General features: G+C 36.0%; 1 protein-coding gene across 1 annotated transcript; it reads right to left on the minus strand.

Moving 5' to 3' along the window:
• Window positions 1-10,968: 10,968 nt before the first annotated feature.
• On the minus strand, window positions 10,969-56,693 carry LOC101246338 (protein ILITYHIA). The gene is made up of 59 exons (XM_010321520.4): window positions 56,360-56,693; window positions 51,615-51,991; window positions 51,395-51,526; window positions 50,885-51,266; window positions 50,653-50,799; window positions 50,255-50,566; window positions 50,011-50,084; window positions 49,372-49,448; window positions 49,212-49,248; window positions 48,959-49,125; window positions 46,316-46,499; window positions 45,284-45,361; window positions 44,614-44,733; window positions 44,469-44,528; window positions 42,962-43,087; window positions 42,775-42,874; window positions 42,505-42,680; window positions 40,232-40,528; window positions 39,999-40,115; window positions 39,810-39,911; window positions 39,580-39,729; window positions 37,747-37,911; window positions 37,476-37,652; window positions 36,869-36,991; window positions 36,598-36,678; window positions 36,398-36,514; window positions 31,383-31,555; window positions 30,403-30,480; window positions 30,127-30,274; window positions 29,382-29,504; window positions 29,233-29,289; window positions 29,032-29,142; window positions 28,734-28,925; window positions 28,482-28,655; window positions 27,736-27,846; window positions 27,572-27,641; window positions 27,312-27,390; window positions 26,983-27,085; window positions 26,744-26,914; window positions 26,525-26,647; window positions 26,329-26,442; window positions 25,562-25,668; window positions 25,422-25,473; window positions 25,228-25,334; window positions 25,085-25,144; window positions 24,887-25,001; window positions 24,696-24,806; window positions 24,473-24,610; window positions 24,276-24,398; window positions 24,078-24,149; window positions 17,123-17,235; window positions 16,797-16,955; window positions 16,529-16,625; window positions 16,256-16,438; window positions 13,582-13,776; window positions 12,847-13,026; window positions 12,603-12,735; window positions 12,263-12,341; window positions 10,969-11,324 (listed from the first exon to the last, which is right to left on the minus strand). Exons 1-59 carry the CDS (start codon window positions 56,472-56,474, stop codon window positions 11,282-11,284), a joined length of 7,887 nt encoding a protein of 2,628 aa, XP_010319822.1. The 5' UTR covers window positions 56,475-56,693; the 3' UTR covers window positions 10,969-11,281.
• Window positions 56,694-72,089: the final 15,396 nt, after the last annotated feature.

A 72,089-nucleotide genomic window follows, 5' to 3' on the forward strand; every position in this document is an offset into this window, starting at 1 on the left:
GTGTCTGTCCTAGTTATAGGTGTGAAGCGCGCCACATCTATAATTAAAATGACGTGACATTTAGGAAATACTTCACTTCTTTCATATTATTTTCGTGCGTTAGAGTTCATCTCTATAAGTTTTCTTCTAATTTGTGCTTGCGCGTGTTTTCAAATAATCATGCCTTCACAAAGAGCAGTAAGAGGTCGTCCGGCTAGGAGGAACGTGAGGAACCAGAGTTGCCCAATGAACCTGAAGTGCAACCGCAAGGATAAGTTTCTAATGCTGATTTTAGAGAGGCAATAAGAATGTTCAGCCAAGTCGTGACCAATCTAGTTGGGCATAAGAGAGGAGCTTGAAAAGAAGATTTTGACATTTCAAAGATTGGTGAGTTCTTGAGGATGAATCATCCAAGTTTCACAGGTTTGATAACTATTAAGGATCTGGAGAATTTTGTCGAGGAACAGAAGAAGGTTTTTGATGTGATGCATGTTACTAATGCTGAACGAGTTGAGCTAGCTGTATATCAACTAAAAAATATGATCAAACCAGATTATAGAGCAAGATTTTCTACGTATTGGTCTCACCATTTTCTAGTAGTAGTAGTTCGCGCGAAGGACTTTTCTATCGCTTGCCCTTCCACACCACAATAATTAGGTTAGGTGGGTGTTGTTATTTTATCGTTATTCTTAATAATAGGTCCTGGAGACTTTTTGGTTCATCATGCTATTGACCTTGGTTTACATACAGCTTCGGCGACCGCTCGACCTACCGCGTTAGCCCCAGTACTATAGGGAAGGCCTATGCGAAGAAAAGGCCTGCCCATAATCAAAGCAAGCCCAAGTCCATGCAAGAAGGCCCTCCAGATCTGTCCAAATTCAAAGCCCGTCATATTTTGTACCCAAAACAAACGCTAGACTTTGTTCAGTTAGTGGAAGGAGGGCAGAGATGAGGATGCACCACATCCGAGTTGGGCTTGTTTTGAAGAAGCTTTCTTGGGGCATTTCTTCTTGCCAAGAATTGAAAGATTCTAAGGTACAAGAGTTTCTTACACTGAAACACGACTTCTTAAGTGTGCATGAGTATGCGTTAATTTCACCCAACTGTCCCATTATGCTCCTGAAATTGTTAAGGATATGAGAAGCATGATGAGCTTGTTTGTCGTTGTCTTCGATTGTATATTAAGAAAAGAGGGAAGATTTGCAATGATGATAGGAGATATGGACATATCTAGGTTGATTATTTATGTGCAGCAGGTTGAATAGGAGAAGCTGAAAGACAAAGAAGAGTATAAGAACGTAAGAGCAATAATTTTGGGTATCAATAGAGTAATGCCAACCGATTATCCTTCCAACAAAAACAAAAGGGTCCTGCCCATCATCTACTAGTGCACCTGCACCTAAGAACAAGGGTGAGTACTATGATAAGAATTCTAGAGCTAAACCTGCATATTCACAAGGTAATGCGGCGAAGTGGGTAGTAAGCCTCATGCCTGAGCTAAATGTGGAAGAAACCACTCCGGTGTTTTTCATGAGGGTTCCACTGGTTGTTTCAAGTGCGGTCAGATTGGGCATTTCATGAGAGAGTGTCCAAAGAATAAGCAAGGAAGTGGTAATGAGGGAAATAAAGCCTAGTCTTCATCAGTTGCTCCACCAGACACGGCTGAACCTAGGGGATCTATTTACGGTACTAGAAAGGGAACAAACTACTTGTATGCTCTCAACAATCGTCAAGAGCATGGGAATTCTCCAGAAGTGATCACTGGTATGATTCAAGTCTTTGACTTTATTATTTATGCATTGCTACACCCAGGAAAGAGTTTATATTTTGTAACTCCAAATGTTGCCATGAACTTTGATATTATTCCTGAGCAACTTAGTTAGCCATTCAGTGTCTCTACACCTGTTGGTGCATCAATTCTAGCAAAAAGAGTCTATCGTGATTGTCCCATTTCTATCAATCACAAGAGTACCATGATTGATTTAGTGAGTTAGACATGGTATAATTTAATGTCATTCTTGGATGGACTGACTTCATGTCTGTTATGCTTTAGTTGATTGTAGAATTTGAGTATTAAGTTTCAATTTCCAAATGAACCAGTCTTAGAGTGGAAAAACAGCTCCACAGTGCCTAAGGATCATTTCATTTCTTCTTTAAGGCCAGAAAGTTAGTTTCTAAGGGGTGTGTCTATCACTTAGTCCGAGTTAATCACTCAAGTGTTGAGATACCTCCTATTCAGTTAGTTCTAGTACTAAAATAGTCCCAGAAGTCTTTCGAGATGATCTTCCCAGAGTTTTTTTTGAGAGAGAGAGATAGACCTCAGCATAAAACTTCTTCTAGATACTTGTGCTATCTGTATTCCTCCATATAGAATGGCACCACCTGAGTTGAAAGAACAGTTGAAAGATCTTTTAGATAAGGGTTTCATTTGATCAAGTGTCTCACCATGGGGCGCTCCAATCTTGTTTGTGAGAAAGAGGGATGGTTCTATTAGAATGTGTATGGATTACCTTCAATTGAATAAGGTTACCTTCAATAATAAGTATCCTCTTGCAAGGATAATGATCTGATCATCTTTAGAGTGCTTCTTGCTTCTCAAAAATTGATCTCAGATCAGGCTACCCTCAGTTGAGAGTTAGGGAATGTGATATTCCAAACACAACATTCAGAACTACATATGGACATTATGAGTTTTTGGTCATTTCCTGTGGGTTTACCAATGAAGCTATAATATTCATGGATCTTATGAATAGAGTCTTCAAAACTCATTTATATATATCTGTTATCGTCTTCATTGATGACATACTAATCTATCCAATGAATGAAGAAGATCATGCTAGTCACTCAAAATAGTCCTTCTGACTTTGAAAGATAAGGATGTATGTTAAGTTCTCAAAATGTAAGTTGTGGCTTAAGTCTATGGCATTCTTAGGCCACATAGTTTCCGGTGATGGGATTAGAGTTGATACCCAAAAGATATAAGCAGTTTAGAGTTGTCCTAGACCCACGTCTCCAAATAATATAAAGAGTTTCTTGGGTTCGGATAACTACTATAGAAGGTCTCTTGAGGGTTTTTCATCTATCTCATCTCCTTTAACCAAGTTGACTCAAGTTTCAATGGTCTGAAGATTGTGATAAAAGCTTTCAGTTTTTGAAGAAGAGGTTGACTACTAGCCCAGTTTTGACCTCACCAGAAGGTACTTAAGGTTTTGTGGTGTACTGTGATGCATCTAAAGTTGGATTGGGTTTTGTATTAATGCAAAATGACAGGGTTATAACTTATGCCTCCAGACAGTTTAAAGTTCATAAGAATAATTATCCAACCCATGAGTTAGAGTTGGCTAATGTAGTATTCGCCTTGAAGATATGGAGTCACTATTTGTATGGAGTTCATGTGGATGTCTTCACTGATCACAAAAGCCTACAATATGTGTTCACTATGATAGAGCTTAATCTCAGACAAAGGAAGTGGTTAGAATTGCTCAAGGATTATGATATGAGCATTCTTTACCACCTAGGTAAGACTAAAGTTATTGCTAATGCCTTAAGAAGGTTGTCCATGGGTAGTACCACCCATCTGAAGGAAGAGAAGAAGGAACAATCAAAAGAAGTGTATAGACTTGCACCCTTAAGAGTCCAACTCATGGATTCCACAAAAGGAGGAATAGTGGTGACAAATGGGTCTGATTCATCATTAGTGTCAGAAGTGAAAGAGAATCAAGACCAAGATCCAAGTTTGCTTGATTTTTAAGGCAAATGTTCATAAGCAAAGGGTATTAACTTTTGAACAAGGGAAGATGATGTGCTAAAGTATCATAGTAGATCGTGTGTACCTAGGGTGGATGGACTATAAGAGAGGATCATGGATGAAGCTCATTGCTCCAGATATTCCATTCATCCGCGTTCCACCAAGATGTACCACAATTTGAGAAAGGTATATTGGTGGGAAGGTATGAAGAAGGGCATTACTGAGTTTGTTGCCAAGTGACCAAATTTCTAGCAAGTGAAAGTTGAACACCAAAGACCTGGAGGATTCCCTCAAAATATAAAACTTCTGGAATGGAACTTGAAGATGATTAATATTGACTTCATCACAGGATTTCCAAGGTCTCGCAGGCAACATGATTCAATTTGGGTGATTGTCGATCGAACGACGAAATCAACCCACTTTTTGCTGGTAAAGACCACTCATTCGGCAGAGGATTATGTAAAAATCTATATTCAGGAAATGGTGAGACTTCATGGAGTCCCAGTTTCAATTATTTCAGATAGAGGTGCAAAATTTACTACACAGTTCTGGAAATCTTTCAAGAAAGGTTTGGGTTCAAAGGTTAACTTAAGCACCACTTTTCATCCTCAGATGGATGATCAAGAAGAGAATACTATCCATACCTTAGAAAATATGTTGAGGGCTTATGTGATTGATTTCAAGGGAAATTGGGATGATCACCCACTTCTCATTGAGTTCGCTTACAAAAACAGTTACCATTGGAGCATCCAAATAGCTCTACATGAAGCTCCTTATGAGAGAAGATGCAAATCTCCTATTGGGTGGTTCAAAATTGGTGAATAGGGTTGATAGGACCAGATCTAGTTCACTAAGCTATGGAGAAGGTGAATGTGATTCAAGAGAGATTGAAAATGGCACATAGTCATCAAAAATCCTATACAGATGTTAGGAGTAGACCGATGGAGTTTAAAGTGGATGATTGGGTATACTTGAAGGTTTCACCCATGAAGGGTGTTATGAGGTTTGATAAAAAGGGAAGCTTAGTACCCGATATATTGGACCTTATCGCATAGCCAAAAGGATTGACAATGTAGCTTATGAGTTAGAATTGCCACATGAATTAACAACACTTCATCTAATATTTCATATCTCTATGTTGAAGAACTGCATGTGCGATCCTTCATTGTAACAACTGAAAATGTTGGGATTAAGGATAGCTTATCCTATAAGAATATCTCGGTTCTATTTTAGATTATCAAGTCCGTAAGTTGAGAAAAAAGGAGGTTGAATCAGTCAAGGTCCTTTGGAGAAACCAATTTGTTGAAGAAGTGACTTGGGAAGCTGAAGAGGATATGAAGAAGAGATATCCACATATTTTTTATTCCGGAGAGAACGCAGATTAAGATAATACTTCCCTTCTTAGTACTTTATAAACTATGATTAAGAATGTGGTTACTTACTTTTGTTTGGTGGGTGTTGAGCTTAATGTGACTACTTTATTCTAGCGAAAGAAATCTCATTCGAGGAAGAATGTTCCCAAGGGGGAGATATTGTAACATATCATAATTTGAAATGGCTAGGAATAGGCTAAGAACTAAAAATATACATTTTTGAAAAGAAAGGGAAAAATCTGGAAAAAAATTGCCTAGTTTAAGAAAATAAATTTTAGTCATTTTCAAACAGGCATAAATTCTATCTCAGGATGAGTTAGGGGTAGTTATTGATATGGTTGAAAATCCCTTGAAAAGATATTTCCAATGCCGCTAAGTTTTCACATTTTCGATATCTCATGAGGAAGATATGTCTATCGAAAGTTGGACCGTTGAAGTAAGGAAAGTCCCAATCCAGATTTAAGGAAGGACAAACTAGTCTTTTCACCAATTAATTTCCTATTTTGTTTTAGGGGTTTATTTGGGGTAAAAACAAATTTTAGTTCAGATTGGAAAATAAAACATTAAGCTAGGGCTTGGAGAAAAGAGAAAAAGAGAAGTAAAGGGAGAAAAGTTAAAAATTTGCAAAAAACGCCAATGTTTGCGAGTGAAATTCGTCGAGGGTGATCCTTATCAAGGTATATTTAGTGTTGGTTCAGTTCACCCACACGACAAGCTTGTTTTAATCCTATGATTTTCGAATTAGTTGAATGAGAATAGTGAAGTTCTTGAATGACATTGTTGAATTCTTGTAGATTGAGTTATTGAATGCCTATCATTGCTTTGATTCGTAACTCCAAATTATTTTTCGAGTTAGATCTATTGGGTATTAAAGGTACTAATAATTCTAGGAGTTTGGGAAAAGAACCATGGAGATTTAAGGGGTTTAGGGTTGAAACACGAGATAAAAAATTTGTTAGACATCACCTGGGAAGGTTCAGGTGCGGCGCGCCCCATCTACGCCAAAGTCTGGGGACGCGCGCTTGAAATGCACCCAATTGGAGCCTCAGACAAGTGGGTTTCGTGGGTCGCACCCAGGACGCGCCTGCATTGTCATTTTTTGTTTAGTTTTTGTACTTTAGTCCGATTAAGCCCTTCTAAGGTGTTCTAACACTTCCTAATGATTCTAACTACTCTAAATGACTTTTAATCATATAGAAATCATCCAGAAACATGAATTTACAATCTTGAACCCATGACTTCAAACTTAAGTAAAAGTTAGAGCCAAGTCTAAAGAATTTCTAATGTCCTTTCATGAAATCTTTTGCAAATACTTTAAATTTGTTTTAATACTTAAAGATCAGTTTGAGTAAGGACTAAAGATAAGAAGGAGAATTGCATTTCAAGTTTCATAAGTCTTTCAAAAATGTTTTAAAGTGTTGTTTTAAGACTTAAGCTCGAGTTCAGTTCATATTAAAGTGAAGTAGTCCTTCAAAGTAGTATATGGAAATTAAAGTATTCCCAGAAGAACTTAAAATGTTTTCACATTTAAAAGAAAAAAAACTGAGATTCCCAAAGAGCCTTCAGGATAGTCTTCAGTTAAAGAGAAATAACTTTCTAAATGAAGCAAGCAGGAATATCAAGATAGACTCTGAGCTAAGTATTTTGAGCACTAATCTCAAATTACAGATCAGTATATTATAAAAATATAAGAGCGAGTATATTTGGGAGTAGTATTGAGCAACGAATTGGGGACGAGTATGAGTTCAGGTAACTCAAATCTACATAAAATCATGTAGCCACTATGAATAAAAAAGGGTCATACTTTTTAGATAAACCCTTCTCATAGTAGACTAGTGGATCCATTAGGCAATTTAGGTCGTATACCTTTGGCCGGGTATAAGATGCGCTGGCAGCGTGAGGTAGATTGTTTTACAATCACTGTAGCTCTTAAGTGATGGTTGTCGGTTAGAGAAACTTCCACAAAAGTTAAATGCATTTATTTATATACATCAGTTTCTTTGTATTTTTACATACACCTCACAATTAATTGTATGCTTGTATACATTCAAAGTGTACATCATGTTTTCAAACAACTTTTCTTTATATAACACTTGTTCCTAAATTGTTTTGTATTGAAATGAGTTAGTTATTAATGAGTTGAGCAGAGTCATGGTAGCTTAAATTGTTGTTAGCATTCCAACTTGCATACTTGTACATTCAATGTACTGATGCCAGTTGGCCTGCATCGTATCATGATGCAGATGTAGGTAACCAGGATCACATCATCCTGTGCCTCGTTGATCCAGCTGAGCACTCATAGTCAGTGGTGAGCCTCCTTACATTCTGGATGACAAATTTAGGTTCTTTTTAGTCTTTATTTTATAAGATATTGTGGGGTATGTCCCAGCATCCATCTTATTATTATAGAGGCTTCATAGATAGTTAGACAGTTTAATTTTGAGTCTCATTATTTTTATTGCAGATATTCTACTATGAGATATAAGTGCCATTTTGGCCAACTTATTTCCTTTAAGTTATTGAATGAGACTATGTCATTGAGTTAAGTCTTCCATTGAGTTAAGTAATATAGATCAAGGGTCCGCTAAAGGTCAACAATGGTCATTAAGTGCAGACCACGTCCAGGGTGTAGGCTCGGGACATGACATTTTAAACCCGTTTCAACAACAACTAATCAATTTAAGTTCAAATTTTCTTATTTGATTGCAAATCTACTTTTCTTGAAGCTTTGTTCATCAACGATGATAGTATTTTCAATCCCTATCAACAACAGTAAATCAATTTAAATTTGAGATTAGTATTTCTATTGGAGACTCGCTTTTAGCCTTAGAAGTTTTGTCCACCAATGGTTGTAGTATTTCCAACCCCATTCAACAACAAATTAAAATAGGTCTCTTGTTTTTCAATGAAAGAACAGGCTACTGTGTCTTTGTTTTAATGATATTTGAAAAAGAGCTTCAAATAAAAATGTATTAAGAACAATTTTGTCATTTGTTTCATTTAAAAGGTTATGGGTTTATGTTTTAATGGAGGAAAACTTTTTGTTTTTTATTTTTATTTTAAATGTCATGGTATTTTAATTTGGATTTTGGATGGATAAATTATGAAAAATGGGCGGATCTTTTAATTTTAGGTATATAAACAAATAAATTTGAGGAAATGATTGAGATGAAGTCACGTGTCCATCCGTTAGTTTTAAGGGTATACACAACCCAAAAGAGTAACGGTAAGGGTATATACAACCCTAGAGTATAAAAAATGGTATTAACATACCATTTCGAGGATATATTTGTGTTTTTCTCTAGTTAGTTTATTACAACTTTAACCGAAGTCGGGTCAAGGAGACATAAAATCCATGTTTAGATGGTTTCATTGAGTAGGGAACGTCGATTTAGTTTGATAACATATCTTGTTTGTGTGCACTCAAGGATCATTTCGTAAATGTTTTGTGCCTTGTGTTGCTGTCATTTGATGTCCTCCAGGCTGCAAAGGGTTAAGTGGTCTAGCCTTCGTGATGGCAAGGTCCTCGCCACATTTGCAGAAGTTTGAGCTCTTGTCTGTGTTCATTAAGGGTTAGGTTGCTTGGTCTCCGTGATCGTGGAAGGGTGGCCGCATCCGTGGAGAACATTTCACTAGATACTTTAATCAATTCTAAAATTAAAGTTTTTTTTTCTCCATTTCACCCAATTGTTGAACTTGGAGAACTCTACAATGGCTGTTTGAAAGAGTATTTTCAAGATTTATTGATTGGTTTAACCCCAAACCCTTCATTACCCATTTACTTCTTCATAATTTTAACATTAAATCATTATTTTTGAATTCAAGTATAGAGGGCCTTTATCATGAACATATATTTTAAATAAATTGGAGTTCACTTGCGAGTTTTAAATTCGTTGAGTATTATGATTTTTCATAAAATTTCAAAACTATCCTTAGTCGTCGGAAATGACTTTTTGGATCGATTTGTACTTGATTTTCAAAATCAATTTTATAGGGGTTGTTGTTCATGATATCTTATAGAGATTTTATATTTGATAATAGTTTGTGGATTCAAAGACTCGTCGTGAAGGAAATGCTCAAGTTCTGAGTTATTCTCTTTCAAGGCAAGTGGATCTCTTTGATCCTTTGTGAAGTGTATTGAACCTTAAATAAATTGTTGCATATATGGAAGTAATGGGTAATGATGAAGGTTCTCGTTTATTATATTTGTTGTCAATTATTGTCCAAATCTTTGTAATGATTATGTGGGGATAAAAAGATGAATTCGTTCATATGATAATGTGTGATGTGCCACAAGTGATTTGGATGGTCATATTGACTCACTTTTGATAATATTTCATGATTGTAGTGATTGGTTATTATATTGGCGTCGAACCTATTATCATCTCATTATGCATATGAACATACTTATTTGCAGTGGTTGTCAGACATTATTATGAATTATGCCGATAGCAAATAGTTCTAACGAGTGAGTTATGCTGATGAAAAATAGTTCAGACGAATGAATTATACCAATAGGTAATAGTTCCCGCAAATGAATTCCATCAACGGAAAATGATTCTGACGAATGAAATATTTTAATGAAAAATAATTTTGGCGAGTGAATTAATTCGATGGAAATAATTATGTCGGATGCATGGACTCATATGTCTCCCATGGATCTTGTTTTGCTAGGCAACAAGTGTATCGATAGGCAAAACATGCATAACTCTGTATGCATTTGCATTACATTGTATTGTAGTCATCATTATTCTTTGACCTTTTTGAGTGAATTGGTCCATGGTCAGTGGCGTAGGTAAGATTCATTGTTAGCGATGCCAATTTTAAAATAAATAATTGATACAAACAATGTCGAATTCAGCTACTTTATTTTAGCCTAATTTGACCAAGAATAGAAGGTTAGAGGTCTGAATCCTTCTGATATTAAACTTTTCTCTAAAAATTTCCCAAAAATATGAGATTCAAACTCGGTCATCCTGCAAAGAATGATAGTTCCATTCGCCCTGCAAATCAACTAGCCAATAAGCTCACTTGTCCAAGCTATGTCACTAATATTATTTTTAGTATTATGCGTTAAGCTGATCTATCTTAATGAGACAAGACAAGCGTCATCACACCCAATTTTTTGATTGTGACAAATATTTATTGTAAAATTATGATGTTGAGTTGTCCAACATTTACATTATTAACTTCTCTCTTCATTGTTCACCTGTAGTAAAATTCTCACTTTCTCAATAATATTCATTGTATCATTACTTGCTTCAGTTGCATTTCATATGACACTATTGTCCGTAAATGATGAGACTTCCAATAGGTGTCGCTTGTAGAATCATTGTTAAGAAACATATTTTCTTAGAGAATGTTTTCAAATTTTTTAATCACCGAACATTAAAAAAATTAAAAATATATTCCTCCATCACAGCACCAAAAGAGTAATAATCTCCTAGGTCTCACTATTACGTATGATTAGCAGTATAATGGGTTGATCATTATTTTCAAATGGAAAGCACAGAGAGAGTAGCAAATGCTACTGATGGTGTTAGCATCCTTAGTTTCAAGCCAAAAACAAATGATTGGCCAATAATGCACACAAATAGTTCATTCTATTTTAGATAATATGACCTCAATAGATGATAATTCTTGCAAGATACAAACTTTAGCATTTTTACTACTGTACTATCAATCTACTGATTAAAAAGGGAAATCCCAACAATACAGACCATACAAATGAATGAATGATGAAGATACATAATTTAAACGCAACATGTATTGTTATGATCTCATCTCTTTTCGGGAAACGGGTATCAAAGTGGCATGTTTTGTAGAACAAAGGCCATCACTGAAAGGAAAATGAGTACTATCTCGATGTAAATAAAAACAGTAATTTCCTATATGTGGAGAAAATTTACAAAATTTATACATGAATGTGAGTTCCCTGCCTTTCTCAAAGGCTATGTAATCTCAATAATACACAATTACAAAAGATATGGGAAGCACAATCTACCCGTAGTCAAAAATTTGGCAGATATCAAACTCATCCTTATTTGTCTAGGCATCTATATGTATGTGATGGTTACTATAAATATTAAATCTCAAGCAAAACTTCCGCTTCTAACGTGCCTCACCGACCTTGAGGATAACTACTTTGAAGGCAAAAAAGTGCTTTACAATCATAAGCTCGTCAGCCACTTGAGGCATCATTATCGCTATCTCCACTCTCATCACTGCAACATGAATACAGTTAGAATATGATGGGTCAGTTGAAATTACAGCTGCCCAAATACAAGAAAATGAAATTGATGCTAAAAGGGCACAATATAAAGCAGCTAAGAAGATAAAAGATAGACTAAATGCCCCCAGGGAATTTGGTTCAGTTGGAAGTGCTGCGAATGATGTGTTGGTAACGTGTACTCACGAGTTCAAATGATGCTGTGGACTGAAAGCTTTACAATCAGGTGGAAAAGCGTACAGCAGCATGACCATTAACACCGGTTTTGAACCGTTTACAGTTCAGCAACACCATTTAACTTAATGAATGGAATTGGACTCAACTTCACAACATCTACTATCTCTCTCCAGTCTACCAGATTACAATGTGGAACGATTTTCATCTGGCGAACAGTGTGCAGAAAGAGAAAAAGTAGATGTCTTGTTGAGGTGCTTTTTCTGAGAATTGACGGGACTTTCTGGTGTTGCTATACAATCTTTTTCCACACATCCCCTTAAATCTATCTGCGGACACCAAAAGTCCCACTCTCGGCTTAAGGATCATAATTATTCGGGAGTATATTTAAGGGAATAATTTAAACCTACCCCAAAAACACAAGGACTGTTATATTGATTTGTATGCAACTGAGTAAAGAATTGCATAATTAATTTCTCAAATGGTGTACTATTAATTTAATGGCAGATGTATCTTCCATAGTGATTTAAAGTAGTTTACTGATGTTTGGTAATTCAATCTCATGCAGGAGACCACAGAAAGTAGTAACAACAAAAGTGACGGTAAAATGGGTAAAGAAGAAGCTGAAGAGAATCTGTGATAGAATGTAGTACTAGTGAATGGTATGACATTAAACCATAAATCAACAAACAAATTTGTCAGAGGCAAACAATATGCAAATAGTAAGCAACAGATCTGGAGTAATTAAAAACACTTCACCTGTGTTCAGGGAGCTTGGCTATTCGTCTAGCATCCAATCCTGTAATAAACTTCTGTGCAGCTTGAACATTTTCTGTACCTGCCAACAACAAGAAAGGAACAGTTAGGCGTTTCCCATACCAAAACCAGAGGACTATAATATTAAAGAGGATTAGCAAGCACTAGAAGCATCTTTCTAAGCATTACAACAGAATTGGCAAATGCACAAGTAAAAACACTAAGGTACCAGAAGTAGCATAATAAGGACAACAAACACAAACGGCCAAGTACAGGATTGAAGAGATTTATACTAGAAGCAGAATGTAAAGATGCAACAGGATAGAAAATACAAAGGTAATACCTTTTGCCAATTGAAAGGCATGCAGGGCACATCTCTCTGCAGCAAGTCTCACGGGTGTGTTTCCATCCTTCAAACAGTCAGCCAGTACAGGGCCAAATTTTGAAACATGGATGGCAATGGCACCAGGATTGGCCTGCATAACAGAAAACGCCAACGTCATATAAAAACAACATTGAGCCTACTGACGTGTACATCTGATCTTATGATGTATGTAGGTTATTTTGTATATTTCAGAAGCACGAACTTTTGAAACTGCCTTCAATGCAGATAAGGCCCGTCTTCTGACTTCACTTGAATCATCCTGCATAGCCAACACAATGGATCCCAGTGTTTCCACATGTGAAGTCGCATTTGAGGGATCACTCTGAATTTGTTGACATAAAAGCAATCCCAAAGCTCTCGTTGATGTTTCACGAACAGGAAACTAACAAATGAAGAAGCAATCACAAATAAAAATCATCAGATTTAGTTCCACTCTTTCTGAAAAATTACTCTGGCAACACAGTTCCAGTTTCATTGCTTGCATCCGCAATTTACTCTCCAGAATAAAACTTTAAAAATGTAAACATAATATAATAAGATAATAAATCTGAATCCTCTCATGGATGTTTGATATACAGAAAATTGAAAAAACAGAGACGTATCTCAATCAGAAAGAGATGCTTCAGATATTTGGATGTTTGACGTACAGAATATGAAAAATAGAGAAGTATCTCAATCAGAATTCAAAAAAAATGATTCAGATATAAAAAGGAAGACCTTTAAGTGTTTCTGTTGGACTATGACACTGAATCATTGATTTAATTCATGGAAAGAAAAAAAGCACCAAACCATTGATTTTCAGTTCAAACACATTCCCTTCAGTAAAGGCAATAGGGATTGCATCAAGTAACATAATTAAGTTTCTACGGCAATCGGAATAAAGCAATTTTTTCACAAAACAATTCAAGTTTTATAGCAAAGTGTACGTCAGGCGTACCTTTTCATCATTTAAGGTGATTTTGAGGCACTTTACAATCAATGGGAATGACGAAGAAGCACAAATTATATCAGGATTGTGCTTAAGCATTGAACAAATAGTAAGTACTGCTCCATGCCTTGAGAACCAGTTAGATGATGAAGCTGATTTTGACAGCCCATCAAGTAATTCAACAACTTGTCCATCTTCCAGGTACTGTAGAATCATAAAAAAACAGGATAAATCACAAGAATCTCAATAACACAGTTTTAGGTCCATGAGACTGCCTGAGAATCAAATCAATCTAATAAAGAATTTGGTTAATAATTTCATTGTCTCTCAGTTGTCGTATATAATTAGCTGTACATCCAGATTCTGTTTCAAGAAAGACTATAAAACCTTAAGTGAGCAAGGTTTGCCTCAGCAGCAATCTAGAATCATGTTTTCCCTCATTTATTTGTTTTTTTAATAAGATATTTTCCCTCACTTGTTATTCTTTTCTTATTCTGACAAGAGACATTAATTATACTACTATTGGTCTGTGAATAACAAGACAAACAGATCTACAAGAACTTAGATTAGGTTAAGCTGATGTTATGAAAGAAGCCCATTAATTAGTTAAGCTGATATTATCTGAAACATTTTCCGCTGGTCTACCTATACAGATGCATCAGTCTCAGCATAATAACGAATCCTTTGAAACAAATCCCCTAGACTTTAATAGTTAAATGCCCCTAAACTTTCATCACATAGCTCAGACAATCTCAGGCTCAAACAGCCAATCGGAAATGTCTTGGTACTGAAAGCTTAGTTGTTATTTTAGAAAGTTCACACCAACCATAAAAAAGAACTACAAATGCAACATCAGTAAAATATTCGTTTATTATATTAGGTCACTACTGATAGCCTCTAATAGATCAAAGGCCTTGAATCTCCACACTGATCGGCGATGAAAAGGATAAGGGGAAAAAGCATTGAATGTCAAGATATAACATTTACAACGTTCAAAAAAGACTACCATGTAAAAAACCCTCCATATGCAGATTACCCAACAATTGGAAATAGTAGTTTTAAATATTACTTTACTATATAATAGAAGCTAACTGGTTTGCAAGATCACTTGCCTATCTATTTTTCAAACTCTAAAAGAAAAGGAAATTTGAGAAAGAGAATTAGATCACCAATGGTGAATTCCCGGAATGAAAGCATTATGAATATGAGAAAGAGGATAAAACAATATGCATTTGAGTGGAAAAACAATATCTCTGTTGAATTAGGTCTTAGGCATAACTCACACCTCAAAGGGAGGAGGATTGCCCAAACCCATCTTATTAATCACCGATTTGGGACTTTTGTCATTCTTTAACACCCCACCTCACACCAAATGTTTAGCATCTGGTGCATGGACATTTTTGATTTTGGGGGTCCCAACATCTAGTGAGACGGACCCTACTCTGATACCATGAGAAATTAGAAGAAGAAAAGAAGACGAAGAGATACTGAGAATTGAATTGATTGATCATTTCCTCAAGTTGATGGGATTTTATAGCTGTTACAGATAATATAAACAAGGAAATAAACTAATAAAATACTACATAAAATCCTAACTACTTAATTAAAGGGATTAGGAAAATATTCTCATATCTAGACTATCTAATAATACCTTATTTCAATATTGTCATACCTATACTATCCAAATATACCATAATTAACAATCTCCAACCAAAGTGTCTCCATGAAAAGAAGACATTCTTACTAAAAACCAACAGAAATGTAAGAAGGGGTAGAGTGGCAAATGAGCAAGTCGAGTCGAATATGAGTCGTCAAAAACCAGTTAATTAGGAATGGATAAATAACTCGACTCACATTTTAAATGGGTAAAAACGAGTTACCTAATGGATAATATGGGTATCCATATTTACCCAAATCTTGTTAAAAACTTTAAAAACAAAAAAAAAATTGACTTTTTCATATGACTTCACTCCACCCACTACCCGCCCTATACAAAAAAATGTAAAAGAAATTACCACCCCCACACCCTATCCCAAAAACAAATTAACAAAATTTTAAATTTTTTTCTTTCAATATTTAAAAGAAAAAATCAAAATTATCTAACACCCCCCCCCCCAACACACACACACATTCCATCCAAAAAAAAAATTAATAAAATTTAAATTTTTTCCATTATTTTTTTTTAAAAAAAATCTTTTTGTAACCATCCAATCCAAAAAAAAATTAACAAAATTTTAATTTTTTTTCCATTAAACTTTTTTAAAAACAATTACCAACCCCCTACCAATACCCCCTATCTCAAAAAAAATGTAAACAAAAGTTTCATTTTTTAAAATAGAATTTTTTTAAAAAAAGACTTGTACTACCCAACCCTTTATCACTATTTTTTTTGAATATACATCTTTTACCCATTTTATCCATTTAACTACCCACTTTTAAATGGGTAATATGGGTATTATTTGCTTTAACCCATTTTTAAATGAGTTAGATACCCAACCCATTTTAAAAAAGGTTACAATCTTCATGATCTACAACCTGCTCTATTTTGAGCATAAATCCCCATCAAATAAATTACCAATTAACTTTTACCAAGCATCTCAGTGATAAGTAAAAACCTGCTAAATGCAGGAAACAAAATCGGATATACAGGAAAGAAATATTTCCTGGGTAGAATGATCCTAACCTGTGAAACAATTCCCAGTATACTTGCAGCAGAATTTCTTATCTGGTCATCATCATTGTGTATTAGATCCTTCAGTAGGGTGTAGACACGTGTTCTAGAAGCAGAGCTGACACTATCACCAGCATGCTTAATCACACCTTTCAAAGCAGTTAGAGTAGCCTCACGAATTCCCGTATCTGATGTCTGTTGACAAAAAACTTAATGGAATAAACACTGCTTCTTAGTAAGAGATAAAGTGTGACAGTAAAGAAGAAGAATAAGTACAAATATGACCTGCACACCAGATAACAGATCACCAACTAAAGGATCAACCCTGGTACTGAGAGCACTAAGCTTCCCAAGCGCAAGAGCAGCGCTTGATCGTATTGTCCTATAATAGTATTTACATAAGCCCAAGGAATAAAAGTAACAATACTGAAGCTATCGCTTCAAGAAGCAACTGGCATGGGAAGAATGAGAAAACAGGGCACAGCGGCATTATGTTTACAACACATCATTTCCCCATCTACCAGCCAAACAAGGTAAACCTTAGAGAACCAACCTTGTATTATCCTGTAGGCACTTGACAAATGTTGTTTGAAGCTGGGGAAGAAAGGGCTTTAGGGCTATTCCTCCCCTTCGAATTATGATGCTCAGAGTCGACAGAATTGCACTCTTTACTTGCCAAGGAAATCTGTCACCTATAATACGAATCAAGGGCCTGCAATTGAAAGCATATTATAAAGAATTTAAGCATATGCTGTGTAACTTTAGAGAGAATGAGACTATAAATTCTAGAAGAGACAAAATATAATCATCCTAATATCTTGGCTATATGAACTTCTTTATGCTGGTACAAAAGTTGTGTTAGTACACCGTGGTGCATACCCTGTGATAGGAATCACAAACTCCTTAAGTGTTTTCTCGCCTGTCACTTCAATTAACTCCCCAAGACCTAAAGCTGCTTGCTCCCTTAGTTCTGCGGATCCACTTATGAGACCCTGTAGGTTAAAAAGAAAATCACACTGAATAGAGAAAGTCCAGGGAGCAACGCAAAAAACAAAAGTACCACAAAACACCATTAAGAGGTTACTACAATTTTTTACCACTATAATCACCAGTATTTTTATTTTATTTTTTGAAACCGGTAAAGATTGTATTCCTCAACATCAAGGATATGTTGGCAACCTTCAATAAGGGAGCAAGAAAGCAAAATAAAGAAGAGATTATTTACAGTGACCTAACAAATCTACACCAGTATTAAGCAACAGAACAGAATTAAACAGAGGCCTTGCATCAATTACAATGTAAGGTTGATGCCTCACGCCAGTCTGCTGGGATAATTTTTCAATTTCACCATTAAGACATAACGTATAAATAAATAACAAGAAACCGCTAATTGGCTTTGGAGAAGGAACTAAGAGAAAAGAGTATTGAAGGAACAAAGCTCCGGTTACTTTCCAATTTAGTCATTCTCTCTTCTTCTTATCTTGGTATCATGATGTTCAACACCAGTGGTTTAGATGGCGAAAGGTGACACGGCTGATTCAATAAGTGCTAGTGACCCTTTCTGTGGTCCAAAGATCTTCCATTTCATATTTCAACTGGACTACCTCTTCAATGTATGTTCACTATATGCAAATTTCTAGAGCCACTTCATCGTTAGGCATTTGTTCTAGGTTTTTAAATTCCTTACCCCAGACTTCCTACTTGTTTACTCCCAATCAGTGCATCCGACTTCACCAAGTGGAATTTCTTGGTTTCACTGTTCCTGGTCAAAGGAAATTTCATCTTAAGAGCATCAAGTCTCTCAATAACCCTGTTGTGGATGCGTTGGAAGTCCTTAAATTAAGTATTTAATTATATTTTTAGTTGCTTTACTTATTATTCTAGAATAGGATTTATGTTTCATAGTTTCATAAGGATTAGGTGAAGTTATACTCCCTCCGTCTCATTTTAAGGCACCATTTGACCCGGCACGTAGTTTAAGAAATAAATGAAGACTTTGAATTTTTTACCAAATTGTCCTTCAAAAGTAGACTCACTTTTCTCTCTCCTCATAAATGTATTAGAGTACTATTTAAAACTAAGTGAGACCAACAAGGGTAAAAGAGGAATTGTACCTTTAAATACTTACCATATAAGGAAATGTGACATTCTTTTTGAGACTGACCAAAAAGGAAATGGTGCCACATAAAATGGAACGGAGGAAGTAATTATTAGTTTGGAATAGGGTTTAGGTCTCCTACTTTCATAAGAAGTAGACTTCCCTATTGATGGTAAATAAGACTCCTATTTGAAAAGGCTTTTGATGAATAAACCGGTAAGTCATTTTTCAGCAAAAAGCAGGAGATTAGAGTTCTCTTTTCCATTGAACTCTAAGGTTTCAGTCTCCCTTTGAAGATTGAAGAGATCTGAGTTCTCTCTCTTAAAATGAACTAATGTTTCATCCTTCCTTTAACGAGCAGATTTATATATCGCCCAGTGAACCGATCCTTTCCTCCCTAAAGATTCATAACAATTTGGTATCAAAACCTAACACAATGAGCGATGAGATTAGTTCTCGATTTCAAGGAGAACATACCATTACAAAAACCTAATGGACTCTAAAATTACAACAATGGAACAAAGCCTCAACGAAAAAATTATCCAAGTCATCCAAAAACAATTGAGTCAAGTAGTGTCCAAGAACAATTGTCTAGATTGGAAATTAACTTCACAAAACCAGCAACCCACAAACCTGAGTCAAATAGTGCTCATAAAACTAGCAGATCAACATTATTCCTGCTACAAAAGGCAACGAACCACCTACTTATAACAACACCAATAACCCATTAATTCGGGCACATCGCTGTGAACAATTTTTTGAAAAAAAATCAACAGACAACTAAAGCAAAAAAGATTGGTGTGGTTGGTTTTCACATGCTCGGGCTAGCAACATTATGATATTATCAACTTAAACAAACGAAAGGCCCATTGAGTTCAGAAGAATTTCAGCGATTTGGACCTCATGAAAATAGAAACCTGATGGGTGAATTAGTCATGCTTAGAGTCAAAGTTTATCAATGTCAACTTCAAGCTAGGGATGGAATTGGATAAGTTGAACTGATCCAGATTTTCTAAATGATTGTCGTGAAATTCGAGCTTGAGGACAAGCTCATTCAATGTAAGAGAGGGGGGGGGGGGGGGGGGTAATGTTGTGGATACGTTGGAAGCCCATAAATTAAGTACTCTCCCTGTTCCAAAAAGAATGACCCTATTTTCTTTTTAGTCTCTTTAAAAAAGAATGACCCCTTTCCTTTTTTTGGCAACACTCTAACTTTAACTTTTCACGTGACATTTAAGACCACAAAATTAAAGGATATTTTGGTACATTTGACATAACTTTGATTAAGAATCACAAGATTAAAAAGTCTTCTTTCTTTTCTTGAACTTTGTTCCAAGTCAAACTAGGTCATTCTTTTCAAAACTGAGAAAGTATTTAATTATATTTTTAGTTGCTTTATAATTCTAGAATAGGATTTATGTTTCATAGTTTCACAAGGATTAGGATAAGTTATAGTTACTAGTTTGGAATAGGAGTTCGGTCTCCTACTTCCATAAGAATTAGACTCTCTATGGATGTGATAAGACTCCTATTTAAAGGGGCTTTTGATGAATAAATTGGTAAGTCATTTTTCAGCAAAAAATAGGAGATTAGAGTTCTCTTCCATTAAACTCAAAGGTCACAGTCTCCCTTTTAAGAGCTGAAGAGATCGAAGTTCTCTCTTTTAATGAACTCTAAGGTTTCAGCCTCTCTTTAACAAGCTAATTCATAGATCGCCTGTGAAACAATCTTTCTGTTAAGATTCATAACATACCTATGAATAGGTATGGAATCCAAGACAATATTAATAGAGTGTTAATCTTTTCCCCAAAGAGAGAGGTATAGACTCTTCCAGTTCACCAATCTTTTGTTACATTTCTCTACCACCCCATTTCAAATATCTATAGACCTGCTCTTAGCTCACAGAGGTATACCTAGATAGATAGTTGGTAGCTCCCCATTTCTACCACTAAGAGTCCTAGCCAATGAAGTTAAAATAAAGACCTCGTAACTAGATACAAGAAGCTTTTGTTCCATGTGTAGCCCTAATATTGCTTAAAAAGTAAAAAAATCACCCTGAGAATCACGAGTTGTTCTCTGTTAGCCTCACAAAAGATTAGCATGTCATCAGCATTGTACTCTATGGGTAATCTCCAAAGATCCTACCATGTTTCATACTCTGAATCCCTTTGACCAACTATTTTCTAGAGTAGTTTTCATTTTTCAACATATCATTTAGACCCTACATAGCAATGATGAAAAGGAAAGGAGATGAGGGGTCTCCTTGTCTTAAACCTCGCTGTGAAGAGAAAAAAAATCTGAGAAAAATCTTGTAGGGGAACCATTGACAAGGACTGAGAACTTCATTGAAGTTTGAGCTTATACAACACCTCATCCATCTTAACCATCTAGCACCAAAACCTCTTTTAGAGAGGGTCTCCAACAAAAACATCCAATTAAAATGGTCATAAGCTTTTTGTATATCTAACTTGCAGGTGCATTGCTTCCGACTCTAGAGTCCACAAATGCATTTGCCATAAGCATGACTTCCACTATCTGCTTTCCTTTGATAAAGGTGAACTGTTGAGTGTCCACCAGTTTGTGCATAAACTTTATGAGCCTCTCAGTTAACATTTTGAAGATGATCTTAGGCTGATGCTCACATATTCTTAGGAATCAAAGCCACATAGGAAGAGTTGAAACTTTTTTCATAAAAACACCTTTCATGGAAGTTTTTAACTGCAGTAATCACCTCCCCCCTATTACCTCCTCCACAATTCCCTTGCTTTCTTAGTATATCTGAATCTAACGTATTATTTAGTCAATTTTGTTCGTTAAACTTCTAATTGATGGTTACCTATTGTTTAATTGGGTAATCAAAGAAACTTGGGAGACAACTTTGGATTTAAACCTCAGACTCAACCCTGTTATCATTATCTATTAATGTACGAATATACTTGCAAACCATAAACATTCATAGTAGAGTTAGTTCATAAAGCATCTTACTTGCCTACTTTAACACTCAACAGAATATAGGCTATTGGATAATTAAGATGTATTCATTTGGAACAACTATTTATTTTGCAAATATTTTGAACTCCAAAATAACAACCAATGCTATTAAAATTAAGGAGTACATTAAAGATCCAAATATTCAATACCTTGTGATCATATTTATCTAGTAAGGTACGAATATACTTGCAAACCATAAACATTCATAGTAGAGTTAGTTCTTGAAGCATCTTACTTACTTTAACGTCCACCAAAAAATATGTTGTTAGATAGATAAGTTGGATTCATTTGGAATAAGAAGTTTAGTTTGCAAAAATTGTGAACTCCAAATCAACAACCAATGCTATTAAAAGCAAGTAGGAGTACATTAAAGATCCAAATAACAGGTGACTTGACATGGGAAATAATGAGAAGTGAGCAGGGATAACATTTTCAAAGAAAAAAAAGCAGGCAATTGAACATAGTTTTTATGGTATTATTTCTACTCTATGCTTGGCCTACAATGGGTAATGCCCTACAACATGAAGGATGCTTATGCCAGCTGGATACTGTGGAAAGTTGACAAATCCATCAGAAAGATCTAGAGAATGATCCCAGCAGCCATTTTTTGGAGCATATGGAAAGAGAAACAACAGATGCTTTAATGGAATATCAACCTCTTTATGCACTCTTAAAGCCCAAAGTCTAGTTAGTTTATTTAGCTGGCACTTTTTGCCAATGTAAACAGTGTGGATAACCTTTCGGATTTTGTTAGTTCCCTATCTATAGTACAGTAGAGTAGTAGGGTTCCTATTGACTGTTTCACAAGTTTTTGCCAAGCTAGCTCCATATTTTCTGTTTGGAGCAGCTTTCTTGCACACGGTGCTTTTGTAACTTTGCATCTTCTTGATGCTTTCCAATATCATTTAATTACTTTATCAAAAAAAACATAGTTTTTATTGTAATTTAATCATTAGGTTTGCTCTACTATTTATCTTCTTCTTCTTTTGTTTTGAAACTGGCAAGTTTTTATTGTGATTTACTCCTTAGGTTTGCTCTACTATTTATTTTTTGTTTTGTTTTGAAACTGGTAACCTAACTCTATATATCCACAGTTATACTACAACCAAAAGTGCAGTTCCCCTATAAAGTATTTCAATCTATCAAAAGCTCAAAACTATGTACGTTGCCTACAAACAATCTAGAACATCAAAGATGTCTTCTGTTTGAGCTAATAAACTATTTATTTTCTTTTAGCTTTATTCAATCATAACCATTTCATTGATTGTTTGGATAAAGATTAGATTGCCACAATTTCAGTAATTTAAGAAATTTCCCAATAATTCCTCCTGGCAACAATCACATTTCAATATTTTATTCTAGTAGAGACATGTATATTTGCATTGTAAATCCAACAGCAATGACAAGGTCAGAAATTTGGATGAGTGTCATGCTGCATTGCAAAAGGTAACAATAAAACGAGATCATCTCCTAGGCTTTTAAATCCAATTAAACATTTAGGGAGCAAAGCCACAGAAGGGGGAGAAAAATATCACACGTGTAATACAAAAAAAAATACTGTTTAGTGTTTAGACACAAATAACTATATGCAAAGAAGACTAGGAACCACATTCAAGTGAAATATATGGTGTAAAAAATATTATCACCCAAGTGCAACTTTAATTTCAAAATAATGTGAAAAATCAATTCTAAAACTTCTAGTTCAGATGCAGACATCATGACTATTTTTCGTATTTTAAAACAAACTTCCTATTAGCAATTGATACATATTCATGGTAACATTTCCTTGATACTCTATATACTGCTTTTTCTACTAAATTAATTATTTAATGTCAGAATCTTGAAGACGGCACTCATGCAAACCACAGCTCACACCTAAGTGCCCTGTGACGTCACTCTTGTGCAGCAACTCCCCTGCCTATACTGCATCTTGTTTCATTGTTGTTTTTTTTGATGAAGGAAAATGTCATTAACAAAGCATCAAGCAGATGCACAGATTACAAAAGAAAGAAAATATCAGCTCCCAAAAAGGCAACATCTTGTTTCATTGTTTGAACACCACTACTTTAATAACATTGGCCTCATGCATGATATAGTGGAATATGCAACATACTCTAGTCTAGCAATGAAAATTAGGCATCATGTTGAAAACTGATAAAGCAGCCTTAAAGCTTTGGAATACATTCTTGTTCCATCTCCATGTTGTCTTTCTTATCTCTCTCCAAAAGAAAAGTTCATTATGAATCATGTAACAAGAACTGAAAATGTATAATCAGATCAGACAAAGCACTGGTCCAACGTACAAGGCATCATAGTTCAGCTGTATGGCACACGACAAAGTTGAAATTTATAGACACGATCAGATCTCATAACTGACCAAAAATTGTAACTTTTCCAGCAGAGTGGTCCTATCACACATGCACAGGACAATGATTCTTTTTATAGAACAACAAAAAATATAATCAACTCTGAAATGCCCACCAAAGGATACTCATACACAAAACATATAAATATGTTGAACTTGAAGACTGGCATTCCGATGTACTTCGAGAAGATTTTTTCACCTCTAACAACATTCAACTTAACTCAAGACCCCGAAATCACCCATCAAAAGAAAATCACGACATCTATCGTGAATTTACGAAGAGAGAAGCTGGAATAGCTTATTAAAATAATAATGATAATAATAATAATAATAATACTAGTAATTTTAATGGCAATTATTATAATAATAAGCTGGAATACCTGGAGAAAAACAGGAAGCACTGGCTGAAGAGCTTTCGGAAGACAAAATCCAGGTATAAGAACTGGTCCTCCCTACATGTTCATTAAGAACATCAAAATCTCAACACATGGACTCACCAAACGACTTAACAATGTGATATGCATGCTTAATGCTTTTAAACATAAATCACAGAAGTCTGAAATACAGAAAATTGATACCTTTTTCTTTCTACGCTCCTTATCTCTTGAAGTAGATACAGCATCACGAACCAACTTGATATATGTTGGAAGAACCTCTTTAGGTACTGAACTAACAACATTAGACAAAGCTTGCCATGCAACCTGTCAAATAAGTGGTAAGATAACCAAACCAAACAAAGTAACATTCTAAGGAAATGAAGTAACCCTGACATTACCACCACAGTATCAGAATCTGGATCACTAAGCAATATAATGAGGCTGGATATCATGTTTGGGGCTTCATCACCAAGATATAAGTCGCTATTTTTGAACAGGTACCCGATAAGATATGCTGAACTTCGTCTAATCGATGCCTGGAATTACAAGTATAAAGCAGCATAAGAGAAAAGAATAAGAATAAATGAGTTACAAAAGCAAGAGTATAAAGGAAGAGCATGCCTTAGTATCCCCAACTCCTTTCAGTAGTTCAGACAACAAAGACTCCATGCCTTCTTCATCAATAACTGACACAACAGTTTCTGCTGCCTTCTTTGCTAAACTTTGAATTTCCTGTATATTAAACCATTGAAAATGACAAAACGAATGTGAAAACTACAGAAATGAATGCACGAGTTAGTGAGGAGGCATACCATGTCGGTATAACCCATTGCATACAGTAAAGCAGGAAGGATAGTACTAAGGTGGGCACCAAGACCAGGTCCTGCAACTTCCGCTAAAGCTCCCAAAGCATGTGCGTTGAAGGCACTGTAGGTATGCACAGATGTTATGGTGAGTACTGCAGAACCACAACAAAAAATCTATTGGAAGAAGAAAGCATATATACGTACGAAAGTGGAAGATGAACCAGCTTTGGGAGGATGTGTGGCAGCACAGCTGTGGTCCTGACACTGAAATAAGTGACAACAAATTTAGGACAAAAAGATAAGATCATACAGAGAAACATGTCTAAACTCGACATATGGTAGCCTACCTCAGAATTTGTTTTAAGCCATCCAGAGCAGTATCTGAGGTATCCTCATCCTCCAGTGCATGAAGAAGTGTTGGAACAATCTCATCAATTGCTTGCATTCCAGCATTCTATGTTATAAGCCACCAGATGCGAAGATTAGTGTTGAGAAGTTCTCAGTAAAATATATCAATGATTGGCTAGATCTGAGGGTTTACCTTGTAAAGAGTACTAAATGCCAGGCCTGCTGATTCCCGAACCTCGCCCATACTGTTGAATAAAGAACCAAAGAATTACTTTGGAATGGAAATGCAAAAAAGTGCTATTTTCATAGTAATATAAACAAAAGATACCACACCTATCACAAAGTGCTGTCCGAATTGTGGGGATAAGCTCATCCATATAACTCAACAATTGACTCCTGCCAGCACTGGCCATTACTTCACTTAGACCGATGCAGACACCCTGAAATTAGAAGTATTAAAGGTAGGCAGAAAAGAAAAATGAGAAGTGGAAACAAACTACGTCTTATTGGTACATTGTGATTGCAAGTGTGAAGGTAAGCCGTAAGACTGTGTTTAATGAAGGCAAAAGGATGAGAACTTTTTGTAGTTGCAGAGCCATTTCTGACCCCTTTTGTTTGGAACAGTATAAATAAGTATCAAGATAGAAGGATACACGCTTCAGCCACCATGAAGTCATGACTATATTGTATCACTACAACGTTAGTGAAGAATCGAGCAACAAATTTGGGAATTTAAGCATATAAACTGCCTATACAAAAAATGTGAATTTTTTTAAGATGCAGAATTACAGAATAGACAAAAGGGCTCACACAGAGCTTAAGCAAAAGTTGTTAGCTCTTTTCTATTAACAAGACTTCCAGTACATTTCTAACAAAGAAGCTCAATCATATAATTTGTTCTGAAAATCATCACCCCCCAAATACGCTTCAGCTGTACAACGTTATCTCACTAAGATATACCTTAACTCTGTTCGCAATGAAACTATAACTCCCAATTTGGATAGATGAACGAAGATTAACATGAAGTACTCTAAGACAGACAACATGCAGAGAAATTACAGAAAACACCTAGAAGCATACAGAAGAAGTAAAGTACTCACTTGTCTTCTACTTGGATTTGGATCTTTTAGACCCCGTGACAATATTGGGATAATCAAAGGAAGGACTCTTTCTCCAAGCTTCCTAACAAGCTCACCGAGTGCTCGTCCAGCAACCTGCGAATTTCAGACCACAGAATTCTTATCCCAGAACTACTGAATACATTTTTGTTTACCACAAACAAGGGTAACAGCATACCTGTCTCCTTTCAGAGGATGAAGACGCTAGAGAACTTATCAATGTGCTCATCAGTACAGGCATTATCTCCTTCAATGTTTTCGGAGTATTTGCAACAATGGTCTTCCAAACATGCAAAGCAGCCTGAGAAAAAGAAAATACAGAGTAATTGAAGTTAATTCATTACTATACAGCATCTCAAAACAAGTCTAGCACTATGATTGAAGTATCCCATAGTACCTGGCGTACGGTTATGCTGACATCGGTTCGGACCATATACAATGCAGCAAGGATTTCATTACGCTTGTCCCTCCCGAGTACCTCAATAATAGCTCGTCCTTGAGCCTCAGTACTGGCACCTTCATCATCACTACCACCCTCAAGATGTGCTTTTCCAGATGTTCCAGCAACCTAGAAGAAAATAATACATTAATAAACCTACTTCATCCTACAGTATGATGCTGAAGGGCAACACATACCTTGAACAGAAGGTCACCCAGCAACTCTACAGAACTCTGCCTGATACGCCAGTTATCATTGAAAATACCTTCTTCCACAGCCGGAAGAAGCAGAGGCAAAGATCTGGAACCAAAGAAGATCATTGAGTAACAAAATGGTCAGCATATCAATTATAGTTCAAACTGTAATCATAACAGCATTCTTATTCACTTCAAGATAGCCTCTTCCATTGTGTATATCTACATCAATTATATCATAGCACTAAATTCATAGCCATTGACAGGACCCCAAAAGCAAACTAAGGAGACAAACTTAAAACTAGATGTGGAAGATGACAAAGAAGGCATACGTAGTTGCGTAGTGCTCCACCAGAACGTGCCCAGCGCTGAGTGCTGCTTCACGCACAGATTCATTCTCATCGGCCAAACCTATTGTAAAATAAATTGTTAATTCAAGGAATCACTCAATGCTAGATAACATAAAAGACTGTCCCTCATAATACTTCAACGGTTTCTTCCAACTAGAAAGAAAGAATGCTGTTTTTGTTCATCTCTGTGTGAGTGTTTGCACCTGTTTGTAAGAGAGATAGAGTGAGAGAGAGAAATTTACCATCTAAGATAGCTGGAAGAACTTGCTGCAAATAGTTCTGGAATTGCACACCTAAAGATCTTGGCAGATACTACAAGTAGCCATATAATCCCATATGAGAAAATATACAAAAGTAGGAAGTTATCCATCTTCCTGGACACAAACTTTCTTAAAAAAGTTCTTACCCTAAAGAGTGCCAAGTGGCCATCACGTACTGATGCCTTTTGATGAGAACAATTTCGTACTATATCAGGAAGTATGTTCTCAAAGTACTCCATTCCTAATGCAGCCAATACCTGGGAAAGAGGAAAAAACACTTGTAGGTTGAATGTGAAAACGAGAACCTTAAGCAGCTCAAAAACCGAGTCTCCATTCTTTGTTACTGGTTCCAGACCCACCCACCAGCCCCAAAACTCCTTAATGATGCACAAAAGGTTTCCGCGCTTGTTAATATTGTTTCTTGGCCCTCACTCCACAACAGCCAAATTTGAAACAAGCAGAGCCAACAAGAGAAAGATACCCAAAAGCCATTTCAACTTATTATATGCAAACAATGTCAATAACTAATTTTAAAGTTAAATCACCCAGCTGAACTAGATGCAAGAGGGAAAGCAAAGTTTGCATACAGCATAAAACCTTAATCTTGGCGCCAATATTGAAAGAACTCCTCTAAAGTCCGAAAAAGATCTATTAGATTTACATCTTGACAAAGGAGCAAAGGTAAGAGACAATGATAATGCTAACTTAGAATTAATATCCAAAATATATTCAAGTGAAAAGGCTTGAGCCTCACCCCCACCCCACCCACACATCCCAGTGATAGATTCTTGTAGACATAAAGTCTTAGAAAAGGGAGGTAATCAACTCCTTATAACAAGAGAGAGAGAGAGAGAGAGGTGTAACCAAGTCACACGGGGTGAGATAATTATACCTCACTAAGTCCCTGTGCTGCCCCAGAACGCTCAACATTGTTTCCATCAGACTTCAAAGTATCCAACAACCAAGGTACCAGGTCTGGGAAATTTTCTTCTCCCATACCCCGTATAAGAGAACCAATAGCTCTTGCAGCAACAGATCGAACTTCAGGAATTGGATCTACAAGTACCTGAAATCGTGTGAAAATAATGTTTGAGTCAACTTTTGCACTAATCATAAATGTTACTCCAATTATTTTCAGATGTACCTTCTTAACTTCAGGGAGCAGTAGTCCTATGTAGGGTATCATGTCCTTAGGCTCAGTCACTAATGAACACATATTTCCAGCAATTTGTGCAGCTTTCTTCTTAGTCTCAGCGCTCCTTTCACGAAGCCCTCGGTGTACAATTGGTACTAGCAACGCCAGAGAAGGAGCATCAATTGAATTCACAAAGGTTGTCTGAAAGAATTTGAATCAGCTTGTCAGAGAGTACATGGAAACCAGATTACCTATCCAATATAGGTACATAGAAACCAGATAACATGTTATCGGTAAACATATTTACCTGGAGGAGAATATCAAGGGAGTATTTTGTATACTCATTAGGATCTGAAAGACCCATTAGAAGAGTAGGGACAAGTGCAGATATCTCAGGGTTCTTTATAACACTCCCAACCTATACTCAACAAAAGATAATACTAAACAATAAATGGCACGAAGTAGAACACGGAAAGTAAGAGAAATTTGATCTATGCGATAGTTCAACCTGTTGAAGAGCTGTCTGTCCAGCTGATTGAACCTTGGGATGAGTGTCAGTAAGCACCTGTACAGTATTACAAAGCGGTAAGAAACCGAGACTAGTACCGCACTATAGTCAAAGACACAAGTACTAAGTTTGCAGGCAGTAGGACAAACCTCAGTTAACTTCGGCACAATCTTAGGGAGACATTGCGACAATTGTTGTGGAGCACAATAGGCCATGGCACCAAGAAGTTGTACACTACTCTGCTTGGTTCTCCAAGCCTTATCTTCAAGGCCCTGACGCAGAAAAATAATTGTAAAAATAGGTCTCATGTAATGAAGGCTAACTAATAATGAGTGAAGTGATTCCGAAACACATGGGAAAATATTTAATAACAGCACCTCAACTACAGCAGAATATCAATGTTTTTCTGGCCATTTTAGATCCATATAGGTTTTTCAACAGAACTCAGGATCCAATTGTGTCTTTTCAGAGAAATGCACAAATGCCAAAAGTTAATAAAAACCTACAATATGCTTCTAAAACGCAGCACTTATTCTTCAAAAAACAAAGAGCAAGGGTGCATTAAGGTTACAGTTTCTCTATTCCTACGCAACCAAACAGTCCTCAAAGGCTAACCAACGTGACCCACTGTGCAACAACTTCTCATCATTGGAAGAGCATTCTCAAAATTATTCCCATCTCTAAGAGTCCCAATAAACTAAACGAAACTTCCTAGATAGATGTACACTGGAAAAGAATTTTGAGCATTACTTGTAAGAGTACTCTATAAGTGTGCATAAACAACACTGTGCAAGATTAGTCCATCATCCAGTTAACCACATCACCAAACAAATAAAGTATGGATAGAGTCAACTGCATTCAGTAAGGTACAGGGGAAAAGCTAAAAGTAAGAACCTTTAAAAGTGATGGAAGAATTAATTTCACTCCTTGAGCACTAAGCTGAGACATCATTGCCCGAGCAGCACATTCAGCAGCATCACGCACCGCAACCACTGGATCAGAGAAAGAAACCAAGAGGAACGGTAACATTTGAATTACATACCTGAAGGAAAAACGGGGAGACAGGTGAAACAAAGCTGATTAATTCCAAATCCAAATTCAAATTACAACAAGGATAAGCATTTCATTTGTATGATTTCTGGATAAAAGAAATATAAACATCAGACATACGGTTCAAACAACTTCCCAAGCTTCTCACAGAAGCATTCAAATGCAAGCAGTGCTCCTTCACGGCTCTTAGCCGAATTCCTGCAAAAATACATCATTCAGATCCTGGAAGGAGAAACTTTCATATGTAGAGAGGTGCAGTTATTGAAATATAATGAATTTCGCAACCCCATGACAAAGCCATATCAATGAAACAATGTTGGATGTCAACTATTTCTAGCTGAAATGCCAAGCAAGAAATGACCTGAAATTCTACACTATGACAGAAACATACACTACACCTCGATCTCACATTAGTTTGGATCGGGTGTATGAGTCCTATTTATCCATTCCTCTCTATTAAGTCCAATTCTTTTCAATACTAATGTACAATTCGATAACTGCATGAACAGCTCACAGGTCATATTAGAAACGTATAACTATGGTCTGAACACAGCTAATAGATGTAGACATTTCATGAAATAGTCTTCTAAAGTTCAGAGCTCGAACTTTAGTAGCAACTATAAAGAAAAGAGGTGACAAGCTGAAAGATAACAAAGTCACTTTTCCCCACTTTTCCCCTTGTTGCGGGCAGGTGCAGACAGGGAGATTCAATTGAAAAATCAAGCCTAGAAACATTTATCCATTTACATTTTTAAGACACAAGCAAAAGCACATAATCGAGCTACAAAGGCAAACAGAATATTTTTAATAATTACCATTGATATAAAAGCCCATAAACTGGAAATTTCACTTCAACAATGTCTAGCACATAAAGATAAAGGTAAATAGAAGAATGAGTTCTTCTCACTAATTCCATTATATAATGCCTCAACCGGGATGTTATTCATGACATTTCATCAAATCCTTGGAAAAGAACAGAAAACCACTGTGCCAAATCACAGGGTAACTTTTTTGAGAAGGGTTTTTTTATTTTTATTTTTGAAATCACAGAGTATATCAACCTCTAATTTAGAGTGATTGAAACATGCCAGAAGACTAACCTGTCAGCAAAACCTTCATGTAATGCTGCTACAATGCCATATTTCTTCAGGCAAGATATTCCGAATCCCTTAACCAGCCCTGCAAGTCCAAATGCTGCACCACGACGCTCTCCGTATTTTTCACTCTTCATTAGCTGATCCAAAAGCCTAGAAACCAGAGATGGTGCATCCTCCTGGTGCAAGAGAAGAGATGAGCAAAAAGAGAATCCAGTTTCAGCTTGCAAATTAGGTATAAACTAACAAAAAAATATTTATAACAGCAGAAAGAAATTGAAATGACTACGGAAGCAAAATATCAGAGAACCAATCTGGAAGAAACAAAGTCAAAATGGAAACAGAACTAGGACACAAATTAGTAATTTATATTTCCAGGACTTTATCCAGTACAGAACAAGGAGAGAGAATGCTAGAGAAAGTTGAATTACAAAACAAACTTAAAAGCTTAAAAGTATCACTTGGTGAAGTGGGTTGCTGTCATCAACAACAAAAAAGGAGGAAAAAGTACAGAACCAAAGTCTTATCTTGAAGTGGCTATGGAGGTTTGTCTCTGGAGAACAGGATTTGTGGAAAGATGTTATAGCTTCCAGATATACAATGGAAGACCTATGGATCACTAAGGAAGCTACAAGCCCTAATGAGGTAGGTTTATGGAAAACAATCAGGATGCAGTGGCTTAAATTTGGAAAAATTCAAGGATTGAAATAGGAAACAGAAGAAGGATATCATTCTGGAATGATGCGTGGGTCGGTTAATACCCCTTGAAACAGGTGTACCCTGTGATCTACAATCTGAACCAACAGGAGGAGGCAGCAGTAGCAGATGTCAGGTACAACCAAGGATGGAAATGACTGGGAAATAGACAAACTCACAGATTTCTTCAATTCTTTAGAGCAGGCCAATAGCCTTAACACAAATAAAGACAGTCTACAATGGTTGAGAGCCAAAAATGGGAAATTCACAACAAAATCAGGTTACAGACACCTTATAGGCCAGCTGCAACGCTCTTATCACGGCCTTGGAAGATGATATGGAAAGTTAAGATACCCCACAAGGTGGCTTGTTTCACCTGGTTGGTAGCCAGGCAAGCACTACTAACTCAGGACAATCTAATGAAAGGGGAAGCAAATTATGTTCCAGGTGTTCTTTTAGTGATAGAGAAAAATAGAGACAACAAACCTTCTCGTCATTCACTGTAGAGTGACACTGAAACTGTGGAATGTGTTTTTAACTTGAGGGGTATCAGTTGGTCCATGCCAAGGATACATCAGAAGCCCTGACAGGATGGAATAGAGAAGGAAACATGTTGGACCATAAGGAGAGATGGAAGATTGTCCCTGCTTGCATCTGATGGACAATATGGAAGAAAAGAGATGTTTTGAAAACAAGAGCATCCCTTTCCAGAGCATGAAATGAATTACCATATAACCTTTTATTTTTTATGTAACTACTTTCCAGAGCATGAAATTGAATTGCCATATAACCTTTTTTTATGTAACTATGTACTCACCACAAAAGTGGAGGATATTACTCACTTTTAGATAGTTTAGGAGGAGTATAGGTGATAGATATATTTGGTTTTGCTAACTTTAAACCCCTGATGTAATTAGTACAGATATATTTTGTCAATAAACGTCAACTTTCTCAACAAAAACGAACAAACTTAAAAGCTATGTGAGATCGGGGATAGATGTGGAGACTGGCTGGAAACTGAAGAAACTGAGCTGAAAAATCATCTAAGATGGACTCAGATCAGGGTAAGCGGACCAAGGGACACCATCCCTATGGAAATTGAAACGGCTGACGGAGACTTTGTATACTCACTACCGATTTGGTGTGAGCTGCCGGCACTTTACTGGAAAAAGAAAGAGGAGCAGATTTTGAACCAAAGAGGAGAGAGGGAACTGGAGTTCAGATCTTTTCACAGTTCTGACCAGAAGACAATGACTTTACAAAAAAATAGGGGATGTGCAGAAGGGGAAAATACATTGGATATCAATATATCAAGAAAAGGGAAAGGAGTAGCTAGCAGCAGTAGGCATGTGCCTGGGCATGAGTGTTTTTTTATTTGCAGGACCCACATGCGGGTCCCAGTGAATTTACATGTGGTACAGATTTAAGAACGGAAAGGGATTCAATTACTTAGGGGCCAAACTTGGGCTCGCTTCTGAGAAGCCCATTGATCTAAATACAACACAACCTTCAGCCACTATCTCTGAAGATATTCATTCAAGCCCAATAGAGTTTAAAACGTCATTCACAGAACCTTCTACTGAAGCCATTCAAGTGCAGAACAACTTGGAGGTAAGTAATTTTGTCATTTTTGATAAGAATAAGGAGGTTGAGTTTTGCATGAAGGGAAAGGAAGAAGGTCGGCGCAGGCGAAGAAAGAAAGCATACAAGGATCGGTTAGAAAAACAAAAACATGGGGAGATTCTGATAATTGACGAGGCTATCAAAAGTCAAAAACAAAGAGAGGAGGAGACGGATTTTTCAGACACTTTGGAAATCATGTACGCAGAGTCAGAACCAGTTCCACTCCAGATGGACATCAGTTCACAAGAGGAAGATATGGAAGCAAATGCAACTGAATGGGTTCAAGCGAACATGTTAAATTTGAGGATTGCAACTCAAAAAAGATGGATTAGAGGCTTTAAGGTTGAAGATAGAGTGGGGAAGAAAAAGAAGTGTGCCATCTGCTCTATGCGGATGATACTAGCATCTTTTGTGAGCCTACAGCAGAAAAAATTATCTACATCAGAGTCATTTTGGTTTTGTTTGAAGCAGTTTCAGGGTTGAAAGTAAATTGGAGAAAAAGTAGTCTCTTTCCGGTAAATGAGGTCCCTTAGATCCAGCAACTAGCAAATATATTGGGATGCAAAGTCGGGCATTTGCCTACCATATACTTGGGCATGCCCCTGGGTAGCAAACACAAAACAATGTAGATATGGAATGGTATTCTGGAGAAAACAGAGAAGAAACTTGCTAGATGGAAGGCACAACACCTATCCCTAGGGGGGAAATTGATCCTCATAAACTCCGTTCCGGACTCTTTACCAACCTATGTGATGTCCTTGTTTCCAATCTCAGCAAAGGTGGTGAAAAAACTGGACAAACTTAGAAGGAACTTCCCATGGAAAAACAATGAGGTAAAGGGTTATAACTTAGTCAATTGGAAGAATGTTCTTCTTAGCAAAGAAAGGGGTTTAGGGATCAGATATTCGAGGTTGCAAAATGAAAGCTTTTTGATGAAATGGCTATGGAGATACACTGAGGAAGATGCAGCTCTCTGGAAGGAGGTTATTGTCGCAAAATATGGAGAACTAAATCCCTGGTGTACAAAAATCACCTCTGAACCATATGGTATGGAGGACAATCAGGAACCTATGGCCACAAATGGAAGGAAATATGTATATTAAGGTGGGTAATGGAAACTCAACTAAATTTTAGAAAGATGGTTGGATAGATCAAACCTCTCTCAAGAACTTTATCCATATTTGTTTCTAATCTGTGAGAACCCTGATGCTAGAGTGAGTGATTGTTGGACAGAACAGGGATAGGACATATCTTTAAGAAGACTACTTAATGACTGGGAGGTGGAGAGGGTGGCAGTGCTACTGGAAAAACTAGCTGGAATGATTATAACTACAACAGCAACAGACAAGATCCTGTGGAAACATAGCAAGGATGGAGTCTTCTCAGTCAACAATGCCTACAAAAGAGGAGTAATGGGGATGACAGGAGCCCCAAAGTATAATTGGAACTATGTTTGGAAGAGTGACATTCCTACAAAAGTGAAGTGTTTCACCTAGTTAGCGATAACGAGAGCATGTTTAAGAGAAGAAGTTCTACAAAAGAAAGGCAGACAACTGGTCCTAGGTGCTTTTTTGTGCAACTTCACAGGGGAAACTTCCTGGATTGCATTGTAAGTTTACTGCTCAAATTTGGAATTTGTTTCTCAACATCACAAGCATGAACTGAACAATGCCAGAACATACATCAGATCTGTTGAGCTGTCGGATAAGGAGGGGAGGCAGTTAGAGTCAAAAGAGATGGTGTAAGCTAATACCATCATGTGTATGGTGGTCAGTCTAGAAAGAAAGAAATGGAAGATGTTTTGAAGATAGATCCAATTCCATCCACAAAGTAAAATGGAATTGTATAGTATCTCCACTTTTTGGTGTAAACAGCTTTGTATAGATGATATAGACCAGATTATAGATTTGAAAGGAAATTTGTAATTATTCCTTTTTGGAGGTAGCCAGCATGCCCTTAATGCTGAAGAATTCAACCTTACCAGTTTCCCAAAAAAAAAAAAAGTTTATTCCAAAATATCCCCAGGGACTATCGGTATTAGCATGGTAAATGCATGAGAATGAGTCTGTAGTTAACCAAACAATTCTCCAGTTACCACCTCAGAACTCCGATAGCCTGAAGGAAAAGGGAACAAAAATGCCACATGGATTATCATATTGGATTTTATTCATCATAGAACTGAAAGGCCTCGCTGCAAGATTCATGCTAATTATAGAATGATAACAGATGGTTCCGGAATATTGTCAATTTGTCACAATGGTTCTTTTTACTTGCTTCACTAAAAGGAAGAACCCTTCTACAGGAGGGATGTAAAACTGCACAACTTACTAGGATACAACATATATCATTCCATGCAGCTAACCTATTATACGTGACTCGAATATGGATATGGACATGGATATGAGTTGGGTATATGCACATCTCCTTTTTTAATTGGTAAGACATCCAAATTTTAGCCAGCTCAAGGCATATTCCGTGAGATCTAGATGAGATACCCAAACCCAAAACATATCCTTCTGACACAGGTACGTTATGAAGAGTCTAAGTAGCCTGGCAGTAAACAAAAGCACACTTTTGACTGTTAACGAGGAGTATAGTAACTACAGATTGTTCAAGATTTTACAATCATGACATGTGGCAATGTTTCCTGTTTGTTACAGCTGCATAGTATAAAGAAGATTTCAAGAAAATGCTGAATTAACCTGTTTTGCTTGCATAAGTGGAGAAAGGCAGGTAGCGACAGCTCGCTGAACAGCTTCAGACGGAGTATTCAGTACATCCAGCAACTTCTCTACAACTGTGTGAACCTTAGGGTCATCCTGTTTAATAGACAAGGTCTTAGAATCAAAATCTTTAAAAGTGCTTACTGTGAACCAAGTTTATAAAAGGGGGGATCAATTACCTTGGCCAAATGCTTTGCCAAAGCTCCAGTAAATATAACCACACCTTCACGGACCAGATCATACTTCTCCTCATCTGAAGCCTGCACAATCAACAAACAGTTGGTATTTGAACATATGATATATATTCAAAGCCTATAACTAGCTTTTAGCAGCCACAAAATGGCAATAGGATCAACATGAAAAACTCGAACACCAATCATTCACCCCCAACCAAAAGTAACTTCTTAAGATTAAAGGAAATAGACGATCTTGGAAACAAATATGTCGTACCTTTTTGTTCAAGTAGTTTTCGAAAATAGGGAATAGCAATGAGACGTTATCTCTTCCATGTTTGTCAATAATAACTATGCCAGCATTGATCATTCTTCCTCTAACATCTGCATTAGGATCTGCCTGCAATTCAAAAGCCCCCACTACTCAAACCCAAACAGAATAAAACCTTTTCTTATGAATTATCATATATTTCCAGAAAGTTCTGTTTTGATGGGTTACAAAACCAAGAGAAGCACCACAATTCATAAAACAGCTAGTACATATCAGAAGATGTGGACTTTAAAGCTTTTGATACAAGGACGGAACTCCTTAAAAGCGAAGAAAAGAAGTATCTCAGCAAAAATCTTTCAATTGTAAGAGAGTTAACGTGTTCCGTATAACTATAATAAGACAAACTCTTAGAAAAACTTCATTGCCAAAATCAGTATGTACAGAAGTAAAGAAGAATATCTGTTCACCTGTTGGTTATCATTAGCAATCTTTGAAAGAGAGAGAAAGAAAGAACAAAAAGAAAAAATGCAGATCTTAGGTTTTATCATTCAGTATGATATATTAAAACATTGACATGATTAACAACACCTCATTCAGAGAAAGAACTTATTACCAGTGCCCTTGAAATCAGGAATGTCATAACAACAGGAAGGTCTTTTGCTCTAAGAACATCAGCCACAGAAAGTAGAGCCAATGCTATTCCTTGTCTGCCTACCCATCCACAATCGAAGGTATCTTCACCGGAACCAACATCACGGATGTACAAAGAAAATAAAGTTGAAAGACATTCCTGAAAGCATTGTTTATCCAAAAAAACGTTCACACTGTCAGTTAAGAAATTTTAATAACTTCTCCAGAAAACAGACCATATAAGCTAATTAAACCTGTATCGTATCTGGACTTTCATCTAAAGCAGCAGCCAAGGCCTCAGCGCCAGCCACTCGCACATTATAATTAGCATGGGAAAGAGCTTTGAAAATGCCAGAGTAATCTGTTCCTAAGTCATACCCGTAATGATCCCAGATGTCTTCAGCAGCTTCAGCAACACACTGAATAGTAAACACAAATATTTCATACTGAAATGATAACATTTTGAACATAAAATAGGACTACTGAATTACAACAACACTTGGTACACAAATTTGAAATGGATGTCAGAATTGCTGCTATATGGACAACCTAACTTAAAATAATCAAGACTTACAGTCGATTAAGTAAATAAAATAAGCAAATATCATAAGACCATACTGTTCAGATACTTAAGTTATTACGCTCCTACGATTTAACTAAAATCAAGCCATCACTTTTTGTCACTTTCAACTAACAGGAAAGCAGAACTGTATAAACTGTATATCTGGGAAGGATCAAATCGTTAGTCAGGCGATTGCCCAATTTCTTTTTGAAGAGGTAAATTAATTTATAGATTAGAACAGCACTAAGGGTGTGTTATTGGGACTGTACAATGTAGCAAGACCAAAAAAAAAGTGTGCCCTGTCTAACTTTTTAGGGATTCTAATGTTTCTAAAACTGTTTCAGCTTCATTCACGTGTTCCATCCTACACTATAAGCAAAAGAAAATATACAAATAGACTGTATCTTCTTGGTGGAACTCATAGAATCATCAAAACGTCATTTATTTATTTCAGTCTAAACAGCAAACCAAATACATCCAAAAATTTCCCACTTTCTTCAAAGTAGGTAGCAGGTAAAGGGAGAAACAACCATACCAGATCATTTACACGTTCTAACCAACCAGAGGACAAAATAATAACACACTTAACGCACCCTCCTTACAAATTAGTTGCCAAGATGCTTCCTGAGTAGAACAAATTCTATGAAGCACAGAACCCAAAATCTTTAGATGCATGTGGGTTTTGCACTTCTGTTACGCCAACACTAGTGAGAAAGCATTACATAGTGTACCCGTATCTCCTCATTTTAATTCATTTTCCTAGCTTATGTTAATATCCCACTTATACCCCAACTAAAATGATATGGGAGCTGTTAAAAAATTGAAAGGTATACAGGGATGTTTTATGTCACAAGAAGAAATGACAAATTCAAACTCTAAAACTCAAGGAAAATAGAAACACCTTTCCAGCAAAAAAAAGAAGAGAAAGTAAGTATTTCCAGTTGCCTCCTGGTCCAGGAAAGCGTGTAGAGCTCATGATATTGTGGAATGTTGAGATAGACTGAAAGTCTTAAATCTTTTCTAACGCAAAATCTTGAATTTTATACTGTTGAAATTTGAAACAATACCATACCTGAAACCAGTTATCATGCCCAACCTATATATTAGACAAGAGTACAGCAAAAATAAAAATAGACACCAAGTATGTGAACGGGATTCATACACTTGATGAAAGCATTATCCCTTACTGGTTATTGTGCAAATCTGAACAATATATCATTATTTACTCCCTCTATTCCAAGTTGTTGTCTTACTTCCCTAATCAATCCCTTTCAGAATGAATGTTTCTTTCCTTTTTTAACAACTCTTAAATCCCAAAGACCACGACATTAAAGGGCATTTTCGTACATTCAACATTTCTTTAGTTTAAGACCACAAGATTCAAAAGTTCTCTTTACTTTCTCCAACTCCGCCAAGTCAAAACCAGACAAACAAATTGAAATGAAGGGAGTAATATCTAAAGGGACTGAAAACCCAGAATTAAGCATTTATCACTAGAAAAGTAACTTCTACAAGAATGTAATACCTTTTCAGGATCATGTAATGCAAGCCATATGCGGGTGGCAATTTCACTACTTTGAGGGACAGAATGACTAGCCAGAGCAGGAATGCATTTCACAGCATTTAAGCAAGCCATTCTAACATGGATGTCTTTAGCATAAATACCACATAAAGCCTGCAAAAGTCCATGAAACACAAGAGATTATAAGTGTTATGTTGAAGCTCATAGAAGATATTCATAACCACGTCACATACAGGTGCCACTTCAGCTGGTTGCAGCCCAAGGCATAACTCATTTAATGCTGGTCCAATAGATGCTTGATAAGCAGGAACAACACCCAGGACATGATACAGAACCTAAAAGTTCACCAAGATAATCAGTCAGAAATAGATACTGGAATAATAATCAAGTTATAAACAACAAGAAGCTGTAGTGACCGTAACTGAGAGCATTTGAACTCTAGGTAGAGGTAAAAACGAATCCAAATGCAAGAATATTATCTTGAGAACATCATCATGAAGTTTGGTCTTCTTGGGAGATAACAATATTCTCTCCATTACCTACGCATGCAACAAAAGAAAAAAAAATGTATATCAGAAAATGTCAGTGTCTCAGTGACAAAGGAAAGAATAACTACCAGGAAAGTAAAGTTGACATGATCAGACCACAAACTTACAGGGAAAACAAAAGTAAATGAATCCACAGGGAGAGCCTCAGTTTTGCAAGAGATGGATAAGCCGTTCGTTACACGCTCAAAAAGACCAGGCTTTTCATTTGATACCTCCTCACCAGCAGAAGGAATTTTACCCCATAAGACATCAACATCCTCTGACATAATTAACCTTAAGGCTGTTGCAATTTCAAGAGCCCAGTTACAAAGTGGAGTAGCAGTGCACTTTGAAAGCTTCACCAGGGTTCCATATGCCACATCACCAACTATTGGTGACCGTAGTAGAGGATTGATAAACTTCACCTAAATATTAGATTAAATAGAAAAGTATAAGGCAGCAACATAAAAGGACATGACCCGTAAAATTTAACCTATACACAAGAACAGTTACATAATGGCATAATTTCTTTTCCCTTGTTATTATAGGCAAATGGAATTAAACTAATTTGATAAAACATAAATATCTAAAGTTACCAGTTTCAGGAAAAAAAAATAAGGCAGAAAAATCTAGAAGATAGAAACTAGTTTGGGTGAAGTCTCTAACTAAAGTTCACGAACACAAGGATATCAGTCTACAAAAGTGAATCAAGGGAGAAAAGGGTAAGTTGAAGTGTGATAAACTTTAAGAAAGATGAAATAAATGTTTGCTACCTGACTCAACACCCACTAACTTAATTAGTTTTCATAACCTTTCGGCATTTGCTTCCCCTTGTACTACAAATCAACATCTATTTCCCAGCTTAACTTCATAGATTTTTTTTGGGTCCAGCAACTCAAAAGCTTGACAGGCAGCACCAAGGAGGTGCTCTAGAGCAAAAGATTGCACCTGACTTCCTTAAATACTAACCTACATAATCTGTAAGGATCTGGGCATTTGGGTATTTACGTGACTACAAAAGGTAACTTCACAGTCCCGTATAACACTGATGAACTCTATGAGCTTCTATGTCCTCTATTTGTTCATTTTTACACAAAAAATGACAGCAAGAATAAGCATTCAATCTTGATTTACTGATGGGTTCTTCCCTATTTTGAAACACCTGAGGTTCCTCCTATTCCAAATTATCCACCAGATGCATGCAGGGATTGTGTTTCACATCCTTCTTTACTTCTTGGTGATAACTTATCCATTCCAGAGAAACAGTAGCTCTTGGGAATATGGCATTGCCCATTTCAAGTAGAGCATATTCAGAAACATATCCGGGAGTTTAGTTGTCACTTGCAATGCAAGTATATGTCCCAGTCAATTCAATCTCTCTTTCACATGGATAGCACAAACTATATATGTCGTAGCCTCTCTTTTGCAAGTTGTCTTGAGTCAAACATGATTGATATATGAAGCTTAGCCACGGACATTTTTGCCGATTTTAAATGGAAGAATATTTTTTTTGATAACTATGGTGGCTGGGAGAGAGCACACCTCAACTAATCCCAAGGGTACGTGCTACCTCCCACCTGCACGTGATAAGTAACTGTCTCCACCAAGGCTTGGACAGGTGAGAAGAAATCACCTGGTGTTTTTACCTCTGTTGGGAACTGAACATAAGACCTCATGGTTCTCAACCCACTTCACTGAAGAAAAAAATTTCAATTGTCCAATTGGACTATATGCCCACTAATATTAAAGAAAGTCTAACAATATCAGATAAGAGTCCCATCATCAGCTGGAAATACGAGAATTGATGTTTTCATACTGTGGGCGTCAAAGTGTAACATGTCTGAAGTCTGAACTTCAAAGTATGTCACAATAGGCTAACTAAGACTTGCTGCTTTTTTCTGAGAAATCCATGCTAAAATTCAACTTTAGATAATAATTCAAAGTTAACTCTACTTGCACTCATAGCATAAATTCCTCAAAAGGCCCACGTTTGGTACTCTTTCCTGACTGAGCAGCACAAGCGTTTTCTTCTTTTTAACAAGCCAACAGAAGGTTGCATTAAACTGTTACCATAGAGTAAACCATTTCGACACGATAATAGGAACAAGGGAAAGATGTTCTAAGATGCTGATTCCTCATTATATATTTTCAACAATAGTTAAGACCAGCAAAATCTAATAATCCAAATATTTACTCTTGATAGTTACAGCCTCACAGTGATGAAACTGGAGGGAACAGCTGAAATTTTCACTTCAGTGATATTCCTTACATATTTCCTAAGCAACATAGGCCTTTTATTTTATGAATGAGGGTTTGGTTGAGTAGAATATATTAGATGATACCTGCTTAATGTACAGAAAAGATATTATATTGGATAGTGGAGAGCATAGAGCACACTAACCAAGGAAGGTAGCTGGCTGTGAGTGAAGACAGGATTCGCTATGGCCATTTCTCCCAAAGCTTTCAACATTGATGAAAGGTTCTTTTTTACAACCGTGACCTTTCCACGTATATATGCTTCCTCCCTTAGCTGCACCTCACGTGCCTCTTCCTTTGCACTTTTTCCCTTATCTTTATCTAAAGAAATAAATATAAAGACAGAGAGGATTAACAAAACTATCTACAATGAGAAAATCAAGTTCAATAAAAACAGGAAGTATCAAAAAGGTACCAGCTTTCTTTGATGATTTTCCACCGTCTTTTTTCCCAACTCCAGTAACCTCTTTGCTAGAGAGCTCACGCCTTGCAGTGTGATTAGAACTCACTTGGTCCTGTATGCGAAAGCAAACTCTACCATAAGAGAATTAAGTAAGGAAGATATTCAATTCTGGACTTGGGAAAGGTAGATTTGCACTCACAGGGCCATCATTGTCATCATAAAGCCTAAAACGGCCTTTTGGTTGTTTTGTGTTCTTAGTTGCAACAGATTCAGCAATGTAAACACCTTGTTCAGTCGAAAGCATTCCTTCGGGAGTTTGAAATATCTAAACGCAAGAGAGACAATGAAGCAAATCAGAAAGATAATCAGTATACCTATTAGGACGGTAAAAAGAAAGAAGGTGATCAAAATAGTATATAAGGACAATGACATTAAATACACTTATTAGGAAGCCAGGAAACAATAGCTCTATACAATATCTGAGACAGTAACACATCAAAAATTTTAAAAATTGGAAATTCTGGGACTTGCAATCCCTTTCCTCCTAAGCCCCTGAAATACTCAAGAAGCGAAAAAGAAAAAAGAAAAAAGGCATAGAAGGGGTTCTTTGTAGGATGACAGATATAAAGTTTTCCAAAGGCCAAGGAGTTCAGGCCAGTTGGAGGTCATTCGTTCACCAGCATATTTTCCATGGGTTACTATCCCCCCTCTGGTTTTTACTCCCATAGTTAGAAGAAACTAAGAAAGTTTAGCGTGTATTGCACAGGGCCTGATTCAAAACAATTAAGGACATGGTTTAATGATAGATTTGATGATAGGGATTTGACTGTTTTCCAAATATATCCTTAGCCTTTTATGTAACATAATTAGCATATTTGTTTTCAATCGTATCTATACAAAAGTTTAAATCTGGTTAATAAAAAGATGTTTCTTTGCAACTAACTAAATTTGTTAGGCAGAATAAGAAAATTAGGCATGTAACAATGCCTAAACAAAGAATAAAATATTACAACCTAAAGCAGTTGAGGAAACAAAAGAGTTTGTCATCACAAGATTAGTGAAAGCTGGTCCAGAGTGGAACAGGGTATCAACAGTAATTGGGAGGAAAACTTACAAGATCAAAAGTTCAAAGAATCCTCATAATGTCTCCACCCCCTACCCCAAAGCTCTCGTACAACTGACATGTCATAAGGGCTTAGACTATAGCATGCCTAATTGTCAGATATAAGATATGAAAATAACATACCCAGATGTAGATCCAGTAATTTGCGTTAATTAATATACATATACACAAGGAACTGTTTGTGCATAGAATGTTTTTGCTTTTTTCAACTTTAATTTTTCAGAAACTGTTGATTATACATTGAATGCAATTTTTCAATCAAACTTGAAGTTGAGTTTTCCGAGTGTGAAAAACTGGTCTAACCACTTTGTCAAGTTCTAAAAAAATCCCTCAGACCTTTAACATTTTTAAAGTGAAATGCATGTCCAAACACAACTTCAAATTCCAAATACCCTTTTTCAACTTTAACTTCAAATACTACTTTTTTCAAAATCATGTTGAAACAACTATTTATTAAATGTCGTATCCAAGCGCAAAACATCACAATGATATTATACAAAAGCTAACATGATCCATAATTTTCTAAAAAATCATGTGTTGCAACCATCATTGAATCTAGTGAGAGGAAAGGTGATGATATTACCTGAATGTCATTTTCAGATAACATATCATGTGCCAAACGGTCTGGAAGATCATTGAAGAACTGCCAACGAGAATTAAAGAATTTATAACCAGGTTAAGCAATAACAAGTGACAAACAATAACTCCAAAAGAACCGTGCCAGTAACCTTCTCAAACTCTATGTAGGTCTCTGCAGGTAACATGGACATCAAAGTTGATAAGGAGTTTATTGCTGCTTCTTGCGCAAAATGATTATCACTCATCAAGCCCGTCGGTCCCAACAAACCCTGCAGATTAAAATATGGGACAAGTTACTGCACATATGAAAATGAAGGATGGCATCCAGTTGACTATACAATCTGCTTGGCTCAAGGAAAGGGAGGGGGAACGTGAAAGACAGGAGAACTGACTCATTTACTTCATTTCGGCTACTATTGATGATTTATTTTTGGTTGTTTGAGCATTTGAAAGGAAATAAAAGTGTTATACTTCAACCTTTCCATCTAGTTATGGAAGAACTAAAAAGCAATATGAAGGGCTTCGATATCCCAACACGTTAAACTTCTCTCGCTCTTACTTCCTTACACAGAAAGGAAAGAACCCACAGCCAACCAATTTTACTTCCACTCGTCCAACTCCAGATGAAGTTATTAGGAAATTATAATAGGGAAGAGGAGGTAATCATAATTTTGACATGATTCAGAACAATGCCTAAAAGCAATATAGTTTTCCAAAACATCCTATATCAGCATTCCCCAATCATATGTAGATCTTTCAAAAGTCAGTAATGGTCTTCCACAAAAAATGGAAAGTAACATAAAAGAAGTTGCAGTTCACCTTGCACAAACCAACCACATTAGTTGTGACAGAACCAATGGCATCAATACCATGTTTATGCAAACATTTTTGCACCCTCTGACAAACAACAAAAAGAAAAGCGGTTTAGACAAAATAAAGTGAAATATGCATAAGATAATTTCTCAACTAGAAGGAAAGACAGAAAATAAAGGCAACAAAAAAGGGAAATAAATATTAAAAAGAATAAGTAAATTCATCCAAGTGTAAGTAAATCCTGACAAGACCAAACACAGTGTGCAGAAACAATACTCATACTATTGTCTTGTAAAAAACGACTAACTCTATTCATAAGAAGCTCCAACTATGAGGCCAAACAAACATGTTAGTAATAAGAAAAGCTAAAAGTGGACTACTAAGTGCTGCTTCAAGAAGACAAGACACTTTTAAGGACACAATTATCACTATTCCCTTCAACTTTCCTGATTAGTTTCATTTTAAACTGTTTAGATGATTAGGGCCATATCTTCATAAACTTCGGCAAGATACAATCTAGTACCAAATAAGCAAGGCATATAGAAAGCTTTATATCCTAGTGGATTTCCGGAGTGCTACTTGTTATCACCATTTAGAGCAAAGTTCTAAATTTCATCATGGTACCACCAAGTATATGCTCTTGTATTTGTACAAGTGTTAGTAAAGTTGTTATATGATTGGTAAATGAATCCAATCCTATCCATATTTTAATATTTTATCCTTTAAGTACATAGAAACAGGGATATGACCAGGTTCTAAATATTGTTTAGTAGTTTCGAGATTTATGTTTCAGTGACTTATTTTATGGCATTGCGTCTCCTCCCACTGCTACTCTTCTTGCTTGCTTCCCAAACCAAAAGAAAAAGAAGCAAAAACGAAAAGGAAATATTAAACCATTTTAGGATGAATCAGGTAAAGAGCAGATAAATATTTCTTTTTCTTTTTCTTCATTGGAGGGTGTCGAAGAAAAATCCAATCTAATCAGCAGCTATTGAGTAGGATTCAGGACATACAAAACAAGACAGATTAGTACATTACCCTCCACACAGAATTTCTTTTAGCTGTTCCAATGAGGCACGGATGATGCGAGCAAAATACAACTTGCAAATACGCTCTTGGTGCAGCAGCCAAAGTAGCAGACGACATTATAATCAAAGCCTTGACCATGACCTCAACAGATGGAACAAATGGAACTTGAACATCCACTAAATTTTCAGTATCGCTGCAACAAACCATTGGTCCGATGCTTTTGAATCAGAAGAGATATGAAAGTACTTGAACATGAAATAGTTAGATATATCATTACTAATTGAATTTTAATTCAGTTAATCCTAATAACCTTTAAAGACCCAAAGAATAATTCATAAGCAGTATTTCAACAAGTAAATTGAGTAGAGCACAAAGGTTTTTGTGAGCTTTAAGCACAAACCTTAATTACTTCACACTTATATGCACAATAAAGCAACAAACAACATGATCCAAGAAAAGAATACACATAGCACAGAACACTAATAGGAGTAGACAATCAAATGAAATATATAATGGAAAACCATAAAAATCAAGTGCAGAGATTTTAAGGAAATGCTGATGTTGGCACACTGGTTGAGAGAATGTTATTTCATCCAAGGTATTGGCCGCATGGTAAGAAAGTAACATGTGATGTTTGGATCAGGTGCGCATCATGGATTAGACCTCTGTCACAGACAAAAGCTTGATATTTAAAAGGAAAAAGGTATCAATGCAGGCACATCATACTTCTAGTTTCGAACAGTGTCCAACTGGCCATCAGAGATTTCTTGGTTATTAAAAAATTAATAAAGAGCAGAGAGTTAAAATTTTATAAAAGTTCAGAATTAGTGGACCTTGAATCCAAAACTAGCTTTCATTTTTTTATGCCAAGGGAAAGCCGCTACTCATTGGGTACGCACAGGGTAAAAAACCCTTTCCTATGCAATAGCTCGCAAACCACATAGGAGAGGTAACCTGCACTAGGCAAACTCGGTGCAACGAGCTCGACCCAAAAGTAAAACCCCTTGCTTTCGCTGGCACGGGGTTTCGAACTTGAGACCTCCAACATGGAAGTCCCAAGCCCAAACCACTGGGCCACCCTGAAGGGTGAAACTAGCTTTCTTATACCAAGAACTTTATAATTTCAGAACCCTATGCACTAATATATCCATCCATACTTTTTTTTCTTTGAGAAATTGCAATTATTGTATTCCTCCCCATTAAAGATATGTTGGAGACCTCCAAAAGAGAGATAAATAGGAAACAAGAGAAAGACTAGTTACTGTGCTCCTAAAAATTCTACTAGTTCATCTACTTCTTCTATACATTGTTCATTACACCAAAAATAAAGAGACAATATAATTCCGCTTCACTTTCGGAACAAAACTGGGCCTATCTTTGAAATACATTCCATTCCTTTCCTTCCACACCAGAAGGACCACCCATTTCACCTAAAACCAGTGTTTCGGGAAGCGAGAAGCAGAAAAAAGCGACGAGGGCTCGCTTCACAGAAGCGAAACGCGCGCTTTTTTTAAAAAAGCGACATTTAGTATAAAAATAAAAAAATATTAAATAACTGAATAGATGTAATATATTCTCAGATTAAATGAAAATCGATAGTCAATAATACTCATAAGTCATAACATACAAAGCAAAAAATCAAAAACATAATTAAATCACAAAGACTCAAACTCATATTCTTCAACAAGATCCTCAAACTCTACAAGCAAAAAAGAAGTGTCAAAAAAATAAAAAACAGAGCAGCAAGCATACACACTGATCACAGTCAGTGTACAGAAATAAAAACGAAAAAAACAGCAAAAGAATTGAAAAAAACAGAGGAGGCAGTAATATTAACCAAAAAAACAGGTCAGTAATTGTGAAAAGAAACAGTAGCAGATCGCAGCAGAGAAGAAGAAAAAACTACATCAGAGAAGAGAAGAGTCTTGTTTGCATTACCCAAAGAGGAGAAAAGGAAAAACAAAGAGAGCAACAAGAGGAGAAGCAGGTCGAAGAGAAAAGAAACTCACCGATCAGATGAAGCTGGTTAAGAGAGATGCAGTCGCGGTCGTGAAGAAGAGAAGCAGCGAAAGAAGAGTAAAGTCGTAAAGTCGTGAAAGAAAATTTAGTTGTATCTATTTCAGATTTTTTTAAAAAAAAAAACCTAATTGACGCTTTTTTATAAAAAAGCGCACTTTATAGCGCTTTTTCCATAGTGTCGCTTCTCGCTTTTTTATCTGAAGCAAGCGCCTTTTTCAGATCGCATCGCCTCAGGAGAAAGAAGCGCACCAGTAGCGCCTCGCCTTGAAGCGCGCTTTTCACAACACTGCCTCTAAAACTCCCCCCTCCCCCCCCCCCCCCAAGGCACATTCGAGTACTGCAGCAGGACTTAGATATGTCACTTAAAATTTGATCCTGTTCCTAGCTAAGATATATACATCCTGGACAAAATCAGGTTATAAAATCCATAATAGAACACCTAATCTCGATAAGTTGTGTCTTTTTTCATGGCTGCAGTGCAAACAAGGTCCACTCCAAGACAAAATGGGTTCTTTTTTCTTTTTTTGAGATGGTAGACAGTGGCTTCTTCAAACATAATTTTCTTTTAAATCCCTTTGTCTAAAGGTTCAGTGTGGGGAATATTAAAGGCATAAGCATGTGTAGAAAGTTCACCTCATCTTTATTTGAATAACCTTTTCACCAACAACAGAGAGATAACTCGAAAATTCAACCATTAAAGTTTCAGATAACTGTGAGGTAGCAGAAACTATCCTCCTCGTAGAATTATAAGCTGCTCTTCGGATATCCCAATTTGGATGGCATAGTAAAAAGAGCATAAACTGTGAAAGATTAAGAACCGGTTAGAAATAACGACAAACTCATTAAAGGATGATGACACATAATTAAATAAACCTTGCCAATTAACCTGCATTAACGTCTTGACTGCAAAAGTCTCCAATACCCTGTAGAAAAGGGACATTCAACTTCAATAATGATACTTCCAACAAATAAGATATATGCACAGATAGCAAGCTGAGTGGAAGCGTCATCACAGTAGGATTCCCATGTTCACCCATAAAACTAACCTTTGTGAATGATCTACAAGCATCACCTCAAAAAGGTCATGACAAGCCAAACAGTCCTCTATTGATAATTTTGAGGCCTGGAAAGAGTATCGAGCCATGTCAAGAGTGCATTAAAGAAATTGCAACAAAAATTTAAGACTTTCTCAAGCATCTTGTATCAAGATATAGGTCCTCGAAGAGAAGGGCATAAAATTATCTTGGCATTATACCTCATACATTGTTGAAAACTTCTTAAGATACTTAGGGACTAAACCACTCAAAATGTGAATAGTAAACCAACATCTTTTTTTTAACTGGTAACTTGTCAATAGTAAACCAACATCCTGGACTGTCAGGTGATAAAATGTGAAAAAACAACACAAAAGCTTAAGACCTCCCACTAAGAAGAGTAGAGGTAAGGAAAAAGGTCAATGAAATTTGAAGAGATGAGGCCTATGAAAAGAGCATCAACTTTAGAGCCGAGAGTGTTACTTCTAATTGTTCAGACTAAAAGCATGCCAAGAAAAATTGTCATTTCACTGTCAATGCCGTCAACCGCATATAAAGGTCCAACAGAGAGAATTTCATCTTATGCTTCTTCTGTGCCAACTTCTAAAAACAATCATTTAAAATAACCAAAAATTAGCTCAGAATATTCACCAGAGGAATTGGCACCACTGACGGCTCATTCTGTGATACCAATGACCAAATTTTCTCCTTTATCATAGTCTCATCTAACAACAGCAGCAAAGGCAAAATTAGAATGTGATAAGTGAAAATCCGTATGAAAAGAAGTAACTGAACTCAATCACAGAATGCAAAAATTTAGGTCGGTAACCAAATTTTTGTCACTAGGTCAGTGACCATTATTCATGCACCACAAAACTGAAAAGTCCAAATAAACCTGCTTTAACATCCACTGCAGCAAGTTTTGCCACACAGAGTAATGCATAGATGCCATCCAACCGTTGTGCTGCTTTCGTGTAACCAGTTTTAACAAGTTGTATAAGAGCTGCCAGCAGAGGGGACATATGTTGAAGAGCATCAGCATTTTGGCACATTACTCGCAAGCAGCGAAGATGACCTCTTCTAAGTGCTTCCTTCTCTTTGAGGCCCGACGCAATGAGAGATATAACATCGGGCTGAATTGCATCAGCACATTTCGCAGTCCAAGCAGCCAAACAAGATAAACATGCAAGCTTGACCTCTTCATTACCTGGATAAAGAAGACATTGCATAAGAAGGAATTGTCAGAGAGAAGCCAAGCACACACATCAATGTGATAAAGATACCGAAACCTACCATCATCCTTGTAACAGGACAAAAGGAAATTACAAACAGTCTTTGACAAGCTGTTAAGGTGTTTTCCTTCCGGGGCATTTGACAATTCTCGCAGTGCATTTATCATGCCAACTCTCTGATAGGGAAATGTAAGCCTTCCTTCTGAACCTGTAAATATTCCAGGTCCAGTAAATTAATTAGAAAAATGCCATATCAACAAGTTAAAATGAAAATATGAAGTTAGAAACACAACCTCCAATAACCAATTTGACTGCATTAAACATCGCTTCTATAGCATCTGGACTGCTAGACTTTATGCTTAAGCACCTTACGATGGATACAGCAGCAATCCTTCTATCTTCATCTGCATGTCTCACCTGTGACAATAACACTGAAAGAATCTCTACGGCATATTTACTCAAATCAAGTTTGGCAGATTGCAGAAGGATTCCAACTGATTCCAAGACAAGCTCTGGATTTCGTTTCAACATCTTGACAGATGAGGGAATGACAGTGTTCTTAAAATCTTCATGTGTCAAACGAGAAAATAATGGAACGAAAGCATCACTGAGGCCCTTTGGTGGCTTTTCTCTTGCATTTAGAACAGCTTTAACATACATCTCAAGAAAATTTTGCTGCAGACAGAAACAACGGAATATATGTAAATATAAAGCACAGAGGAGGGATAGATGGATCCTAACATATTTGGCTTCAAGTGCCATAGCTTCTACATCCCAAGAGTTGCTTGAAAACAAATTCATACCTTCCATTGATCAAATGAAGGTGGATTTTCACTTGAAAATTCTAGCATCAAGAGTATAAACTCAGGACAATCCTTGTAAGTGATCCTTGAATCCCTTAGTTCATCCATGTAAGTTCTGAATATATCTGGTGCCTGAAAATGGAACACATTACAAAGACAATTAGGACCTCTAAATCCATGCTTCAATTAAGACCTGCATATTAGTCAGACGAGATGAAACCTTTGAAAACAAAAAGAACAAGCTTTTCTTGCAGGCCCGTCTAACATGGGATGATCCTTGCATGCCAATATGCAAGACTGATGCTTGCGCTTGTGCTAGTCGACACACTGCGTTCTTTGATACAGAGGGAAACTGGCTATTAGTTAGGAGAAGACAAGACCAACTTAAGAGTCTGTGGCACCCTATATAGGATTGGAATTTGAACTGTTTTTCCATGAATTGTACAAGGGTTCCAGCAAAAGCTTTCATAAAAATGGTTTCACCCAATGCTTTAATAACCACGTTATCCACTGCAGCCCTTGATCCTCGATCATCATAAATAAATGTTGTACTGAAAATTACTTCTACCAACAGCGAAGCAATTTCAGCGGTCAACTCTGTAGAATTCAAATCCAACAGTGAGCTCGAAAACATATGGTTGAATTATAACATTAGAAAGAGTAAATATGCATTCAATTTCTAATAGGAATACTTCACTCAAAAGTAAAATAGAAATGCACCATGAAAGAACACCTGTTTATCACTGTTCATTCAAGACCACTTTTTTTTTGCTTTCCATTTTCAAAAGAAAATCGGTATATCACATAAGCAACACTGCACTATCTGTACCATATCCACATGTCAAAATCTGTGCAGTTAATGCCAACAATTTTTCTTTGTAGAGGAGTGACCTAACAACCCCTATACCTGTTTCACCTTATGGTACAGGAAAGACAAGTATCACCAATATTCATTCATGTGTGATTTTGCTCACTATTTTGAACATGTATCAATAGGAATTAGAGATGCATATATGACGCTATCATAAAATGAAACAACAGAGAAGATTATGCTTTCAACCCAACCAACAACCACACACACACACACACACACCTCTCCAAAAAAAAACTACAATGATGGTACTGAAAGAGGTAAAGTAAGCAATTCTATCCTACGGCATCTGATTTTCCATAAGGGAGTCTCTCATTTCCTATACTGTGATGATTTCTAGCTTATGGTGCTATCATAATGAAATTATGAAACTATCGAATTGTTTTTTTGACAAAGATGAAACTATTAAAGTTGTATGACCACTTCGTTGTTAGACAGAGCACATTTTTATTTACTTAATTATATTCTCAAGACACCCTCACAGACGGGCCTGGTTCTTTCTTTTCATGAGAAAAGCACATGGATATATTTTTTTGATAATGGGCAGCAGTGACACTCGATACCAGGACCTCTGATTGCTTTGATACCATATTGAAGTTGTATGATCATCTCATCTAAAAGTTAGTTATTTGAGAGACCAAACATTTTCCAACTTGCCCAATATATCACAAGGCATACCATACCCTGATTCACTAACATGAACAATGACTACTTAATATGGGGAAAAAATTATTTCCATTATCTATATACAAACCATAACCAAGAAAGGGTTTCAAACCTTCAAAATGTCATGCATAAGTTCTCAAAACTATCCTCTACAACACATACCCAGTGAAAAATTACCCTCTATAGCTAATATTAAGTATATCACCAATAAAATCCTGGAGACTATGCACATCTTGCTTGATACTATAATATAGAAAAACTGCAAGATTCACAAGCTTAGAATTGACAATGAAACCACAGCAACTAAGAGTTTATCAAGCTCTCCTTTAGCTGGAAGTTGCAGGTAAAAGACGGATTCTTAGATTTGATGGAGAATGTATGGGAAAGGAGCAAAGAGTGATAAGACCACACAGGAAGCTATCAATAGGTAGTGCACGTACAGGAAAGGGTAAAGGAGGAGGAGCAAGAAAAAGAAGCTAAAGAAAGGTCTATTATATTTTTAGAAGGATTCCCTGAGAATGACCCCCTAAAGTTAGGTTTGCATAAAGCACCACGAAGATAGAACTATATCACCAAACCAAGGAAATCAAATATTTTTTTATAACTGAGAAATCCCAAGGGCTAATCACGCATGGTCCAAACTTGCATATACTGAGCCCACCCCTTTATCTTTCTTCACTAAAATCATACTTTTGTATGTGCATGTTTCTATCCTATGGCATCTAACTAACCTAAAAAATACAACCAATGCTCTTAATGCTAGGCCAAAGCTTTGGCGGCAAGAAATTAAATTGTTCTTTAAAAACTAAAATGAGCGCCTATTAGAAATAAGCTTAAAGCTTAGGGCTGATAAGATAAAAGCCATAAGTTAGAACTTTTGTTTTATTGTTTGCTATTTTGGCTTTAAAACAAGTGCCTTAAAGCATTTTTTTAATCTTACTCGAACACTATAAGAGTGTTTAAGCTATGTTGGCTTAAAAGCACATAAAATAAGCAAATCCAAACAAGCTCCAAGTCTATCACACAGTCACCGAACCTCTTTGTCTTTGATAACCAAAATTTCTAGACACTGCAAACCAAGATGGTACAAAAAGTAAATATACAATGTGAAGTTGTGGCTCAATTACAACCATGCAGCCCCATCTCCTCTCATATTAGAATAATTGTCACTGATAATTTCCTCCATCACACTAACACGCACATACATGATCACTCAAAACTCATTTGCTACTCCTAATGCAACATAAAGCTCAAACATTTAATTCATGGATTCACTAGTTCAAAAAGAAGATAAACAAACCAACATGTATCCAAGATCGCAAGTCACAAAATATACTGAATCCAACAGCAATGTGTAGCATATTTATCTCATAAATGTCAAATGTGTGTCCAAGTTTTGTTTTGATGAAGTGCCATAGTTCATATTAGACAAAACGAATACCCTTTTTAAGCACATCAATGCTTTCTAGTAATCCATTAATCACATCAATTTAGTAATGACTTTTTATGCCTCTCTAGGCACCTACAAAAGAAAATAGATGCTTAGTATATTCTTTTTTTTATCACCAACTAGGGAAGTGCTCAACCCAACACGGTCGCTACCAAAAGCAATATTTTCAACCAAAACAGCTAATCAAACTTAGGCAATTGTGCACCTGCTCCTAATTCATTGAGAAACTTTTTGGTAAATTATCAAAACAATAAGAGTTGTACCATCTAACTTCATTCAATTATGAAGCTTAGGTTTTTTTTAGCACAAAATTCAAAAATAATTTACATATTGATCATTTTTTAGATTTTGTTGAACTGCATCATGGGTGCTACAGCTAATTATACTAGATGTCAAAAGTTCAAGACTGGATTGAGGAATGCAAACTCATCTACGAAGAGCCCATGAAGGACTTGTTCAGAACTATTAGGATGATTCAGTTATAATTCAATTTTGCCAGGAGAAATATGGAATGGATGAAGAAACAAAAAAGATAGTTTCCTCAAGCATCCCTTCTAATACACCTATAAGTTGAAAAATCTCCACATGCTTTAACAGACTTCCCCACAAAATTTCATGGCTTTTATTCATACCAATGCCATAATGGGGGCTGAAAAGGGAAACATTTTGATACTAAGCATTGTAGCACAATGACAACATAACCATATCGCATACTCCTCTTCTGCAAAAAGCCCCGTATACCATGGTCTACTTTCCAATTGTATCAACCAATATCTACCATAAAAGATAATGGTATAAACAATGATCAACTGATTGACCAGGATGAGCAAATAACATCAAACCATCAAACAAACACCAAGCTGACATTGTTGCTCTTTTCTTCATTGATGGTTCTCAATCTTCTTGATTAATTAATGTGCGAAACAAAAAGCAAATTTCCCAAATATGGGTGCTACCATCACACACCATTTGAATCCTTAGGGCCACAAGATAATAGCATGTTACAGAAAGCTGCTTGAGAATAACTGTAGGAGATCTTGCCGTCAGTCTTACTAAGAGAATGCAAATCCATTTTAACTAGTCATTTATATACTTCACTGTTAAATAACTTTTCAGTCGTTGGTCAAGGGGAACAAAAGATAGAGACGTGCATTAAATGAAACGAGAACATTTCCTAACAGATTTTTGCAACCTTTTCCCCAATGCAATCTTATATATGATCAGCTGTTCTTTGTAGGGATGGTCTAAGGCTTTCCAGAGTTGTCTGCCTCTAGTCCAGATATCCCCATTCATTTGGTGAACAACAGAACTTTTTATTCAACAAAAAAAACAGAAATATTTACTTTAATTAACTTAATTTTTTCTGAAGTAGAATTAATTGTTGGCATCAAGAAGAGGCAAAATGTTACAAAATCCAGGAAATATTAACTTAAATAAACTATAAAATTACCTTTGCACATTTGTGAGAAGATCATTTAATTTTCAACAGTTCAAATCATAAGCATAGTCTTACTATTTCATTTCCTCTAATATTTCTGTTCCAATGCTACTTGGGTATTCCAAATAAGATAAGTCAAACAATGAAAACCGTGATCTATTTCTTTTATATGGGTGCACGGATATAAGAACATTTTCTGGATTATTTTCCAGTGTTCAAATGTGTACAAAGTGACTTGAGATAGTCAAGGTGTAATTTAGACTGAAAGACAATATTTTGATGATACTACTTATTAGTTGAAGCAAAGTGCAACAAAGTAAGAGTATAGAGCGTATATCTGTAAATGAAAAGTAATCTACTCCTTTTGAATGCAAAATGTTTTCCTCACAAAGTATCAACATGGAAATACTTTGCCAAAATACATGTTTACAGTCGTACCAAACAGACCATACCTCCAAAAAAAAGGAATTCAAACAATGGCCAACTTGGATGGGAAAACAACAACATGCATATTATAAACCATAAGAGAAAAATGCTGACCAGAATTACTGAGAATTGAAGGAATCTCATTGCGAAAAATCTGAATACGGCGTTTGGTCGATGATGTTGTGATTGATGAACTAATGGAAGTTAGTAACTCGACTGGACTTGCCATTTGAAGCGAACGCTGATTTCAAGATTTGACTCAGAAGTGAGTCAGTAGCCTCTCGCTCCGGAGATTCCAAAAACGGCAGAGAGGGAAGTAATGGCGACTCCACTGTGAAGGAAAATGAAGAGAGAAGCTATGAAAGATGAGATTTTAGGGTTTCAGATGGCTGCAGCAACAAGGCTGCAAAGTGTAGTTAATTGAGAAGAGTTCACCAAGCAGGAGGGTATTTCAAGTGTTGTCTTTTTTCTTTTTTTTCAACCTGTCTACTTTTTTTTTACCTCTTGGCCCTTGTTAATTTGATTGAATTTTTTTTTTTATTACTCCATGTAGATCCCTTATATTTGTCATAATTTTATTTAGATGTTAAAATTATAAGCATAACATGATAAAATAATTTTTTGGCGATGTTTATTCATATTTTGAAAATATATTTACATATTTTTATAGTCATTTGTTACGTAGATAAACTAATCACATGAAGTGTGTTTCCTTTTTTAGTTAAAAACATTAACATTAATTGAAATATGTATGAGATTTTACGATTGATTAAAATAAATGCCTATAATTTTAAAAAGTGATATATTTCAAGTAGTTATGTAATGAATTTTTGAGAACGTATACAAAAGCATTTTCAAAAAATTGAGACAAATATTTTAATGGGAACACGCCACTATATGTTTGATAAAAAAATATTTGCCAAAATTTCAAAATGGAACTAAGAAAAAAAGTTGAAAATAAGTAGTAAGTACTCACTTTTTTAGGATAATCTTTTTTATTTTATGGATATTGTGTGTGCAGAAGTTACAAAAAAGTAGGTTGAATAGCCTAGTAGACATCTTTACATGTTATTTTTTGTCACGCCTTGAATTCACGTAATTGGTCCCCTACCTTATCCTACATAAACTAACTAATTCATTCAAGAATATCAAATTATATGATGCTTACGTTCTTATAAAAGTTCTAGAATATATTCAGTCCAACAAAAGATGTTTTAGAAACATAAACTATGCTTGAAACACAAACTTTAAAATCCAAGAACTTCATTATAATAATAAAAACAAAGGTGAATATGGTTTGACATACAAGTAATCATAACTTACAATCCCCCAACAAAAAATTACATTATTTATGGAACATGTATAACAGGAAAATCAGCCTAGACGGGCCAATATGACTCAAAAGGAGATAAATAAGTAGTTTCTCCATGATAAGGAGGAGCCTCATCAAATGTTGTCACGAAAGAAAACCATCCCTAGACGTGAGATGATCAATAGAATCTCAAAAGACTTTAAACGAACCATGACATAACATAACACTAAAATAACGACATAATTGAAAAAGTGGCAAATAAGTTTCAAAAGTTACACTCAATATGATACGAGAATCATAGTACAAAGACCATAAATATGGAACACACTATGTCTCTACTACATAGGTATGGTTAGGACAAGCCCTAGTCAATGAACAATCTGAAATCTAAAATAAAGTCTGAAAGAACACAAAGACATAAGTGGCATGTTCTCAAAGCATGAGAACTCACCAATTCCGAGTAGTGTTAACTTCAAGCTGAATAAGAAGCATCAGATCCTATATTACAAACTAATATTAACACAAGAGAAATATGTGATTAGTACTTGAAAGGTAATGCGGATGATGAAAAATACATAAGTAAAACATAATAACGTGATAAGTCTGAATACATGATCATGTACAACCATGTAAAACATGACATAATCTAACAAGTTGAGTTTGTTAAACATAGTTCAAGGTCAATGCAATATTCTGAAAAGAGTTATAATCATATCATAAGCAAGTCATAAGTCTTTTGTGGGAGATACTGTTAATCGGCATAAACCATGTGAGTTATAATATGGAGTAAGTGTACTGCTATCATATCGAACATAGAGTGTCCAACTTTCTAAGATAAGGACTATAATCACGAGCTTGCGTGGATCCACTAACTAGAGTCAATTAAGACTAAGTCATATGAGGACACATAGCTATGAGACAGAGGGTTTCTTACGAAAGAATTCTATCTCTACTAACGAATGGGCCTCCATCCCATAGTCCACTTGATTCTAAATAAATTCTAAACGGAAACATGCATAATTATATCATATTCATAGTCTTTGATATTGTAAGAATCTGACAATACCAAATTAGTCATAAACTTCATGTCATAAGAATAGCTCTTTGAAAACATGAATTTAACATATTCATAAAAGACACTCAACCATCTAAATCATGATCATCTTTCCTACTAAGAAGCACTTCAATAGGAAGTAATCAATTTCATAAAACATGCTTGATACTTTATCTAAAGCACCCTTAATTCATAAATCCTTTAATTCATAGTGCAGACATATCTTCAAAACTTAATTTCTTATGAAAATCACTTATAAAGCATAAGTTTATATAAAAAATCATTGAAAATATTAAAATATAATCAAATCATGCATAATAATATCAATTACGATGAATAAGATTTAAATCAATTGAACTATCATGAAACCCTAAAATTTGGGTAAGAATCATAAGAGAGATTTTGAGATTTCTTTGAACTCAATGGATAGAGGAATTATTGATGAATTTCTTACATACCTATGAAACCCTAGGTTGAAATTCGGAAAGGAGAATTGAAACTTGAATATCCCTAAAAGTAGCTTGAGAGAAGTTGGATAAGAAGAATTGGGAGCTATTAAGAGTTTGATAGTGAATGTTAGAATTTTGAATTAAAAAATATTGTAGGTCTTAGGGATAGGCTATAGATGATGTAGTTTAGGAATTAAAAGGGTGAGAAAATATCTCAATAATCCTGAGAAAGAATTGTTAAAACCACATGTACAACCCCTATGTATGATTTGTACTCTCTTTGTACAGATCATATTGATCGTTCGTGTGTTCAAGTTTATCTTTCTGATGTTGAACCACAAACATCCTCTACGATCCACGTTTCCAACTATGACCAGTGTAACTCCTTCGTACATTGTATCTCAAAGAGACTCAATTCACGATTGATAGATCTATCCATTAGTCGTCTTATTGGGTTATTCATCTAAGACTCGACATTTTTCTCAACTTTCAAGACATCATCTGCAACAACAATCCACGAACTGTGCAACTAAGTATTGTCCATACTTGGCTTTGTACAAACCTGTACCAACAAATTGTATGCAACCTTTTAAACTTTTAATGACTTTTACATTTGCATGGTGTTAAAAAATTAGTGTACAAAATGCAAAATTGCCTTAACTATGTTGCTCGAGTCAATGTTAGGCCCTGAAATCGGAAATGAAAAATTTGTCGAACGGCCTAAGCTCTACGTATCTAGTACATATCATAAATTAGTTTCTAAAATATTGAAAAAATTAAATAAATCATGAGCTTAATCTTGAAATATGTCAAAATATTGATATTAAAATGAAATAATTATATAATTGACAGTAAAAATATGAAATGGAACAATTTGATTAAATACACTTCAATTGTTCCTTTTTAATTAAAAAACCTCAACTGTAAATATAAGTGTGTAAATAAATTTATCCAAGATTACTATACCATCAAGAACATATAATAAAAATTAAATATGTCATGTACCTAACGACAAATATTATATATCCTATTTGTGTAGATACACTCATTTTATGTAACTCATGATCATTTGCTTATTTTTGTGTGCATTTTACTATTTTATGTAGATACACTCATTTTATGTAACTCGTGGTCATTTGCTTATTTTTGTGTGCATTTTACAATTTTGTCGCTTTCCATGTCTTCTATGAAAAGTTTGTCTTGTGTGAGGTGGGTGTCACGCTTTCCAATTTGGTCAAAAGAGTTTTGAGTTAGTTTTTCCTTTTTGGAAGCTTTAAGTTGAAAGAGTTGTCGTTGATCAACACTTGGAGGATCTAATGTTGTATGAATTTCTTGGTAGTTCCGTCAGCTTCTTAGGGACTATTTTCGGCTAGTGGCACAATTGTTTTGACATCTGAAGCTTTCAGCATGAGTTTGAACTGTTAAGTGAGATAATTGTAAAGTTTTGACAAATATATGACATCACTTGATATTCTTTGTAAACATGTTTAAAAGGTTGCATACAATCATGAATCCAATAAAATTATAAAATTTTATGCCATGTAATCACAACATCATAAATAAATAATAAAATTATATAATTTGTTGCATCTCGTTCGTCAAACTTCTCTTCATCGACCTCGGCCTTAGACTCAGCAACAGTAACATCCTCCATAATATCATCTCTAGTGGTAGCCGGAGGTATTTCAGCACAGGATGGAATCTCAACACTTGGATCCTCAAAGATCTCAACTAACCCAAACAGCGAAGTTAAGTATGTGGACTTCAGATGGTCCACATCCTTCCTAAGATCAAAAACCTCGACTTTAACCTCAGTAGCTATCCCTGTCCTCTCTCGCGAATCACTACTCTCGCTGTGAGAGCATCAATGGAAGCCTGGAGAGGTGTTAGTACAGTTGTGATGGCTCTTTCAATCATCAGGGATACCTCGATGTCTAGTTGGGAAGCTCGCACCTCTACAGAATGGTCTAGGTGGCCCATCTTGAGGAACATGACCTGAGTGATCAGAGGCCTTGAGACAGTGATACTAACAACCTTAGGGGGCTAGAAAGCAGTAGAAAAACCTAGTTCTTGGAAAAGAATGGAAGTAGATATACATGAAGGCCCGGAGGCCGGAGTAGGTAAAGATGTCTATGCAGGTAATGAGTCGATGTCTTCCTCGGGGATGCATCCATCAGGGCTACTCTCCTCCTCTCAGCCTCATCTCTTGTATACTTGGACTTTATGTGCCGGATATCGGTGGAAGATGTGGGAATGATATTGATATCCCTTTTCTCATCATGAGGAACTCCAACCCGATGACATAATTCCATAATAAGTACTGGGAATGGATGAGATGTTTGAGAATTGTTTAGCCCTCATTGACAACTCATACTCTATATTAGTCCTAAATTTAGCCACTTCTTGGAGATGATAGATCTGAGATAGGTATCATTTGGGTGGTGGATAATGTACTAGTTTTGTGATGTCATGATCGAGCTATTAATGAATCTGAACCAATACCGAGCTATCATGTTGACGTCCTTCTTCTCAATAAGGGCTTCAACCTCAATCCACCTCGGGGTGGAGTTAGAAATGAGATGATCAATCAAACCCTTGAGGTCATTCAGAGTATGTTCCATGATCATGATCTAGTATTCATGCTCAAAACATGTAGTCGTATCAAGTGTAGCATTAATATGATCATTGTTGCATTCCACTGTCTTCCCTCGAACCATCATGGACTTTACCGGACTGAAGTACTATAATTCTTCTTCTTCTTCTTCTTCTAAGTTACCATATGCAATGTTGAACTCTCTGACTTAGGTTGGAATATATGGATCACGGGGCTTGATGAATATATCAAACCTATGGTACCAGAGTGTGTTCCACACAAAAGGGTACATGTCTATCACACCATCTGTGGATAAGCGCTTCTCTTCTAGAATGATCCTCAATCCCTTGGAATTTAACTAATTGAGTAACCGGGGAGGAGGACCTAAACCGGTGGTGTTGGGACCACTATTTTTGCCGAAGCTAACACTATATCAGCAGTATGATGAGTAGACTCTAGGATCCTAGATGGATCTGGATGAGCCCTTGCACGAATCTCTGCTTGTAGGGTGTGAAGTAATTGGTCATTCTAGGATCGGAAAATGACTCTTGAGAATCAAAGGATTCCTCATCACTGCTAGAGTTGTGCTGCTATCTCTTGACTATAGGCGCCTTGCCTTTTCATTTGCCTCTTTTTGGAGGTATTTTCTTTCTTTTTATGGTGGAAACAGTTTTCCCTCATTTATAACAATACCCGTGCTCGTTCCAAGTTAGACCTATCGATATCGGCAAAGCACACCAAAACTTGTTAGATATTGTTCAAGAAAGTTACAGAAAAACTTGCCGAACCAATTGACGAGTCATTGAGGCACTTAGGGGAGCCAGATCGGGCTCGCCTAAAGGACCAACTCAAAGAATTTTTAGAAATAAGGCATGTCAGCGACATATAGGGCCTTTTGGCGAATCACCAACACCACTGAGCGAGCTCAGACTAGCCTACGCCAAGTGCACCGATGAGCTTAGGCTTCCTGCTGAAAGTTAGAGACTCAAGCAAATAAGGGCGATAAAAGGGGGACATAGGCGAACCGCCAAACCGTTCGACCAGTTCGACCTAGCTCGCCAAATTGCCTAATGTGCTAATTTCAACCTTGTTTCCCAAAATCAAGCCCGCAACCTCTGAAATTAAAATCAAACACACACAATATGCAATTAGGACTAGACCCAATAGACCCATGTCTCTGCGGTACTCATACGTCCCCCGATTTGGCCAAAATTGGCCATTTGATGACTTATTCCCTTAAGAATGACGACAAAAGCTCCTAATTTGGGCAAAGTACATCATTTTGCACAATTGAGGGTTACTAAGACGTCGCCCAACTAGACCCAACATAAAATAACTAGAACTCAACAATTATGATCAATTTTAACGCATTTAACACGGGGAATCATCTTTCTAAGCATTTAGGCACAAATTCGAACATAATTATGGGCAATCCGATACATATCACCTAACATAAAATAACACATAATTACTAATAGCATTTGAGTTCAACCACTAAACTAAAGTTTGGGGATTTGGGAAACAACTTGAATGCCGAATAGAAATTTTGATAAGCTAGGCGGCAAAGTTATCCAAATCTAAGCATGAGATCTAATAATAAAAGCAATAAAATTAGGAAAATATGGAAGATCTAAGGTGTGGGTGATAATGTACGTGCTTTAAAATGAGGGAATATGAAAGATTTTAAAATTTTAAACTATTTGTCCTTTTTAAACCTTTCAGTTTGCGGCCGCTTCAATAGTATTAGTCGACCACTACAAACCACTCGGTGATGTGCTGAGTGGTAACTTACCTTATCGAGTTTTACAAGATCTCCCGTCAATTTGGGGGTCAAAAAGACAGACAAAATCAGGCTCGCCGACCTGTTCGACAACACAATTCAACAATTTGCTCGTCGAGTTTTACAAACTTCCACCTCAGATTTTGTGAGTCTAAAGACGGTCCAAGTTAGGTTCTCCGACTAGACTTTTTGGCTCGCCAAACTATACAATCTCAAATATACTCTACTTTTTGGCCTTCACAATCAACACCTGTTATTCAAAATCAAACTTAAGACATTAAAAAGTTGGGTTACCTCCCAAGAAGTGCCTTAGTTAACGTCATGAAATAACACAAGTACTAAATCAAGATTTATTCTTGGGGTTGGCCATTGTATTACCAAGCAACCCCCTTGTTGTTTTGGATTCAAATGTGATGGAATTTAACCCATTTGGGTCTCCAACTAATTAATAGAGACTGAGTGAGGGGTCACCATATGATTGAGAGTCAAGACATCCCCTTTCATCTCTTTCAACACTTTATCAGACCCTTCAACTTTTTTGAGAATATGTGTGAACATATCTTATGTCCGACCACCTTTATATTCTTTGGGCTTGTGATGCTCATAATGAGGAACACAGCTGTCCTTTTCCCCCTCTCTCTTTCCTTCCAAGTGTCATTATAATTACACTTTTCTCTTTCATGATATCTCTAGCCCTAATCTCTATTCCATCCTTGATTTCCACCCGATCTTGGGTAGTTTGCACGATAACCTTCTTCTTGGTTAGCTAGGAAGTTTACTTCTTCATTGTATTACACTTCAAGTTTTGCTTCATCGGGGTTCATTCCACTAAAACCCACAATACTAACACTTCTTGCACCAATACCTATGACATTTTTAGCTAAGATAACTAATTAGGTCATCATTTTGGCCATGGTTTGGTCTCTCTATTGATGTTTCTCAATATTCTCTTTTGTCATTTTATAATTTTAGAGGAGAGACATGGTCATCACAAATATACCATGCCCTGTTAATCTTGGTTATACAATCAAGGTTTAAGATGCCACTGCATAGGGCTGTTGCATTAGACCACCCGAGAAATGTTGATCAACCACTCCTTTATCAAATGAAGGGTTCTATAGATATATTGAAACATCTTACTATTTGGAAGTCCACGAGTTGGGCATTGAAGCACCAACTTCTTAAATTTGTCTCTTGTATTGGACCACCTTCCACGCGTTTTAAACTTTGAATTCCATCATGTAGAGTCATCATCTTTGATATGGGAATGAATCTCACTTGAAATGTTGTGCTCCGTTCATCCCAAGAGGTGATAGAGTCCCTCGATAACTCAGTCAACCATTTAGTAGCTTCTCATATTAAAGAGAACGGGAACAACTAAGACGGACCGATTCTTGTGATATGTTCTTAAATGAGAACGACCCACATACATTCACAAAGTTCCTTATATGCATATGGGGATCCTCATGAGTCAGCCCCCAAAATAAGCATTCTTCTTGCAATGCGAAAAATAATGTTTCCTTCAGCTAGAGGTAAATGAATGGCATCAACACCACCCATTTGGACTGTGTCATTGATATTTGGTCATTGACATCATTTAGATTCCCAACATCATCTTGGTGGCCCACTTGGCTACCACTACTTCAGTTAATGCTCATCTCTTTGTCTATTTTTACACAAGTAACAGAAAACCAAAAATTAAATATGTAGATTTAACTATGACTAAAAAGAACACAATTCAACTTCACTAAAAGAATTTCAAATAAAAGTATTCCTTGTAGCGACACCATTTTGATTAATGTTTCAAGTACATCTCGTCCAATTCCAGGTGTAAATGATCGTTAAGCAGTATAAAACCAAAAAATGAATTGGGGTCGAATTCCATAAGAAGCGATACGTGTTCAATTTCAATCAAAAAGTACGAATCTTATCTAGATATCTACAGGAATATATATTATCGGAAAAATAGATATCAAGTCAAAAGGGTTGACACAAAAGTCAAATTGGGGTTTTGGTTTGTAATTATCAACTACAACACAATCAAACGATAATGAAATAACAATGAGGAGAGAAATTCTCGGGGTGTGATTGATTATGGGCAAATTCGATATATGTGTAATTGAAACAACTAGTAAATAGATAATATCAATGGGTACGATAGACTATAAATGAAATATCTTTCTCTCAAACAACTATTCCACTTCAAGTGATTTCTCTCGAACAACAACAAGCATAACAATTAAGATAACTCATATCATTAATACAACATCTCTCTTGAGCAAGATGTGTAGAATTAGGTTTAGGGTTCACTCACTCAAGCTAAACCCAAACAAACCCAATACCTACAAATCATTTATTAATAATCTTAGTTGAAAACCTCTCTCTTGAGCAAGGTAAGAACACAAAGATAGAACTCCATTTGAAACTACAACTACAAATTAAACCAGAATTAATTATTAAACCCACTTCAACATAACATTTAAACTAGAAATTAGCTATAAACATTAAATAATTCAACACATAATCACATGATCACACCCCCAGAATTGGGGTTTTAGACAAATATCATAAAAAATAACAACAGTCCAAATCTTTGCTTTGCGTAACTGCTCAGCCATTCGCGGTCTGCTCCTTTTCATCATGACTGACTTGATTTCTTCCTTCAATTCTTGGAACAATGGATCTTAAGGTGTTTAGATGATCCACTCGGCAAAATGCCAAGTTCTCTTGGCGATCCTCAGGTTCTCCCTTTTTCATTTCTTCAACTTGTTTATTCCTCTTTGTTTGTTAGTGTCCTTGCTTTGTTCGTGAATCAAAATACCTAAAAATCAAGGATTTAACTTCTTTTTATGGAACAAATTAAGAATTTGAAGACATGAAATCTACATAAACAAATCCCTAAATGAGTCCAAACCTTTGACTCATCCACCACACGGTTACACTAATGGATATTAAGCAGTACAATGGAAATGGGTACCATGCCAATATACTAATAATGTAAGTGAGTACCAAGTCACTACACTAACAGTTTGTATGTGTGAATTCCATGAGTAAAATAAAAGGTTTTATGTACTTAAAAAGTTTCGTAATTATTGTGCATGTCGATTCGGGGTAAGGACTGGTAACCCCGAACTATGTTATGCTTGTATTGTGATTGTGTATAATTTGGGTTACCTAGTTGTTGTTGTTTGTTCATGTTTCATATACTGTAATTAGATGATTATCTTACAAGTATTATGATTGTAAACTGATAATCTACTTTCTCTTTCTTTGTTGAGATAGGACTTCTTCACGCGACTTTCTAAATAGTTGAGTATAGAGTTGTATCTCCTTATTCTAAATAGTTAGAGTTGTGTTACCACAACTTCAGGTTCTAGGAGAGTTATTTTTGCAACGTTTGATGACTTAGTTTTGTAACTTTGAAGTTGCTTTTAATTACTAAAAATTTGTCTTAAATTTTTTAAAATACCTTTTTGTTTGATTATTCGATGGCACGTGAGTACTTGTCTGTTCTCCCACCAGGGAGTTAGTGTGAGTGTCACTAACGTTGGGTTGAAATTGTCACAATGAGATATTCTTTATATATTGTGCCTAAATAAAATGTACAAATCGTATCATATGAGGAAATACTAATTGTTATTCTTAATATCCAAGCTCGAAAACTTATGCCAAGAAAGTAGTCTCTGTGAAGCTGTTATGTAGGAATAGTAATGATCAGCCATGATTTAGGAAGCCGACTAAGAAATGAGATTGAAATACACTCATTTTTTTCAAGATAAAGTTTCTCTTTGAGATGCTCATTTTATGAGTTCGTTATAACATCTCAGATGTTAATGATGTTACTATTTATGATGAATTACATATAGTATTTGTACTAAAGACATAATAGTTTAGTTTGTGAAAGAATGAGGTGAAATCCTTTTAAATATTATGATTTTGTATTATTTGACAAACAAATAATATGAGTCTCTCTCTCTCTCTCTATGTGTGTGTGTGTGTGTGTGTGTATATATATATATATATATATATTCTTGTATAATTTGTATCATTCTGTGAGGCCTATTAGTAGGATAATTTTTCTCTTCGGGTTTTTAGATGTCCATTTTACAAAAGAGACTCTACCAAAATTTTGAAAAATTATTTTCAGACTTACCTCGTAAATATTGATTTATTCGAGGTCAAATATTCCTAAAGGGAGAAGAACGTAACACCCATAACTACTAGTACATATGCTACTATGTTGACGTCGAAAAATTCAAATACGGCTACAAATGTATGATTTTATAAAGGAGAATATATGAAAGTACTTGAAGTATTAAACTAATTTTAGGCCAAGGGAAGCCTTAACACAAAATTTCTAGTTAAAAATTCATTATGGAAGAATGTTCTAAATGGACTTATACATGGTCTCATCTTGAACAAGCATGTCTAACAATTTAAAAGAGATTAATGGTCTACAAATTATCAAAGTGAACTAATATGAGTCTAGTTTTCAACTCAGTAAATTGTTCATCAATAAGATATTGCAGTACAAATATATTCACATTTTTGTGAGACTGCGTAGATGTAACATCTCGCAATTCGAATATAAGCTAGGAAGAAGTTAAGAACTTGAAATAGTCATTTTTGGAAATAATTAAAAATCTAGAAATTTACTTAAGTTAGAAAATGACTTTTTAGTCTAGTTCAAACAACTATAACTTCTAGCTTACGATGAGTTAGGGGCATTTCAAGATATGGTTAAAGCTCTCTTGGAATAATCTTTCCAACGCAGCCAATTTCGCGCGATTCCGAATTTGTATAAATGAGTTATGCCCTTTGGAAATTGGGCTTTTGAATAAGAAAAGTCCAATCCTAATTTTTGAGGGGTATTTTGGTCTTTTCCTTATCCAATTAATTTTTTTTTGGGTACTTAAATTAGGGTTTAATCTAAATCAAATCAGTTTCAGCTTAGACTGAAAGAGTTAGGGTTTTGGGAGAAGAGAAAAGAAAAGGAGAAAGGAGAAGGGCGTTAAAGATTTGTCAACATCGTCGAAGTTTAACTTTTGAATTTTGTTAGAGGTGATCCCTATGTGAGCTTTCCATATCTTTGGGTTTGTTCACCCACGTGCCAAGCAATTTGATTCAACGTGAATTAGTTCTAGAAAGATTAGAATTTGAATGTTCTTGTTGGTTGTTGTTGAATTACTTTAGTTCTTGGACATGAGTTGAAATTTAAGAGCTCCGTTGTGTAGTAAGTGATGTTTCTTAAGTTCATTGGGTTAAATACTTGGGTATATGATGTGGGTACCTGAATCTAAAGTGAATTTCAGAAAGAAAATAAAGTTAAAATGATTTAAGGTAAAAAACGAGAGGAAAATTCGTCAAACACACCTGGGGAAGGTCAGGCGATGCACTCCCCATCTGCACTGGAGGGCCTGAGGCGGTGCACCTTGGATGCGCCTGGGTTAGTATTTTTCATCCAATTTTCGTTATTCAGTGTGTTTAAGCCTTTCTAAAGTGTATTAACACTCCCTTACGATTCTAACTACTCTAAATCACTTCTAAACATATAGAAATCATCCAGAAACATGAATTACAACCTTTAATCCATAACTTGAAATTCAAGGATAGTTAAGAGGCAAGTGTAGGAAGTCCTTAGAGTCTTTTCAAGAAGTTTTTTACAAATGCTTTTAAACTTTGTTTTAAGACCTATAGATCAAGTTGAGTAAAGAGTAAAGATAAGGAGTAAAGATCATTTTTTCAAAGTAGTATATGGAGAATAAGTATTCCCAAAGAGTTTAATATGTTTTCACATTTAAATGAGAATAGAAACTGAGATTTCAAAAAAGCCTTATAGCTAGTTTTCAGAAAAAGGAATCGCTTTCTAAATGAAGCAAGAGGGGAAACTTTTATTTCAAAGGTAGACTTTGAGTACTAATCTTAAAACACAAAAGAAGTATGCTCTTAAAACATAAAATTTAGTATATTTTGCGAGTAATATTGAGCACTATTGTAACAACCCTAAAAATGGCTATGCTATATAATGCTTAATGTATCTAGAATACCTACGATTAGACCAAGGTTCACACGGATTGATGCGCGTAGAACTAGACCTCGGAACCCTTACGACAGCCAAGTCAACTAAATTGGGCAGTTAGTTGAGCTAGGAAAAGTTGGGTCCAGCCATGTAGAGCTCTCGTATACGAATATTTACTCGAACGAGTCTTTACCGGACTTAAAAGGGAAAAATCATATTTTTGGAGGGTCTAGGGGTAAAATGGTCTTTTTCCAAGCTAAGGGTAGTATCCTAATTACCCTACATATATAATTAATTATTTAATTAATAAGGTGGAGGGGAATTTTTGGAATAGAGGGCCGAAAGTGGGCTGTTCAAGTGAAGTCTTGCTCCACCCGAGTTCGAACCTAGGTGGAAGCAATGAATTAAAGTTGTTTATATTTCAGTTGTTAAATTAATGTAATTAATTAATAATTAATATTCATTAGTAGATTTAAAATAAAAGGAAAATCAGTTTTTTATTTAATGGAACCTTATTTGACTAAGTCCTAAACTAGACTCCTAAGCCTAATAAAACTCCCACTTTCTCACGTCCATCTCTCAACTCTCATGTTCAATCTCTTTTTTTTTTACGATCATCTTTGGAAAATAACTTCAAGATTAGTTAGTAAACCAAATTTCTTCACACTTGAAGAACTCATAAACAAAAATTATGAGCAAACAACTAATCAATCACGTAGGCAAACAGAAGGTTTTCCGTCGAGTTTGGTGTTGGACATGTGCTTGGAGGAGTTCTTTGGGCAGCAGGTCCAGGTTTGAACATCAAAAAGGTATGGGTTCTCTTATCTCTTGGTCCATTTCCCAAGACTAGGATTGTTCCCCGTTGCATGTCCCTATCACTAGCTCCCAATGATTCTTAGGTTGGGTATGTTTCCTTGTAGATATTAGGCATGTGTTGTGTTTTCGTGACAAATATATTCATGAATGTATGTTTGAAATTATATGAATGACAACCCATGTTTTCTGAACTATGTGAAAGTGTGGACTGAAATTAAATATAAAGAAAAATGTAAAGTGTTTTCCAAGGGATTTGAAATCGGGTTCCCTTGCCTAAATTTCGTATTGATTCCTAAGTCATACGTAAATTAAATATTCAAGACTAATGCTGCCTACTTAGATTGAAATCGAGATCTTGGAATACATACCAGATGCATAAGTCTTGTACAACATAATTTTAGGAAGATATGAATCACTTAAATGAACTATGAGCGAAGTCTCATGACTTGTATGTATAAACCCATAAGTCTAGCATACATTTAAAAATAAGTGAACCTAAGATATATGTAATGAAATGAGGTAACCCTATAATGGTCAAGTAAGAGTGTATACTATGATATTAGGCTAATGTAAAAGATGAGAACAGTATCAAATAAGCCTAAGTAAATGTTACCAAAACGTACTCACCTATGAGAGTGTAAAGTTAATGAAAAGACCAGTCTCTATGAACACTCTAATGAAAGTAATAAGATTAACATAGTTAATACTAATGATAAGATGAGAAATCATCTATTGAGATATGGTGTCCTCATACTAGAATCTTGCTTCCATAACGTATGAGTTAAATGTAATGGAACTTTATACTTAGCACCGATAGACTAGCTATGAACGGTGATGCCTTCTTTCGAGAAGGGAGGAGGTTCACGTAACTCTCATGAGATGAGACTGTCCAGTAGGCCGGGCATGGGTCTCCTTATATCTCCTAGTCTTTGAACCTATATTACCAGTATAGAGATCAAGGGGGTTTCAATTCTCATGTACGCTATCATGTTTTGGGTCACTTTGGCCGGTGATTCCACTTATTTTTGGTGTGAGGGAGACACTGGATTTCATGATGCTCACATGATCTATGTCAGTTAAAGTTAAAGTTCCTAATGAATGAATGAGTCCAGCTTCAAATAATGCATATAATGAAATGATGATACCAAAGGTGTTAGGATAGGATGATAAGGAGGTGAGCTAGACTTAAGTAATGACACTAGGTCATTCTTGATCATTGCACAGCGAACGCGATGGAAGTCTTAAACTACATCCTAGGTATAGATGGTGTTTAAACTAGCCTATGAAAGAAATGAAATAAAGTACGTATGAGTGAATGAAACAGACTCTGTGTTTGATAAAGAAGGCTCCCTAGTTGAGGTCCCATATGTTGAGCCCTCACTTTGGGAAGTCCTGATGTCAAGTCCATGATTCAAAGATCTCATGGCATATGAATGAAGGACATGAAAAGTGTTATGTGCTATATGCAATATGTCATGTGCTATGTTCAAGATGTTATGTGCTGTGTGCAATATGATTAGTATGATGATGCATGTTGCTCTCATGGCATGACTTTCCTAATCCAAAATTTGGAAGGTTCACTCACTTTCCCAATCCAAATTTGGAAAGCTCACTAACTTTCTTACTCCCAATTTGGCAAGTCCACTGACTTGACTTTCCATAATCACGTTGTTAGGAAAGAGCTATTCTTAATCATGCTCGTCCTTGCTGTGTGCTTTCATATACCCATACTTAGTACAAGTGTGTACTTGATACGCTCAAACTTACTTCTCAAATGAGAAGTAAAGCGGTCGCGTCAAGTAAATAACCCAACTAGTGAGG

The sequence above is a fragment of the Solanum lycopersicum genome, chromosome 4 (genome assembly GCF_036512215.1).
Source record: "Solanum lycopersicum chromosome 4, SLM_r2.1".
In the NCBI taxonomy this organism is placed as follows: Eukaryota; Viridiplantae; Streptophyta; class Magnoliopsida; order Solanales; family Solanaceae; genus Solanum; species Solanum lycopersicum.

Excerpts from the sequence above, each read along its gene's own strand:
- LOC101246338 (XM_010321520.4), bottom strand. The coding sequence starts at position 56,474 with ATGGCAAGTCCAGTCGAGTTACTAACTTCCATTAGTTCATCAATCACA. Across the intron at positions 45,362-46,315 it reads AAAGAAATTCTGTGTGGAGG|AGGGTGCAAAAATGTTTGCA; the intron begins GTAATGTACTAA and ends GTTGTTTGTCAG. Across the intron at positions 37,912-39,579 it reads CATTACATGATCCTGAAAAG|TGTGTTGCTGAAGCTGCTGA; the intron begins GTATTACATTCT and ends TTTACTATTCAG.